This window comes from Mesoplodon densirostris, chromosome 3 (assembly GCF_025265405.1).
Source record: "Mesoplodon densirostris isolate mMesDen1 chromosome 3, mMesDen1 primary haplotype, whole genome shotgun sequence".
Classification (NCBI taxonomy): domain Eukaryota; kingdom Metazoa; phylum Chordata; class Mammalia; order Artiodactyla; family Ziphiidae; genus Mesoplodon; species Mesoplodon densirostris.
Window position 1 is genome coordinate 23036052 of NC_082663.1, and position 72089 is coordinate 23108140.

The 72089-nt window shown below is 34.9% G+C and overlaps 1 pseudogene; it reads left to right on the plus strand.

The window, feature by feature from the left end:
* The first annotated feature begins 550 nt into the window (after positions 1-550).
* On the plus strand, positions 551-16843 carry LOC132486718 (EH domain-containing protein 1-like; annotated as a pseudogene).
* The last annotated feature ends 55246 nt before the right edge of the window (positions 16844-72089 follow it).

Sequence of the window (72089 nt, forward strand, 5' to 3'; positions counted from 1 at the left end):
GGGATCCTACAATGCACAGGACAACTCCCCTCAGGAATTACCTGGCCTTAAAATGTCATCAGTGCCAAGGGTTACAAACCCTGGGTTACTGCATGTTCTCTGTCTGCCACATAGTATCCATGCTACTCAACTGCATTAAAACTGAGTTTCCTAACCTATAAAAATGTGATCAAAATAATATATATTTAAAGGGTAATTGTGAAGATTAAATAAAAGAATACATCTGAAAGACAACAGCTCAGTTCATACACACAAAAAAGAGCTTAAATAATGTCTACTACTTGTCTTCTTTGCAAAACCTTTTATCTTACTTGTATAACTTGCTATAAGTAAGACTTTCACACTCTTCACAGTCACACAAAGAAAAAACATGGGTATGCTTCTCATTATCTACTTCTTAAATATCTCAGAAATAAATAAATCATTAAATTAATTCTCTTCTGCTTCTTGAACCCACCATTTCTTTTCCATCCATATTACCACATTCCTCATTAAGAGTCTGAACTTTTTCTTATCCAGGATCATTGCAAACGTACCTACTTCTAGCCCCATGTCTCTCAACAGCAAGGGCGTGTTACTGATCTTACAAGGAGTCTTGGAAAAAAATCAGCTCAAATATGAAGAAGATATGTGTTGGGTGAAGATTTTTACCATTCAGCTAAACCAGAAGGAGGGGAACCAAGCTGAATTTTGGAAACATGTGCCTGCTCTGCTGAAAATCTTCAAAATGTGGCTAAAGGACTGTGTGACTTTTGGCTTCCATTTAGGATGTAAAAAGCATCATTCCCACTCTTAACAACAGCAAAAGCAAACCCACACAAAGAAGACACCAGACAATCAGCAAATTCAAATTTTCTTGTTTCCATCAAAAACTGAGATCACAGGGTGACCAACTAACCAGAAACCTAAGAAAAGACAGGCACTTCTAAACAGAGAAGTGATGCTAGTACTAGCTTGCCTGGGACAGCTGCTGCTGGCCACCAGTAAGAAGAATTCTGGGCCTTCCCTGGTGGCGCAGTGGTTGAGAATCTGCCTGCTAATGCAGGGGACACAGGTTTGAGCCCTGGTCTAGGAGGATCCCACATGCCGCAGAGCAACTAAGCCCGTGAGCCACAACTACTGAGCCTGCACGTCTGGAGCCTGTGCTCCACAACAAGAGAGACCGTGATAGTGAGAGGCCCGCGCACCACGATGAAGAGTGGCCCCCACTTGCCACAACTAGAGGAAGCCCTTGCACAGAGACGAAGACCCAGCACAGCAAAAATAAATAAATTAATTGATAAACTCCTATCCCCAACATCTTCTTTAAAAAAAAAAAGAATTCTGGAAAATTTTTAATTAATCAGTAAGAGAAGCTAGGAAAATATTATAGCAGGGGTCCCAAGCCCCTGGGCCATGGACTGGTACTGGTCCACAGCCTGTTAGGACCTGGGCCACACAGCAGGAGGTGGGCAGCAGGCGAGTGAGCAAAGCTTTATCTGCTGCTCCCCATTGCTCCCCATCGCTTGAGTTACTGCCTGAACCGTACGCCCCACACCCCGCACGTGGACAAATTGTCTTCCACGAAGCAGGTTCCTGGTTCCAAAAAGGCTGGGGACCTCTGTATTACAGAACCCTTTAAAGCCATATACACTGAAGAAATTTCCAACCTCTCTCAGGCTCTTTTCTAAGGATAGTATCAGGTGTTCACTCAAAATTTGTGAGGTCCTGAGAAAGTCTCACTCTTGCTGCAGGCTTTGGGGGCAGGGTGAACAGTACCCACTGTGGAACTCAGATTCTTCTCTCCATGTCTCCTTTAGATTAAAAACCTGAAACTTCTGGGAATGAAACAAATTACAATAGCCAAAGCTATACTGAAAAAGAAAAAGTTGGAAGTTTCACATGGTTAACTATCTAGTGCCCAGACCTACAGTAACGTTTCATTAATCACAATAATGTGGTTGGAGAAGGTATAGGCAAATAATAAAAGAGAACAGAGTCCAGAAAGAGTACTACATATATTTGTCAATTGATTGAAATGTAATGGACTCCAATCCAATGGGAAAAAAGCTGGTGTTTCCAATAGTGCTGGAATATCCATAATAGTCACATTAAAAAACACACACACACACAACATATACACAACTTTAAAAAATTAACTAAAACTAGGTCATTGTCCTAAATGTAAAACCTAAAGCCATAAACTTTCTAGAATAAATATAGGAAAAAAAACATTTGTGCCTTGAAGTTAGTTGAAAATATTTTAGCTATAACACTGAAAATAGCATTTAAAAATCATAGTAAACTAGACTTTATCAATGTTACAAGTTGGCTCTTCAAAAAGCACTAGTAAGAAAATGAAAAGAGTCACAGGATGGGAGAGTGTAATTGAAAATTGCATTCCTACCTATAGATTATATTCAAGATTAAAAAAAAATCAAAACTTAACAATAAGAAAATAAATAACTTAAAATAAACAAGGTTGCTCTATAAAGCCAAAAAGTACCATAAAGAAAATGACTATTCCAGAGATTTAAGTATCATTGAAAGTATCAATTCCCTCCAGGTTCCTTGCTTATCCCTGTGGTCTATATTTTTGAACTTTAATTAAGCATGAATTGAGGATAGAAGAATCAACAGTCTGGAGGCAGCAAGATGGAAGGTTGGATCAGACATCTTCACATGGATACATGTGCCCAAAAGGCAACACTTTCAGTGGATAGAAGAGTATAATAATATATACTTTCAGAAAGGAAATAGTAACTTCCATTATACCTATTGTTCTCTAGATCCTAACCAGTATTCTTAAACAGTAAAAAAAAAAAAAAAAAAAAAAAAAAAAAAAGGATAAAACATAAGAATTTGAAAGAAAACACAAATTTGTAATTAGGAGATAATGTAATGTGCATATAGCACATCACAAACACTATAAGAAATTCAATGAATCAATAGTAAAAAAAATCCCTAAATATGCAGAAATGAGGATAATATTTAAATAAACAAAAATATTTTAAAAAGCAATAAAATCATTTTTTTTTGACCATGCCACATGGCTTGTGGGATCTTAATTCCCCAACCAGGGATCGAACCCAGGCCATCAGCAGTGAAAGTTCAGAGTCCTAACCACTGGACCACCACGGAATTCCCTAAAATCCTTTTCAATAGCAATAAAATATATGATTTATATTAAAGCAGAGAAAGAGATATTCTCCTGCTCTGAATTTTATAGTCTATAGGAAAGGTTCTGGTGAATGAAATACAGGCAGAAATGTTTTTCAACTCCAAGAAGGGTCAGAAAAATCTTTACTTATCGTTAACTACTCCATTCTTTCTCTACTGCTGTGATGGAGGAGGTTGTATGTCCCATGTGATATGTTTAAAACTAGTAAACTCTCCATCATCCAGTAACCCAGAATTATTGATTTCCCAGAGTCCCCTGCCAACCTATATGCAACATGGTGTGTGAATAGAAAATAAACTTTTTCTATATAAATCCCTTGAGAATATTGTCATTATTGTTGTTTCTGCAGCATAATTTAGTCCGTGCTTACTAACTTAGAATACTGGTATCAGGAACTGGGTGTTATTGTTGCAAAACATCTAAATGTGTGGCAATGGCTTAGAAAGTAAGTTCCAAGAATGAGGATGCTAATCTCAGAGATTGAAAAGATGGTACCACATGTTATGCAGTGGCAAAATAGCTTTTAAAAAACTGGATGACTTTTCTTAAAAAAGAAAACATTGTAGGTTCTAAGTGAATAGGTTGGAAAGCCATATGTGAGTGTTCAAAGTTATTGTAAATTTTTATCAAGTTAATACAAAAAAGAAGAGTTTAGAAAAATTATTGGCCTATTTCAAGCAAAATTGAAAGGAATACAAAGAGTTCAGAAATTCAGGCAGTGTTGGATAAGTCAATTGTTTTAATTTCTTTTTAAGAGCAAGAAAACCCTCTAAAACTTCCTTAGTTAACTTAACTCCAAATATGATTAGCCAATATTGTAATCCAGGCCAATGCCTAAATCATTAGAAAGGAACACATTGTAATATATAGTGGGAAGAAAACAACCATCCCTGTGGTTTATGATTTCACAGTTTGTTGACTCCACTCAAGTAACTGCCTCTGAGAGAGCCTTCCTTAACCTCTCTTAATCTCTTTCCCAAGACTAGTTGAGTTTACCTCTCTATTTTTATGTCACTATGATGTTTTGGAATTACACCTCTTATAACACTTTACTTTTGCTATTATGTTTTTAAATATGACTTTGCTTCACCAAATTTTGAGTGCCTTTGAAACCAAGTCTTCTGTCTTATAATTGTTATAATCTCAGTATCCAGCATTTAGTAGACACTAAGTCAATACTTGTCAAATGACAGAATAAAAATAAAACAGATTTTTTTGCCTTATACTCAGTTTAATATCACATTAAATGATGACATTTTGAAATAAAAAATTAAGCAACATATTACAATTAATGATTTTTTTAAAATGTTGTCTTCTAAGTTTCTCTTTTCTACTAATAGTTTCCTGTGTTTATGGAAGCTAATTAGTGAAGTGCCTGATTTTCTTCACTAGCCTAAAAAAATCTTAGATCTTCACAATGATTTTAATATTTTAGTAGTAGGAGAACTTTATTTTCTTCCTCATTATTCTGTTGATAGGATTCAATTAATCCCATTGTCTAGTTCTATAAATAGCTGCCTTTACAAAAAATTGTTTGCTGTTTTCATTTTACGTTTTCTAGTTGTTCTTCCAAGAAATACCATGTTACAATAGTATATATATATGTGTGTGCATATATATATATATATATATTAAGAGCTAAGACCTGAGATCTGTAGAGTGAGTTAGCAAGCTGAAAATCCAGGAGAGCTAATTGTTTAGTTTCAGGCCAAGTCAGAAGGCTTGAGAACTAGAAAAGCCAATGCTGTGGTTCCAATCCAAAGGTCAGGAGTCTCGAGACATACGAGGGGTGAATGTTTCAGTTAAATTCTGAAGTCAGGAAAAAAACCGATCATTCAGTTTGAAGGCTATGAGGCAGAAAGAATTCTCCCTTACTTGGAGGAAGGTAAGCTTCTTTCATTTCTTTTTTTTTTTTTAAATTTAAGTTATCAACAGATGGTCTCTACATTATAGAGACCAATCTACTTCACTCTACCAATTTAAATGTTAATCGCATCCAAAACACCCTCACAAACACACCTAGAGTAATGTTTGAACAAATATCTGGCCACTTTGCGGCCCAGTCAATTTGACACATAAAATTAACAAACAATGTGTCTATAATTGCATTTGCATTGTGCATATAAGGTTTCTGCCTATTATAAAAATGCTATAATTATTTCAATTATTATGTTCATGTCACATTTAAAAATCTTGGGCAAGAATCTCAAGGCCATGAAAGAATATAGAATAACCATAGCTGGAATCAATTGTGGAGAAGGTCAGAAAATAATTGAACAATGAATGTCAGTGGCTGAGTAGAAATACAGCTCAACCATGAATCAGAGGAGAAATGAGTACTGTTCTCATGGTCAGAGAGAAGAAAAAACTGTTCTTGGAGTGATTGTTTTTATACATTAACCCCCACATCCAGTGATTTAATGCAATAGGAGTGTCTTTCTTACTCATGGGAAGTCCAAAATGGGTTTGTCTGATGAATATGTGGTCTTATATATGGTCTTTCAGGTACACAGTTCCCCTCCCCAGTTTGGTCTACCCTGCTTAAGAACTCTGAGTCCTCTGAATTCAGCCAGCATGTCTGATAAAGATGGTAGAAATAACACATGGGAAATATTTGGGGCCAGGCCTGGAAGTCATTTGTGTAACTTCTGATGACTTACTTGCCACAACTGAGTCACATGACCACACTAACTGCAGAGAGCCTAGGAAAGGAAATCTGGCTCTGTCCAGAAAGAAAAAAAAATGGGTTGGAGAACAAATGGACAACCTCTGCCACAAATCAGAAGCAAACCACTGCTGATTTTAAAGCGATGATTCGAAAAATTGAGGTAAAAAGACCCGAGGGTGTTTTCTGAAATCTGTGTGCATGGTATATTGCCTTATCTAAAGATAATACAATGAACAAATTCAAAATTAAAATGTATCCCTTGAAAAATGATTATCATTCATCATCTATAAAGTATATAATTCTCTATTATATATTTCTTCAAATAAAGACATTTTATAAAAATTTGCCAATAAATAGATGAATTAACATAATAAAAACAAACAATATTCCTGAAGATATATAATAAATGGTCATGACACTTGCCCCCATAGTTTATGCCCAAACTTTAGCAGTATATTTTTAACCCCGAGTCAACAGAATAAAAGAAGTTATGAGTTAGATTCTGATTAAAAAGAAAATCTTCCCCCAAACCTATGAGAATCAATAGGGGTTTCAGAAAAAAACAATGAATACACAAAACTTTTTGGGTGTCACTGAAGTTAAGAGAAATGAAAATTAAACTACCCAAAATATTTGATTTTGCTATTAGAATTTGAAAAGACAATTATGAAAATAAACATTGAGCCTGAAGGGCAATTTTTAAAGGTAAATATTAACTCTGAAAATTAAAGAACAAGGACATAGATAGGTAGAAAATTGAAATAAAAGTACTATCATCTTCCTCAGCCAAATTCTTACCAAAATAAGATTTAAATTATGCATTTATGTATATATGTGTATGTATGTTTGTTAGTTGTTAGTTTGTACAAGTGTGCTTTATATGTATATATGTACTATATGTATATAGTAATTAAAATATGTGACTTTAAGCTTAAGTAACTATTACTCATGTCAGCTATAGTCTGGACTATAGCCATAATGAATAGCTTGATAAGTGCTTAATAAGCTTATGATATTATCACCACATATTATCCAGTATAGAATATCCTTTATAAACAAATATTCATAATAAAAAGGTATTTTAGATTTATTTAGACATAGATAATAAGAATATATCATTTTAAAATTAAATATATGGTCAATGAGAAAATAGAACAGTTAAGGTTTTTTAAAATACTTTTCCCACACAGTATCATCTCTTTCCAGTAAAGAGTCATGAGAATATAGCAGTTTTTTGAGTGTTTTCTCTTTAAGGGCTTTCTTCCAAGACTCTTCAATATTTTCCCAAGTTGTTGACATCCATTTTTATATTTTTGATGCTTGTTCTTAATCGATGTTTCCTGCAAGTGAACGTTTTCACCCAACAACTAGGACTCATGTGCCTGCTTTCACTGTTTCTTAGTTTGTTGACTAAATTGTTGGGAGTTTACAGTGGGCCATCATACCACCAAGAATAACAGCCAAGTTGGCACATGCTGGGCTGATAGCATTTTTTTTTTTTTTTTTGCGGTACGCGGGCCTCCCACTGCTGCGGCCTCTCCCATTATGGAGCACAGGCTCCGGACGCACAGGCTCAGTGGCCATGGCTCACGGGCCCAGTCGCTCCGCGGCACACAGTATCCTCCCAGACCAGGGCACAAACCCACATCCCCTGCATCGGCAGGCAGACTCCCAACCACTGCGCCACCAGGGAAGCCCTGATAGCAATTTTAAATGTCATTGATTATCAGACAGTTTCAGTGATATTGAAAAGTGTAAAAAGTAGATTTAACATAGTAATATTAACTTCTTGAAAATGAAGAGATATAGTCACATGAACAATCAATTTTTCCTTTCCTCCAGTCAGTTTATACTTTATTAATACAATTTAATGATAGGATAGAAATTTATAGTAAAGTGTACATAGAATCAGAACATAAGGCCACTTTCCATTTTGCTGTTAGATATGATGCTTTTATAAAAAAAGGTATAATTCAAGTTACATATTGATACTTTATAGGATCAACCACACTGATGGTTAGAAAGTATTACATTCCAGAAGTTTCATCATATTTGGTTACATGAAATAGTTTGTATATGAACAGATTCTTTTTCAGTTATTGTCAGACAAAGTTTTGTATTTAAAAAAAACGTATATTTGAGTACTTGCTATATTCTGAGACGTGCCTAGGTGTATACATATAAAGATGTGTTGAATTTAATTTCCGACTCTAAGGTATTTATTAGAAAATGAAGACAACAAGAAATAATCAAGTAAAAGTGCAATAGGGAATGCCATAATTGAGTACAGAACACAGTGCAATGAGTGTGAAGAAGAAAGAATAATGAATTGTCAAGATATACAAACATTTTTAGAACTTGGATTTGTGTGACTTTGTTTAAGAGGGAACACCAATGGATAAGGCTATTCCAGCCAGATTAAATAGCATAAGCCAAGACACAGAAGTATGAAACTATATAGGACATTAAGGACAGAAGTAGCTTGGCCTGCTGAAATTATTCACTGCCTTTACAGAAATGCTATATTAATGCTCCTCTTAAGAAGGAGAAAAAAGTTAATTAATGAATAAACCCCATAATCAATGATGAGATTTTTTTAAAAGCTCAATTTAAGACACCTATCTCTCTATAGATAGATGATGATAAATAAATATTTATAGATGATAAATAGATATGTAGAGATATAGATATATGTATAGAGCTATCATATACATGTGATATCATATATATAATATCTATAACATATATGATATATATGTCATATATGTATAGGCAGAGAGAAGAAGAATAGTCACTAGTACCTTTCAATCTAGCATGCCTTAAATATTAGATATTATTAAGAGACTGACATTATTCAAAGCTATTAAGCTTAAATAAAATGAGTTAATTCATTTTTTTAAACATTTTTATTTTATCAATATTATTCTCCATGGTATCACTTCAAGTTCTTAAATCTGATCAGTCTATTTACTGTGTTGAAGTAAGGCTTAATGTAATTATTGTTCAATAAATAGTTTTTGACATAGTAAGTAATAGCAATAGTAAAAATAAGATTATCTAATATTTTTTCACAAACAAACAATGACTATTATTCCTGGATCATTTACTACTATAGAAATAACATAGAAGCACAGAAAAGGCAGATAAAAGGATGCCAAAGTACCAAAGTATTTTAAGGTAAGTAGTAATGAATACACAAAATTTGCTAAAATTATAAAGAATAAAAACATTGCTAAAAGGACAATAAAATGGTACGGACATTCCTACAATAAGAAAACTGTACATAAAACTATTAATATGATTGTGCTTGGCTTCTAAAGTGAAAAATAATCAGAATATTTCATGTAACAATTGCCTGCAAGAATTTTATCTCTGAAAATCTCTAACATTTTTAAGTCTCTCAAATTATGTAATCAACCAATGCAAACATTATTTTTGAAACTATCATTTTCCCTTAGAGATAGCAAATGCTTTGAAGATGAAAGGACAATGTATTTAGATGGCTTATAAAAAGAAATCTATTTCCAAAGACATTCTTCTTAATATTTTCCTTTAGGTAATTTTATAATTATCTCACATTTGAGGTAAAAATGAGATTTTGATGTGAAATTTTTCATAATTTGACCACATACTTTGCTTTTTTATACTTATTGATAGTTGGATAACAATACAGTAGAAAATCATACAAGGCAGTGCTGGAAATCTATGTTGCTTGAACTGAAGATTTATTGATAAGACATTGCATCATAATTTGTAAAAGATAGAGAATCACATTGTAGTGAATAAGATTAGTCCTCTTTGCTGTTGAAATAATCAGTAAGTGAGGTAAGCCAGAAAGGGGATGAGGACAATTCCTAACCCCACACATCATTTCTATTGATTATACCCAGATCTTACACTAACCATGATATGTGCCTGCCCAGATATCCAAGATTAGATTTGAATCCAACCCTGTGCTGTTGCTTCCTCTTATGTCCATAGATTTCCATTTATCATCAGCAACCAACATAGTGCCCCAAGAGTAACTGAGAATTTTCAAGTGTTCTTCAAATGTCCCATAAGTTAAAAGACAAGCTAAAGATGCTCAAACTTCAGCTCTAGGACAAGCTTTAGGTAAACAGATTTTAGAAGATATGTATCATTCCCTTAAAAATCAACCATAAATTAAATAACCTATTTCTGGGTGTAAGACTACCATTAAAAAGCAAATGTAGCAAAGTTATCATTAGATTTATTGACTTTTAAATAATGTAAAGTTTGAACCACTGAGTTTTCTTATATTTCATTTTTTCTAGGATATTCGTGTGTAACAAATCCATAGTCTGCTATAATCAAAAACCACTGAGAGGCCTCCTCGAAAATGTTAATTTGTAAGCCACAATAATGAACCTCTGGCTGAAGTAAAACCACAAGAAACATTTCCCCATAGATTCAGAAGAAATAGGAGTCACTCCTGAGGCTCATTTGTGCTGCATTCTCACTCTAGGCACAATACGGTAATAAACTCAGTTTTGATTACAACAGAGGTGTGTCCTTGGTTGCCCCCTGTTGGTGAACTCAATAATATTATAGTACTCACATGTGAGACCCCTTTACTTCCAGCTGTTAGAGACAACCTAGCTTGTTACAGTGAAATACTATGCTGAATATAATCTCAAAGTTTTTCTTGAACCCTGTGCTGTTGTTTATTTTTATTCATAAGATTAAGTATATAATTTAGTAATCTGATCAGATTATGTCATCTTATGTCCCTGAGTGAAACCTGGCTTATATCTTTATTTTCTATTATTGTTTCCCTTTTATATTTGTAGATTTTGTTGTTGCTAATAAGAGAAAGTGGTGACAGGTAGGAGAATATGTTCAATAAACCTGACAACATGAATTAGCCCTGAAGGCCAATAAGTAGAATGTCTCAAAACACTGGTGAGCTTTGGACAAATTTGCCTTGGGTCACTACTCAAGGCCTCATATGGAGTCTTTTCTCTTTGTCTCCCTGAGAATCAGTTTGTTTATTCCATCTACTAGGAAGTGCAGCAAGTAAGGTTTACTGATGGTGAGAGCTGGCATTTGGTCAGGATATAGACACCCAGGATATAAAAGCAGCATATTTATTTCCAACTATCTCAGCTCTCATAGGTTGTCACAGTGGAATCCTCATCCCCACCCAGGGAAATTCATGCTTCATCCATGTACTCTCACCATAGACCTAAACAGCGTTTGTATCTTTTGAAATTTTACACTTTTACTAAACATACTTACATGGACCAAGAGTCAGAAAAGCTGAAGGAAGATCCTAGGGAAGGTGGAATATTTTAAGGGTCAGCAGCTGTGTCATGCTAATAAGATGAGCAAGTAATTAAGTAGCAGTACGTGTGATCTACAAAATGGCTGTTGCTTCACTTCTTTCAAATACAATCTACCCTCCATATCCACGGATTCTAGGGCTCCACATCCAAGAAGTCAACCAACAACACATTGAAAATTTTGGAAAAAAAAAAATTCCAGAATTTCCAAGCATCAAAACTTGAATTTACAGCACTGACAATTATTTACATAGCATTTACTTTGTATTTACAACTATTTACATAGCATTTACATTGTATTAGGTACTATAAGTAGTCTAAAGATATTTTAAAATATATGAGGATATACATAGATATATCCTCATATACATAGGATAGGATAAACATATACATAGTGTTTGTCTATAACTATACATGGTTATAGACAAACACTATGCCATTTTATATAGGGTATTTGAGTATCTGAGGATTTTGGTATCCTTGGGGTCCCGGAATCAGTCCCCCACAGACCCTGAGAGATGACTGTATCATGCACAAGAATCTCTCTTATGACCCATCTTAATGGGAAATCAGTGGGAAAAGGATTTCTGGGAAAGGCAGTTTGGCCTAGCCAAATGGACATATTATAAAGGCACCCAAGTATGTTTTATTGTTGTTTAGTATGTTAAAATATCTGTATTGATTAAATGTGTTTGTTTTCTACTTATTTAAAAACTTCTAACATTCTATAAATATATAGATTTGTTAAATTTCTAGGAATTATTCCCTTAAATTAATATGAAAATATTCAGAGAGTAAATTTGTTATTAAATATAAAAATTTGCCAATTGTTACAATATTTCATGGAATAATTACAAGGGGATTTCTGACACTTTATTGATTATGATTATGATTTTGATCTACATACAAGGATTATTTTGGCTTTCTGTTGCTTTTTCTTCAAACATTGTCAATATTTTTTGCAATTGATATTTCCTGGAAGTACAATAAATCCAAATATTTTAAAATTTTATTTGTGAAAAATACTTTGTAAAGTACAAAGATTAATTAACCAAAGCAATGTCTTTGCACAATCATCTCCCTGACAGTAAACTGTTTGAATTATGTTGTCATGTTCATGTTAGCTAGATAGGATTTAATTTTTAGACAATGATAAATATATTCCAGGAATACAACAATAATAATGCATACATTTGTTAATCGGTGAAAGAGTAAATATAAATGCATATGTTTTAAATTAATTTATTTTCTGGGTTCACTTACCTTTCCATAATAGCTTACACTTAATTTGCATTACGTTCTTCTATGTTTACATCCAAGCTAGAGTCTACATGTTCCTGAAAAATTAAATATTTTGTTGCATTAACAATGTCAAGTAGAGTTAGACTCTTCCGTTAACACTTGTTATTATGTAGGCAATCACTAAGCATACAATGATATTATGTGCTTCTATGGTGATAAAGAGCTTGTACTGATAGATAAAAATAGTTGAATAAGCGATGGTGTTTCTTGCATTATAAAATCTGTTACCATTATCTGTATAACTCCTTAATCCCATACGTTCATCTTAAATCTTCTCCAAGTACATGAAACCTTAAAATAGACTTTTTTGTGAAACTCCATAGGCTCTGCAGCTGGTTAATTTGTTCATCTCCAGTAGTGCTAAAATAGACCAGTGACACCTAAATGCACTCTCTGGCATACTGTGAGAGTGCTAACACGTCAATTATAGATGTCTCTGTTAAACTTTCCTGGAATTATGTGTCCCAGGGAGCTAATTTATAGGACTAAAGGATTTGATATAGGTGTCGATTAAGCTGAATTTGGATTACCCATAATTGGCAAATGTTAATTGAAATGTGCTCTCATTTGTCAGTATAGTCAGTTCCAGTCTTTAGTATATTAATTCTACAATTTTCCTCATTTCTCTTCAACATTTCACTAATAACCTTTATATGAAGTTGAATATGGTATTGTATATTGACAATTTTTCTCTCATAGAAGACTGTAAAAGCTGGTGTATGTGATAATTTTACTGGAAAGGAAAGAGTGCAGCTGTTTATGGCATTGGAGGACCATGTACAATCCTGCATTATTCCAACCACCCTTCTTCCCATGAATTTTTTTGGGAACATTACTATGCCCTGGGCCAGTATCTAAAATCAGAAACACATAGTTTTCTGGTTATCTGGACTGTAGCATAAGGCTGAAACTCGAAGTTAAATACAGCCTTTCTACTCTTAAAAAACTCCAATATATTTATATATATATATATATATATATTTTTATGAATAGAAAGGCTCTATTTGACTTTTATATTAATTATATAGCTAATGTATATAATTATATAATTAATGTAATTTTATATAATTAAATATAATTAACATATATCACGTTTAATATTATTATATAATTAATACATAAATCCTGCTTTATCCAAACATTTAATGATATTTTTCACTCTACTGGGAAAATATTAACATTTCATGAGATATTTCTTTTTTGGGATAAACATTAAAAATAATCCATGTCATTTCAGGTCTTAAATGGGAGAAAATTAACTGAATCTTATGGATCAATGAATTCAAACCTTATTAACAACCATGTGGCATTAGTACTGTTAATATTCTCATTTTACAGAGAAGGAGAGTGAAACAAAACATGGTTAACTTTGGATCTGGGCCTTTACCAACTTCTTTCCATTTCTTTCCAGAAAGAAGAAAGTGTGAATTTTAACCATTATTAACTAAGGACTACTATCAATATCTCAGTGCAATACTGACTCCCTAAAAAAGGTCACCAGAAAACATATTAATTAAGCAAACTAATTTTTAGACCAGTGCAGGTATGGAGAACAATGCCTTGACTGAATCTTAGTGCATTTCAGAAGGGGAAGATACATACAGAATTATCAGAGTCTGGGGCCAACTGGTTTAAAGCAAGTTTTTCATTGTGAGAAGCTCATTGGGGCTGGAAACATTTTTCACACAACAGTTTAGGATTGTAGGCACAGGCAGGAAATAGCCTTAATAAGTAAACTTGTCTGATAACCAAACTGCTGGCCCAGGTGAGCAAAATTTTTCCTTTTAGAAGAGCTATTTGCCTAAATAAGCAAATTATGTTATCATATATTGGCTTACAGGATTTCCTTGAATCAAATACAATATCTACCTACTGGTTTCTAGCCCTAAATTCATGAGCAAGAATATCTAGGGACAAAGTCAAGACAAGTTAAAATGGTAGGAGGGGTGGGGTTCAGTTCTTAGTTAAGATTCCTAGGCTATGTTAATGCAAGTCAATTCTCAATACCTTTCTTGGAAAAGAAAATTTCTCATCTTATCATATGAACAAGTTATACTTAGAAAAAATTGTGGGAAATCTTTGTAAAATATGTGCCAGCTTTCTCTTTGCTGCTTAAGTTCAGAGGAAGAATAGATCATTGATCTTGTGTCAAATAAAAAATCCTGCTTCCCTCCCATCACAATTACTAGTCCCTGTTGTGGATAATTGTCTACTGTGGAAATAACTCCCATTATCAATCTAAGACTGTTCTAACACAATAGCCACTAGCCACATATAACTATTTAAATTTTAACTTTGATTAATTCAAATGTAAAAGGCAATTCCTCAGTCATCCTAATCATATTTCAAGTGTTTAACAGCTACCTGTGGCTAGTAACTACCATGTCAGACAATCCAGAATTGCAGAACATTTCTATCATTAAACAAAGTTTCATGACACAACTTTGATCAAAGATAATTCTTCATGTTCTGAGAGTTGATTCAGAATATATTCATTCACCTTTAACAAAACATAAATGTCATTTCAGGGCTTTCAGAGCAATAGTCTTATTTATGAATAGGGTTAATGCAAATTGTCATGTAGTGGCATTTCACATCAATTATTATTTTTCACGTGAATGACAACATGTTTTGTATTCCAATTTTGTATCAAACTCACATTGGACCGTCAATTTTTCATTTCATTATTTTTTGATAAAAAGCTATTGGGGCAGTGGGAAATACTTTTTCTCTTAAAGGTTCATTGAATGTTCCTTAGATATTTATGGGCACACTAAAAATAATACCACTGAGTCATTTCTGGGAAATGCAAAAATACACAAGAAGAATCCCATCATGTGCTATAAAACTTTAATGTATATTAAAATTAAACACCTATGACTTCATAGCTTTACTCTATTCCATGATAGGAAAACATAAGAATTTCATAAATGAGAGCAAGGCATAAGTAGTTGATTCTACTTGATTAGTTTCTTTCAGAACAGAATAATTTAGTTGGAAGTATAAGGAAACAAACCATTTGATCTTTTGCTGTGAAACAGTCCATCATTAACTAAACTTGAGCATCTTGAAGTTCCCATGTAATCTGTGTCCCAACACAGACCATCTGATAGGGCAGTAAAGGCACTTTTTGGTCTGAGTCTGGGCTAATACATTATTACAAGTTCCTTTTTAAAAAGAAATACTTTGAGATAGTAAATTACCAAACCTTGTCTATTAAACATCAATGGGTAAAGTATGATAAATTAAGAAATAAATGCAGTAAATTATGAATTGTCTCATATATACAAGTGTGTTTTCTTAACTCATTTTCTAACTGGTTCTTAAGGCTAATTTCACCTAGTTATATTCTTACATTTTGAATAACATAAATTGAGTCTCTGAACATTTAGTCACGTCTTCTTTGGTCTTGATCTTCTCAATAAAAACACCTAACTCGTGCTATCTCTCTAAGTTAGTGAAAGTAGAGATACCTCCCCCTGGCAACACACAGTGTGCTCCAAAATGATAGATGTCACAAGATCAGACAGATGCATATACCTTGTTCTTTTAAGATAAATCCTCCAATCCCCTATTTAAAATCTCCTCAACCCCAGCAGAGTCTCCGCAGAAGAGAGGCGCCTACAACCGAGCCTGCGGTGCGCACGTGCAGTGCATGCTGTCCCCGCCGCCGGCCCGCCTTGGCTCTCTGCCCTCTTCCGGTTCTCTCTGCCCTCTTCCGGTTCCAGCCATCTGACCAGCCACAGCCAGCCACATCTCTGGCAGCACGTTCAGCTGGCTTGGCAAGAATACTCGTCACAAGAAGGAGCCAGAGCTCTTCCAAATGGTGGCCGAGGCGCTGCGGTCGCTGTTTCCCCCGGAAGCTGCTGCCGCTGGAGGAGCAATAAGGCTCCCACGAGTTCCACTGCCCGCCGCCGGAGGACTCTGACTCTGACCGTAGCCCAAGCCACTCCTCGTGAGCCTGTACAGTATGTGCAAAACCACCTTCAGGAGCCACCTGACGAAGAAGGGCTTCCTGGTAATGCGTATAGGGCCGAGCACACCACTGACTCCTTTTTCACTGCCAAACACAGCCTCGCTGAGGAGGTGGTGCCCAGCGACACCTGCTAGTTGTGACCTCTGTGGCACCACTTCCACAAGCTCAGCATCTTCGGTACAGATTCCCCAACAGGTTCATGCGTTCCCAGCTGCCTAGCCCAGTGTTGGACAGCACTCACGCCCTCGGCCCTCCCGGGATTCTGTCTGGAAAGAAAGCACCTCGGGAGAGGTTATGACCTTGTGGAGGGCCTGGAGTGGTTCACCACGTGTGTGGACTGCATCATCCTGCTGTTTGATGCTTCTGAAGTGAGTATCTCCAAAGAATTCTCAGAGGTCAGCAAGGCCCAGAGGACAAGAGATGCATTGTGCTGAAATTCCAGGCCTTGAAGCCCAAGCTGCTGGACATGATGGACGATATGCTGGTCAGGGACACCGCCTGGATGATGGCATGGTGTGCTGGGCCAGGCTGTGAAGGGCCGTGCCCTGTATGGCTCCAGAATAGGCTCTTGGGGCATGACTATGGTGAGGGGCCCGGTGAGGACACTGATGATGTTGAGTGGGTGGTGGACAAGGAGAAGCCCACCTGCAATGAGATTTACATACTGTCACCTTTCAGCAGTCAGATCATGAGTGCCAACACCAAGTAGGAGACGGTGAAGTCCATGCTGCCCCGTACTGTGCCGGGGGAGGTCTGGAAGCTGGCCGATGTAGACCAGGACGGGCTGCTGGGAGATGAGGTATTTGTCCTGGTCAAACACCTCGCCAAAGTCAAGCTCAAGGGCCACAAGGTGCCCGCTGACCTGCCCCCTTGCCTGATCTCATCCTCCAGCAGAAGCACCAATGACCCACCCTGCCCCACCCCCCCAAGCCATCTCAGCACCCGGTCAGGCAGAGACTGAGGAGGGGAAGGGTCACCAGTTCTCAAGGACCCTGAAGACTGAGCGGATGTTTCCTCAGCTTTTGAAAAAGGTAAGGAAAAAAAAATTATAGGATAACAGCACTGATAGGATAACAGTATTGATATCTATCTACTCCTCAGTTGAAATTAGTTTGTTATGAGCCAGATACTCCATTAAGCACTTTAATATGTGTCATGCATTTTCATAATTACCAAAGCTCAATGAGAAAAGTTATGTCAAATGCTGGTTATAGGATTTTGAATCTCAGTAAGACACCTTAACTTTCTAAAGAGTTTATAGCTAATGCATAATAGAACTGTAACTTAAATCTGAATTTCAGGTATCTTGATTTCCAAAATAATGTGTTTTAAAAAAAATTTAGTTGTAATATACAAGTGCAGGAAATTTAATATTCCAAATCTATTTATCAAAAAACTATCATTACCTCCATAATTAAGGGTTTTCTTATCACACCATCAAAACAGTCTCCTTACCTTAAGCAGTCCTGCATGCTTGATGTTTTCTATAATTAGTTTTGCTGTTTGGAAATTTAATGTAAATGTGTTCTCTTGTGCCTGGCTTCTTTCATGCAACATAATGTTCTTGAGATTTTTCTGTGTTGCTGCATGCATCATGGTTGATCCTTTGTCATTGCTAAAAAAAAATTCATTGCATGAGTATACTTCCATCTGTTTATCCAGTCTCCCGTTGATGGATATTTGGATTGCTTCCAAGTTTTGGCTACTGTAAATCATTGGTTATTTGGGGCTGAAGATGGGTGAGTTTGATTGCTAACAGGCATGAAGGAACATTTGCGGTGATGGAATTAGTTATGCAAGTATATCCATTCAGGTGCATTTTAATGTGTGTAAATTTTATCTCAGTAAACTGAATAAAATATCTGTTTCTCATATGGAAGAATGAGCTGTAACACAAATATGACTGCTCCACCACTTTTCTTCAAGCACTTCAGTTATTTCCTAATATTCTTCAGGAAAATATCAAGCTTCATAGCATTTTTACAGCAGCTTCTCTGATCTGACTAACTCACAATTGCCTATTTTACTTTCTAACTACCCAACTTTCTAACTTGATCTTCTTACAGTAACTTCATGTTCAAATAAAAAAATATGTTTACTTTACTGAACATGTTGAAGTAATTTATGTCTTTATACACTTCCTGAAATGACTTTCTATTTTATTCTATTATGTGATTTGTTTTTTTACTGCTCCCAATTACACAACCCCCCACACACCATAGCATCAGCATCACCATCAACACAGCAAACACGATCCGCAACTCTATCACTCTCCACTCTAAGTAATTATAAATCACACTTAAGATTTGGATCACGTGTCATCTCTGTAAATTCTGTGGCTAAATGACTGTGGTTTATAATCTCTGCTCCACCATCCACAAGCTGTGGAACAATGGAAAAGATATCAAACCTTTCTAATCCTGATATTCCTCATTACAAAATAAGGATATAGCAGAATAGCAATAATTATAGTGATAGTAATTGAGTCACATGTTGATTCCCATGGAGGATTAAACAAGAAAAGGAATATAGATAGTTAATCTAAATGAATGGCATATGACAAACATCTACCTATGTTACTGCAATGCAATAAATTGGATGAATTACCTCTCCTTTAGCTACTTTATTACCTTTACTTTCTTAAAATTTATACAACAGTATTGAAATTATCAAACTTTTTCATATAATTATATTTTTATAGAGATATGAACATTTTAAATATAATTTTATACACCAAGTTACTGTCACAGTGTTTGGTAAATAGTAATATCTAAAATAGTTTATTGAATTCTTTCAATTGAAATAAGGAATACATATTTTAAATACAATGCCTTCCTTATAGCTAAAAAAAATTGAATGATTTTTTTGGCTTCATTACACAAGCATATGGTGGAAGGTACTTTCTGTGTACACCTAAACCCTCTTTTTCACATCAATCTGACATTGTTTTATCACATTTTCATGTCATAAATACTTTGGAGACTAACTTTTTCTCCTCAAATAAATTTATTTCTTCAACACTTATTTAGCATTTGCTTTAAAGAAAACCTAATCTTATGTGAGAGAATTTCCTTTGAGGTCAACAAAATTCATTGTACTGTGAATTTTCCTTAGTTTGATTTTAGCTAGCAATAAAGATATTCTAATGTTCACATAGCATAGAGAATTCAGCTGATATTTCCTCTTTTCTAGAATAAATTAGTGAATTGGAATCTAATTAAAGTATATTGTACATATCTCCACAAGGAGTTCCTATAAAGACTGATAAAAAGGAAGGCACTGAAATGAGCAAAATATGTCTCTCATAGCCTTATGTATTTCGAACAATCCAAGGGACTTCCCTGGTGTTCCAGTGGTTAAGACTCTGTACTTTCACTGCAGGGGGCACGGGTTTGATCCCTGGTCAGGGAACTAAGATCCCACATGCCACATGGCCAAAAAAAAAAACAAAACAATCCAAAGCACTGATGTTAATAGTCAGTAGATTTTTATATTATATAGTAAACTGCATGTACACATGCACAACACTATGCATAATAATATGAATATTAATGAATAAAATTAAGTAATATGGGTAATTTTAAAAATATGTGGATTTGTACCCTTGGATATAATCTGCATGGAAATAATTAAACTTATAAAACTTTAATACACCTTCTTATAAACCTTTTTATATAGAATAAAGAGAAAGGGATTCAAAAAAGCCCCAAGCAACAATGGTTACATGTACAATAGTTGTTTAGGAAATATTCATTTAAATGAAGGAGTAAAAATTGTCTTCTCTGGATAGTAGTGCTGATGATGTGAGTAATATGTAATAATTGATATATATCCTAGTAGATATCTTATAAAAGCATGTATAGGCTGGAGCCTCAGTTATTTCCTTGTAAAATAATCATGATAATCATTTTTATTTCATTGGGTAACTGAATAAATTTATTAAAACAATGCCTGGCACGTGGTAAGCACTGTATTATTGTTAGTTGTTAACACAACTGTGGCTGTTACTAATGCTATTATAACTACTGTTCGGTTTTCTACTCTGTCCCTCAGTTTTTTCCACTACAGTTGAGGTTTATAATAGCATGCCTGTCTTTGTGAGGATTCATTGAGTTAATATATGTAAAGAAGTAGTAAACACTTGGAGAATATAAGTCATTGAGTAAGTACAATAAAAGGGTTAGCTCTTATTTTTATTTTTTGTTGTGTTTTTGGGAAGTCATATTCTTCCAGATCCTTAGTTTCTCCACTTATAGAGTATAAGCTAAATTATATTGGGAATGCATTCACATTTAAATTTTGTAATTCTGCATTTGAGGCTCCATCCAATGAGGAGTTTTATTCATCAATATTCTGTAAATTTAGCCAAATATAAACAGATGTACTTATTAATATGTACTTTGCAACATTTAAAAAAAGAATAAATCAAACCCAATGCCTATCCAAAAAATGATTAGTTACACTAGAGTATGTTAATAATAGAACACTGAATACTATTTTTGACCTCAAAAATTTTGGTACTTCTATAAGTATTTAGAGAGATACACAAAGTATTATATATATAATGCAAATAAAAGAAAATTAAGAATATGTAGTTTATTATTTAAACAATAATTTAATTTAATTATAATTTAAATAAAATTAATTTTATATAATGATTTAAATAATTCAATTTAATCATATAATTTAAATTTAATAAATTACATATAATTTATATAAAGTTATATAAAGTTAATTTATAATTTAAATGAATTATAATTATAATTTATTATAATTTAAATGAAAAGAAAAAAGAAATTATTATGGAAGCTTGTCAATCGTACATGAGCATTGAATTTGGAGAAATATAAAAATACATACATATATAAGTTTACAAATATAATTTTTATATATAATATGTTTATGAATTTTGGAGGAGATACATATATAATGTAATATAATCTGTATGTGCATATTTCAGTGATAATGACAGTTCCTGAATTCTCAAATTATAATTTACTTTTGAGTAACTGTATAGTTATTAAAATTATAATTGTGGTTTAAATGAAGTAAAGTACAGAAGAGTTAATAAATAACCTTTTTGGGAAAAAATAGCTTGTTTCTGTTTAATCATATCCATAGCCCACCAATTTTATGAAATTGTTGCAAAACTGTTTGATTTTTGGAGTAATACATATTTTCAAAGGATAAAAATACCCTAAAAGTTGAATTGCCTTAAATTATTAAGAAAGTCATCAGCTCATCCATGGTAAATTCCAACTAATAGGAAATAATATCTGGTGAAAGGGCTTTCACTAGTGAAGTATTGATATGCTATATTACTCTCATTTAAGTAAATTAAAAGATAGACTCATAATCAGTCATCTAAAGCAGCAAACTGCATTGCCCAGAACCCCATCCCATGTTTGGTTTCAGGTTAAATTTTGTCAATGAGAGGATAATGTGAATGAGATGTCTCAGTTGTAAGAGAAGTCATTATCTTCAGGAGCTTGTGGAGTCAGAATCAGTACCGTTATAAGGTTTAGTGGTTTCAGCTAATGAGACAATTTTCTATTAGTAGTGAGCTTTGCAGACATCCAAACAAACTCCTTGTATGTTTCCTTGTACATGAACATGACTATATTCCTAAAAATTGCAATCATTTAGATATACTGATAATTTTTCCTACATTTAAAAAATGAAAGAGCACCACATGATTTGAATTAATTAAATTTGGAGAATGCCAAGGAAACATAATTACTTTTTCTCTCCTTCCTTTCAAAAAGTGAAGGAGTCTATCTTTGTATAAACTGGTGACGATTCCAGGAAACCTAAACATGATTTAAGTTTAAAAGAAAAAAAGGAGATTCTCCCTAAACTGTACAGAGCACAGGGACATTTTTCTTAGTTCTTTGGCCAAAATAATTGTTTCTCTTGGAATTTTTGCTGTGCAACAAAACTCTGCTAGGATCTCACCAGAGGGTGCTGGGAAAAGAAGTAACAAAACAAAACCAAAGACCCAAACAAACAAAGCCACATAGCTCACCTCTGTATGAATTACTCCTTTCAAGTTTTCATTCCCTTTCCTTTTTGCTGGCTTTTGCTTAATTTTACAAGTTCTCAGGGTGTTATTTAAATTTTTTCCAGAGATTGTAGTTGTGACCAGCAAGACAGATGGGCTGTTAGTGGACTTACTCTGTCAAGACTGGATTCAGTAGTCAATGAATATTTAATTATTCTTAATCTAGGGATTTAATTTATCATAAGCAAAATCAAGAAGGATTGTGAGAGGACACAAGATATGAACAAAAATCAGTACTAAAGGCAAGAAGCAGTTCCTGGCAGATTCTGAAAATAAATTAAAAAAAGCAAAATTGATAATTAGCAAGTATTTTTTAAATAAGAAATTGTTGGTATAAATAAACCAGGAGTATGCCAAATGTTTTGAGCACTAACATAATAATATAATGATTAAACTAAACTGTTTTTGAACACAAAAATCTTGGTCATTTTATAGAAACAAATACAGATTTTAAATTTACTTTTTGTGGTTTTCCATGTAATAATTTGGAATAAATTATTCTACTTGTGTGAATAAATTCATTAACGTTTAACAAACTTTATTTTAGAAAGACAATTTGTTATTTCTTTTGAATTTATTGTTGGAAAGCAAGATAAACCAAGGCAAGTAGAGATGATTTTATCTGACCTTTTAGGTTTACATTGTGACCTCAATTTGTATTTAAATTATTTTTTTACTATTGATTACCTTTGTTTTAGTCTTAATATGCTGTTTAATCTTAATGTGCTGGGGGCTGTGTGTGTATGTGTGTATTGTATGTGTGTTTAGACATGTGCAAATCTGTAACTATAGCTATAATAGATAAAATCCAATTAAAATGTTTACTTTTGCTTCATTACATATGTATATGTATATAATATATCAACTAAAATAATGTGTTAGCATAACTAAATGACAATACAATCAATTAAAAGGCATACAATATTTTAAAACTAAAATGAAATTATTCTGATTTGTTGAAGAAAACTTTATCAGAAATACAACCTAGACTCAATAAAAATAAAACTCTGTATCAAAAGAGAGTTACAATCAAAAGTTTTATATCAAAATTTGTTACAGTTCTTTAATTCATACAGAAATCTCTAAGTATCTACCTTTTCTTCCTACCTAGGAAGGAAGGCCATTACCAATTCATTTTTTTTCCCTGAAAAATAAGAATTTATTTTATTTTAGATACAAATTTGTCAAAGTAACACAGCAAAACAACAATAATGGAAACAACAATAGCAAAAATAAATGGCTCTGCTTATTTATCTACATACCAAACATACAATGATCAATTCTTTATTAAAATTTTTCTTCTGAGGTCCAGTTCCAATAAGGGAAAATGATGGAAAAATTACGTTTTAAAATTTTTAGAAAATATAGATTTTTTTGCATTAGGTACTCCAGAGTATACATATAATAATAGAAAAATATTTTTATGTTATATAATCTCCAAAGTTTCTCAAGAGAAGGCACAATAAGAAGGAAAGAATTGAAAAAGAAGGGTCTGGAATTTACTTTCAACAAAAATAAAGTTACCACTGTGAAAAGCTGATTCCCTGTGTGCAAGCTAAGGAGACGACTTTTTTCTGGGGGGGCTGTTGAGGAAGATCCATTTTCACAAAACACACGAGAGAAAGAGATCTTTCACATTCTTGGTTAAATTTATTCCCAAGTACTATTGTTTTTGAATGAGATTGTTTTCTTTATTTCTTTTTCTGATGTTTTGTTGTTAGTGTGTAGGAAAGCAACAGCTTTCTGTATGTTGATTTTCTGTATCTTGCAAGTTTACTGAATTTGTTGATTTGTTCTAGCAGTTTTTTGGTCGAGTTTTTATTATTTTCTATATTTAAGATCAAATTATCTGCAAACAAAGTTATTTTTACTTCTCCCTTTCCTATTTGGATGTCTTCTATTTCTTTTTCTTGCTTAATTACTATGGCTTGGGCTTCCAGTACTATGCTGAGTAGGACTGGTGAGAATGGGTACCCTTGTCTTGGTCCTGACCTTAGAGGAAAAGCTTTCAACTTTTCAGCATTTTGTATGATGTTGGCTGTGGGTTTGTCATACATGGCCTTTATTTTGTTGAGGTATGTTACTTCTATACCCAATTTGTTGAGTGTTTTTTTTTTTTGAATCATGATAGAATGTTGTTTTTTGTTAACTCCTTTTTCAGCATTTAGCAAAATTTAAATGCATTATTGAGATGATCATATGGTTATTTTTCATTCTATTAATATGGTGCATCATGTTTATTATTTGCATATGTTGACTCATCATTGCATCCCAAGGATAAATCCAACTGATCATGATATATAATCCTTTGAATGTGCTGTTCAACTCAGTTTGCTCGTATTTTTCTTGATAACTTTTGCCTTTATAGTCATCAGGGATATTGGTCTGTAATTTTCTTATAGTTTCCTTATTGTGCTTTGGTATAAGGGTAATTTTGGCCTCTTAAAGGAGTTTAGGAGTGTTTTCTCATCTTCAATTTTTTGGAAAAGTTTGAGAAGGACTGGCATTAATTCTTTAGATGTTTGGTAGAATTCACCACTGAAACAGTCTGGTCCTAGGCTTTTCTGTGTTGGGAGGTTTTTGATTTTATCACCTTACTTGTGTTGAAGGAAGTAATCAATAGCAAGTCAACAATAAGAATAGAAGAGAGTTTTATTCAAGCTAAACTGAGGACTGTAGCAGGGGAGATAGCCTCTCAGATAGCTCTGAGGAACTGTTCCAAAGAAGCTTGGTTTTCAGCACAGTTTTATGTCTTGTCAGAACAAAGAACATTAAACATGACAGGGATGCATTCCTTCAAGATTTCAAAAAAGACAGATCACCAACTACACAGGCAGTCAGTATGGCCTTGGCTCTTGGGAAGGGAGCCTTATCATATAAGGAGTACTAGCACTAACATGCCAGGAAGGGAGGCATTTATCTCTATCTTTAAAATGGACATTCTTTACTTCTGGGCCATGTACTCATTTCTTTTTTTTTTTTTTTTTTTTTTTTTTTTTTTTTTTTTTGCTGTACGCGGGCCTCTCACTGCTGTGGCCTCTCCCGTTGCGGAGCACAGGCTCCGGACACACAGGCTCCGCGGCCATGGCTCGCGGGCCCAGCCGCTCCGCGGCATGTGGGATCCTCCGGGATCGGGGCACGAACCCGTGTCCCCTGCATCGGCAGGCGGACTCTCAACCACTGCGCCACCAGGGAGGCCCATGTACTCATTTCTTAAATGGTTAAAGCAGATATACAATCTCTGGGTCCATCCATTTGCTGCAAATGGCATTATTTTGCTATTTTTTATGGCTGACTAATATTCCATTGTATATATGTACCACTTCTTTATGCATTCCTTTGTCGATGGACATTTAAGTTGCTTCCATGTCCTGGCTATTGTAAATAGTGCTTCAGTGAACATTAGGGTGCATGTAACTTTTCAAATTATGGTTTTCTCTGGATATATGCCCAGGAGTGGGATTGCTGGATCATATAGTAGCTGTATTTTTAGTTTTTTAAGGAACCTCCATACTGTTCTCTGTAGTGGCCGTACCAATTTACATTCCCACTAACAGTGTAGGAGGGTTCCCGTTTCTTCACACCCTCTCCAGCATTTATTGTTTGTAGATTATTTTATGATGGCCATTCTGACTGGTGTGAGGTGATACCTTATTTGTATTTCTGATTTGCATTTCTCTAATAATTAGCGATGTTGAACATCTTTTCATGTGCTTTTTGGCATCTGTATGTCTTCTTTGGAGAAATGTCAAATGGTAAAATGTTCTTATTTACAAAGCAGAAATAGAGTCACAGATGTAGAAAACAAACTTATGGTTCCCAGGGGGAAAGGGGAGGAAGAGATAAACTGGGAGATTGGGATTAACATATACACACTGCTATATACAAAATAGGTAACTAATAAGAACCTACTGTATAGCACAGGGAACTCTACTCTACTCAATACTCTGTAATGTCCTATATGGGAAAAGAATCTAAAAAAAGAGTGGATTTATGTACATGTTCAGTCTGTTGTACACCTGAAACTAATACAACATTGGAAATCAACTATACTCCAGTTTAAAAAAACAAAACAAAACAGATGTACCATGTATGTTTAATAGGCCACAAACAGGTTATTCCTCAATATGTGAAAATTTCACCTGTCACTTGTTATTGGTCTGTTCAGATTTTCTATTTCTTCATGATTTAGTCTGGGTAAGTTGTATATTTCTATGAGTTTACTCATTTCTTCTAGGTTATCCAGTTTTTTGGCATATAACTATATCATTATAAAATCACATTTTCTTTAATATTTCTTACAGATACTATTATTGGCTCACAAAGACCTCTCCATTGGGTACATTGCATCCTTTGACAATAGCTAGTGAATGACTACCAAATGTAAAACTGATAGCTAGTGGGAAGCAGCCACATAGCACAGGGAGATCATCTCTGTGCTTTGTGACCACCTAGGGAGGTGGGATAGGGAGGGTGGGAGGGAGGGAGACACAAGAGGGAAGAGATATGGGGATATATGTATATGTATAGCTGATTCACTTTCTTATAAAGTGGAAACTAACACTATTGTAAAGCAATTATACTCCAATAAAGATGTTAAAAAAAGAAAGATAATTACTGAAACATATTTTCATCAGTAATACTTCAGCTATACAAAATTAATCTAGAAATTGGTTTTCTCTTTTTGATCTAATAGTTTTTCTACAATGTGTAATGATAAAAATAGTAGTTCTTCTAACACTGTGGATCCAATTGTGAAATAAAGAGCATAACAAATACAAAAAGAAATAATAATAACTAGTGAATGAAAAAGTCGAGTAAATTAATTTTAAAATTTCAACTCCACTCTATTGCCCTACTCTGAATATATCTGAGTTTGGAACATATCAATGAAGGTTGAAGTATTGCATTTTGTATTGGTAGTTTTATCCTTATTCAAAATATATGTAAAAGGAAGAGAAGACTTTTTTTTGTTTAGTTTAGTTTAGTTTAGTTTTGTTTTGTGGTTTATGGGCCTCTCACTGTTGTGGCCTCTTCCGTTGTGGAGCACAGGCTCTGGATGTGCGGGCTCAGCGGCCATGGCTCACGGGTCCAGCTGCTCCGTGGCATGTGGGATCTTCCCAGACCAGGGCATGAACCCGTGTCCCCTGAATCAGCAGGCGGACTCTTAACCACTGAGCCACCAGGGAAGTACAAGAAGACTTTTTATGGGTTTATAGTGCCTTCACTATTGGAAAATTTATTATGCTCTTATTTTGAAAAAACTTAAAATCATGAATCTTATAAAAAAACAAAGGTAAAATGAACATATGGCAAAAATTATTTGATTCCTTTATTAGAGAATCAGTGTGATAGTGAAGTTGGTCCAAAGGAGAAGTTGAGGAATGTAGACTTTTATTATCAGTCAGCCAAAGGAATGCTAAAATGAATTGCTAATAGATACAAAAATAGTTAAGGCATTATTTGTAGTAAACTGAAACGTTTCATGTTATATTTTATTATCTATTAGATAATTTACAAGTTAATAAGTGATTTCACAGTATCTGAAATATTGTTTAATAGCAGATAACAAATTCAAAGATACATTTTTCCAGGAACAAATTATCCTTGTGAAGGTCTGTGCTCCAGTATGATGTTGTAAGCTCATCCATTCATCCTCTTGATTTATGTCTAAATTTTAGATACTTGTTCTTTACAGTCAACATTATTATTTTTAACCTTTTTTAATTTAAAAATAATTTAAGTCTTATAAAAATTGCAGAACAGTATGAAGAGTTCATTTATATCCCTTAACTTTCTTCATCTAATGTTAACATTGATATTTTACATTGGTTTCTGAGCACCAGTGTCCAACAAAAGGAACCAGGGATCCTTGTAGAAGTAGTTGATTCTATGGCTGAGGCAGACATTATACAAGATGTCTGGAACATATTCTGGTTCCAGAAAGTAAAAACATAATTAGAAAGGAGAGGGGGATGGAGAAGAGGAGCAGGAATAGAAAGGGGAGGGGGACAAGGAGAGAGAAGGAGGCAGGAAGGGGAGGAAGGGGAGAAGAGGAAAGAGAAGGAGAGAAGGAGAAGAAAGAGAAGAATAAGAAGGAAGGGTACTGAAAGAATACAGGAGTCACCCTGAAGGATCTCCTAGTGACTACCGCTGGAAAAATTTGAGCAGTGAATCAGTATTTTTTATACCACAAAAGGGAAGAGGCTCTAGTACTAATTGGAGTAGGAGAAATGAAGACCTTCTTTGTGTAAAATGGAAATATAAAAATGTCAAAAGCCACCTAAGGCAGACCGTTTTTTTTTGGTAATGTGGAATATTTACTGAATATTTAAAAGTTAATTCTCTATGACTATCTTTGCCTACATACACCTTGGAAAATCTTGTTTAAATGGAGAGTTGCACCTTTCCCAGTTTGAAGACCACTGGTATAAACTGTGGGGTTCCTATTTCACATTTACTATTCTAAAATCCAATAAAAAAGATATAATCTGTGAACTCCAAATTTAATTAACATATTTTTAAATGCCTACTATATGCCAGTTACTCTCAGAAATCCCTTCCTTTGCAGAGCTTGCAAATGTTGTAGTGAAAACATTTATGTAACACTTAAACATGCACAAGGAACATTTCTAAGTACTGTACTTGTATTAACTCATTTGATTCTTACAACAACCTTGTAAAATAGCTTACATTAATATTTTAATTTTACCAGCTAGTAAACCAAAATTAAGCAAAGGAAAAGAAAAAAGAAAAAACCACCAGAGCTTAAGTAATATTCACTTGAGCATTTAAATTAAATCTGGGATTATTTTTTGCAGATTTTGTCTTGAAGTATATGTGTTGACTTTATAAATAGTCAAAAGTATATTAGTTTTATAGAATGGTTAATCAAAGAGTTAACTGTCACAGCCTTAGAAACAGCCCTATAAATAACATTATTTGATTTCAGTAAAAGAAGATAAATAAAGATCAGCTCTGGTGATTACTCAAATTCCATGGAAACTAGAAACATATATTTATAGAAAACTTGTTACTTTATAAATATCAAATTGTATCATTATCTGCAGATGTGCCAGTTCTGTCAAACTTTGCCAAAATTATATAACTATTTCTAAAACAAATGGCTTTATGATGAAAATGACAAAGTGAAAAATGTAATGTCTCTTTCTTTTTTTTTTCTTTTTTTTTTTTTTTCTTTTAGCGGTATGCGGGCCTCTCACTGTTGTGGCCTCTCCCGTTGCGGAGCACAGGCTCTGGATGCGCAGGCCCAGCGGCCATGGCTCACGGGCCCAGCCGCTCCGCGGCATATGGGATCCTCCCAGACCGGGGCACGAACCCGTATCCCCTGCATCGGCAGGCGGACTCTCAACCACTGCGCCACCAGGGAGGCCCGTAATGTCTCTTTCTACCTTCAATTTTTTATTTTTATGAAATGGAGTGAGAAAAAAAATTAATTGTTAATTTAAATTTTTTAAATGATTGCATAATATTATAGAATATATCATACTTTGCTATTAGATTCCAAATATTAATGTTTTATAATATTCATTGATATTTTAAAGGTAAATTTACCATGCTATTTTCATCATTTTGAAACTTTTAAAGAATAATCATAAAAGGAACCTAACTGAAAGGTACAGTCTTTACTAAACATTAGTTTATGGATCATGATTTTAATTATTTTTTAGTAATATGAAACATGGAAAGATCTTGTTTATTAAATGTTGAATATTTCTAGTCCTGCACTAATCAAATCTAGGAAGGAAGAGAGATTTTTCTTTCATACTTGCTTGCTATTTCCTTTTTTTCCTCATTTCTCAGATACATACGTTATGTAACTGGATGCTGTAAAGAAAAAATGGTACTACATCAATCAAGAGATAGTTTAACAGCTCCACAGATAACTGTAATGCTTTTATAAGCCAATTATTTGTATTAAAAAAATTGGGGGCGGGGCTTCCCTGGTGGCATAGTGGTTGAGAGTGCGCCTGCCGATGCAGGGGACACGGGTTCGTGCCCCGGTTCGGGAGTATCCCACATGCCACAGAGCGGCTGGGCCCGTGAGCCATGGCCGCTGAGCCTGCGCGTCCGGAGCCTGTGCTCCGCAACAGGAGAGGCCAAAACAGTGAGAGGCCCGTGTACCGCAAAAAAAAAAAAATATATATATATATATATATATATATTTGGGGCAATGCAATGTTAATCATATTTGCTTCTTAGAAGATACCAGTTATATCACATTATTCATAAATGCATCTCATACACAGCTTACACAGGAAATAATTAATTAGTATTTATTAATGTCTAATGAAGTTATCTAGTACTCACTTTTCTCTGTTTTGTATAATTAACATCACATTGATGTAATTACTGAAACATGTATGTCATTAGTTGCATTAACATTGTTTCTAATGAGATCATGGGCATAAATAAACTTCTATTTTTATACTTTAATTTTGGAATTATGTGCTCAGATTAATCTACCTCAGATTATTTAGCAATTATGCAACTGTTCTTGTTTAATATAGAAGTATTTTGCCAGGTACACTGCAACCTTATCATTGAATTATTTTTAAAACTACCCATGTCTTTTTTATTTGTGTATCATGTTTATATCAGTTCCAACCTTTGTTGATACCAATTTGGCAGCAAAAGTCCAGGTTATCAGCCTTTCTAAACTGATGAAAGTGGTCTCCTTAGCAACCAAAGCACTGTAGAATCTCGCAGAACACCTGTTCTTCCCACTCATAATTCCTGCAGCTGAGATGTATGCACTTGAAAACTGCCTTTTCATTTTGATTTTTGTTTTTCTGTGTTCGGCTTGGTTAGGACAGTGGGAGTTTGCTGAGCTTGGCTGTTCACATAGATCAAAAGATTAGTGTCTACATGCTTTAGACTCACTATCATGGTTAGCAATTAGCATTTCATCTTCTCCACCCTCGAAGTACTCCTCCTGTATTTCCTTAGCAGCCAGTCCTTAGCAGCCAGTTATAATGGTAAGATTTGGAAATCCAGCTAGGGCAGTAGACATTCTGTAAGTGCAGATGACAAAATGTGGCTCTGTTGTCACCCTCAGGCTTTTTATCCAGCCAACATTCATAATTCATTGGGCCTAGTAATATAAAAGGGCAATGTGCCTGACTGCTTGTGAAAATTACTGTCATATTTTAGTTTATAAATTTTTAAAATTATTCATTTTCTTGATTGTGTAAGGTCATTCTTCTCTTCTTCTTGAAAATTTACCTGAACTTATTCAGATACACTATCTGTATTAGGCCTCATAAAAGAGATTTAAAGAAAAAAAAAAAAGATCACTCAGTTTTTTTCTTTCTTAGAACAAGTTCCTAAGAAACCTAAACTTAAATAGTATTTTAATGTTTCATTTTAACAATTTCATGAACAGTTTCATTTAATTTAAGAGTTCCCATTTTAAGATATCTCTTAAGAGATTAAATAAAATAAAGAATGCATAATAAGTTGTCTTTATAAACATACAACCTTTCATATGTAGTGAAACATGTCATAAAAAAGAAAAGCTCATGCAGGGAGGGAAATAAAGTTAATTTTCCACATATTGATTAATAATCCTATCATCTATCAAAGCTTTCTTTATACACAAACATATGCTACCATTTATTTAATTTTCAATATTTTTTGGTCACAATTTGATTTCCTAAATAAGTTGGTAAGTCATTTCTTCAAACTAACCTTTACCAATTAATTAAATATTACAGGCAAATTGTTTTACATGTTCACCCAATATAAAATATGGCTCTGATTAGAGGAAATAATTATTTTTCTATTAACAGAAAAAAACTGTATAAAAATGATTTATATTGTATTATTCTAAAATATGCCTATTTAAAATGATTTAAAAAACAGGTCATAATCTTTGTAGTAGGCCTTTTACTATTTGACTGTTGAAGTACAGATATTAAAAACCTTTGTTATGAGAGACCCACATAGGTAAACTAAAGATGAATTATTCTGCTTTTTCTCCTTCATACACTACCATTGAACGTATATCTTCCTTCTGGAAGTTATAGATATCCCAACATGTGCTAAAAATCCAAAGGATATAAATATTTAAACATTCCTTGATGTTGTTTAGAAGTTCTTCCACTTCAGGACATCGTTTCTTTTGCATTTTGAAATAGACACAGCAAATTTGAGGAAGAAATAACTTGAAGAAAATTTAAATTTTACTTTCATTCTTTCTCCTTTTCAACAATTACCTGTATTAAGATTCCCCCAGGGCCCTTGTTCTCTTTTTCTAACATCACAGCTTCTTTCCTCCCTTTCCTCTTTTCCTCTCCCTCCCCTTCCACATTCTTCTCCTTTCCAGATGACTTTGTTCTCCTAATGCAAAGAGCAGATACTTTTGCTGTTCATCACACTATCCCTAGTGACTAACACAGTGCCAAACTTATAAAACTGGCTTAATTTTACTTTCTGAAAGATCAGATCAATCCCCAATTTTAACTGTCATCTTTTACATCTAGCTACATTTACCCAGTTATTGGATATCTTCTTACCTTTTAGTATCTGCAACCTAAAAACACACATACAGAATGCCAAACATATTAAAGTGAACATCCTAATAAGATTGTGTGTCATCGGGGGATTCTAGCTGATGGAACAAATAAATGCCCATGTTTTCATGGTATAACACAATAGGCATTTATTTCATGCTGATGTAATAATGTGGTGTGTCATTACAAGTCTGCAGGCAGCGTTCCTGCAGGATGTCTGCATGGTGTCAGGGACTAAGACTCCTTCTGTCTTGTGGTTTCATAGGCCTTCAAAGAGCTCTGCGTTCTATTAACTAATGGGGTTGACAGCATTAGACACACTGTTTTTTATAAAGTACATTTATTTTTAGAGCAGTTTTAGATTTACGGAAAAATCGAGAATATAGCACAGAGGGTTCCCATGTATTTTGCACCCAGTTTTCTCTATTAACACTTTTATTAGTATAATATTTGTTATAATTAAGGGATTGATATTGATACATTATTATTAATCAAAGGCCATACTTTCTTCAGATTTTTTTTTCTGTTCCATGATCCTAAATAGGATACTGTATTACATTTATTTGCATGTTTTCTTTAGGCTATTCTTAGGCTTTCTTTAGGCTATCTTTAGTATGTGACCATATCTCAGAATTTCCATGTTTTTGATGACCTTGACTGGTCAGGTATTTTTATAGAATACTACTCTATTGTAATTTCTTTGACGTTTTTCTTCTAATTAGACTGGAACTATGGATTTTAAGGTGGAAGATCATAGAGGTAAAATTCCGCTTCTTCATGTCATGTCAAGAGTATTTACTATCAACATGATTGATCATTGTTTATACTAATCTTAATCACCTGGCTGAGGTCATGTTTGTCAGGTTTCTCCACTGTAAAGTTACTCTTTTTCCTCTTTTCCATTTTGTACTCTTTGGAAGGAGGTAACTTGGTGCAGCTCACATTTATGGAATGGGGGTTTATATTCTCTCTCCTTGAGGGCAGGATATCTACATAAATTGTTTAGAATTCTTCTGCATGAGAGATTTGTCTGTTCTCCACATATGTTTACTTATTCAAGTGTTTATTTATATCAGTATGAACTAATAGATATTTTATCCTTTGGGTTATAATTCAATACTTCTTTATTAATATTGCTACTCAAGTTTTCTAGCTTTGGCCATTGGATGCTCTTTTAGTTGGGTCCTGCTGTACCCCTTGGTTGTATTTCCATCAATTCATTTCTGTATTTGTTTTGTTTTTATCTGTTTTTTTTTAGCACTTTGTTGCTCTCTAGCACTACAAGCAATACTTGTGTCAGATACTCCAGGCTCATCATGTATATTTCCTGCCCCAGTCTTAAAAACAGCCATTTCTCCAAAGACCCATAGTTCCTTTTATTGGAGAATAGTATTAGAAACCAAGATCTTGGTGCTAAGTGTGCTTATTGCTACCAGAATGTTCTTCCTTTTAGACACTCTAAGGTGACAAAGCAAGGAAACGTGTGTGTATATTATCCTATGTATAAACATGTATATTAAAATATTTCTACATCTGTGTCTAATTAAGCTAAAAACATGTACAAACTGATATCTCAATTCTATTCCATTACCACAGGGATCTTTCAGTCCTCCTCCTCTTACTTATTTATGAATTTCCTTGCCAGCAGTGAGAAATCTGACTCCCATCTATTTATTTAACTGTTCAATTTCACTACACAAGTATAGCAGTACTAGACCTGTATCCTCATGACAAATAACTTTATCAACAAAAATACAGTGCTTATGTACCATGTTTTTGCCTATAGTCTTACAGAATTTATCCTTTTTTAATTGAAGTATAATTCATATACAATATTATATTTAATTCAAGTGTACAACATAGTGATTTGACATTCATATACATTTTAAGATGATTACCACACATCTATTTATTGTCTGTAACCATTTAGAGCTATTACAATATTATTGACTAAATTACCTATTCTGTATATTACACTCCCATGACTTACTTATTTTATAACTGGAAGTTTGTGCCTCTTAATCCTCTTTACCTATTTTGTCCATCTGCTCAACCTCCTCCTCTCTTGGGACCACTAGTTTGTTCTTTGTATCTTTGACTCTGATTCCATTTTGTTTTGTCTGGTTTGTTTGTATGTTTTAGATTCTACATACACTTGAAATCATATAGTATTTGTTTCTCTCTGTCTGACTTATTTCACTAGCATAATACCCTCTAGGTCCATCCCAGTTGTCACAAATGGCAAGATTTAATTGTTTTCTATGGTTGAGCAATATTTCATTATCTATCTATCTATCTAATTTAATCTATCTATCTAACATCTTCTTTATCCTGCAATGAACATAGGGGGTGCATATATCTTTTGAAATTAGTATTTTCATTTTCTTCAGGTAAATACTCAGAAGTGCAATTGCTGGATCTCAGAGTAGTTCTATTTTACTTTTTTTTTGAGGAACGTTCATACTGTTTTCTATAGTGGCTGTACCACTTTACAATCCCACCAACAGTGCACGAGAGTTCCCTTTTCTCTACATCCTCACCAACACTTGTTATTTGTTGTCTTTTTGATAATAGCCATACTGACAGGTGTGAGGTGATATTTCATTGTAGTTTTGATTTTCATTTCTCTGATGATTAGTGATGTTGAACATTTTTTCATGTGCCTGTTGGCTATTTGTATGTCTTCTTTGAAGAAATGACTTCAATTCCTCTGCCCATTTTTTAAATTGGGATTTGGGGTTTTTTTTGATGTTAAGTTGTATGAGTTCTTTATATATTCTGGTATTAACCCCTTATTATTAACCCCTTATTGGACATATCATTTGCAGATATCTTCTCTCATCAGTCACTTGTCCTTTTGTTTGTTGCTGGTTTTCTTTGCTTTTGCAAAAGCTTTTTTGATGTAGTCCTATTTGTTTATTTTCGCTTTTGTTGCCCTTGCCTGAGGAGATAGGTTCAAAAAAATATGGCTAAGACCAGTATCAAAGAGTGTACTGCCTATGCTTTCTTCTAGGAGTTTTATGGTTTCATGTTTTACATTCAAATCTTTAATCCTCTTTCAGTTTATTTTTGTATATGGTGTAAGAAAGTGGTCCACATTCATTCTTTCACATGTAGGTATCTAGTTTTCCTAACACAATTTATTGAAGAGACGGTCTTTTTCTGTTGTATATTCCTGACTCCTTTGTCATAGATTAATTGACCATATGTGTGTGGGTTTACTTCTGGGCACTCTGTTCTGTTCCACTGATCCATGTTTCTGTTTTTGTGCCAGTACCATACTGTTTTGATTACTGCATGTTTATATATAGTTTGAAACCAGGGAGCCTGATACCTCCAGTTTTGTTCTTCTTTCTCAAGATTGTTGTGTCTATTTGGGGTCTTTTTTGGTTCTGTATAAAGTTTAGAATTATTTGTTACTGTTCTGTGAAAAATACTATTGGTATTTTGATAAGGATTGCATTGAAACTTTAGATTGCCTTGGGTGGTACTGACATTTTGACAAGATTAATTATTTCAATCCATAAGCATGGTATATTTTTCCATTTAATTGTGCCGTTTTTGTGTCATCAGTATCTTACAGTTTTCAGAGTATAGGTCTTTCACTTCCTTAGTTAAATTTACTCCTAGGTATATGATTCTTTTTGATGCAATTGTAAATGGTATTGTTTTCTTCATTTTTTTTTCTGATAGTTTGTTATTAGTGTAGAGAAATGCAATGGATTTCTGTGTATTAATATTGTATCCTGCAACTTTATTGAATTCACTTATTTAATTGTTTTTTGATGGTGTCTTTCTTTAGGGTTTCCTACACATAATATCAAATCATATGCAAATAGTGACACTTTTTATCAATATTTCTTTCTAAAGTTTCTTAGGTCAGCTTGTCAGCATCTTCCTCCCTCCTCCTCACTCTTTACAGGAGATTGTTTTATATATTTGTAATACATTTACAATATTCATTGTCAGAGTCTGATTTCTATTGTGAAATCGCTCAACTTCCTAAATTATTTTTTTAAATTTGCATTCATTAAGGTTAACTCTATGTGCTGTAAAATTCTGCAGGTTTTGACTAATATGTAGTGTAATTTATCTGCAATTACATTATCATAGAGAATAGTTTCACCATCATAAAAATCCCCTTTGCTTCACATTTTCAACCCTTCTTCTCTTCCCCTAAACCCCTGGTAGCAACTGATCTTTTTCCTGTCTTTATACTTTTGCCTTTTCTAGGTGTCATATAATTGGAAAATACAGTATGTAGCCTATTCAGACTGGCTTCTTTCACCTTTCAATATACACATATCAGTATACATTTAAGTTTCATCAATATCCTTCTGTGGTTTCATAAGTCAGTTCTTTTCATCACTGAAAATTATTTTATTGTATGGTTGTATCATAGTTTGTTTACCCATTCATCTATTGATGGATATATTGATTGCTTCTAGTTTTTGGTCATAATGAGTAAACTGCTGTAAAATATTCATATATTGGTTTTTGTGTGAACATAAGTTTTAAAATCAGTTGGGTAAATGCCAAGGAGTACTACTGATGGATCTTATATTAAGACCATATACTGCTGAACTACTTTCAATTTCATTTATTCTATTAGGTGTGTGGTAGTATTCCATTGTTGTTTTGATTTGCATTCCCTTAGTGCAGAATATGGTACATCTTTGTGAATGCTTATTTGCCATCTGTGTATCTTCTTTGGTCTATATCTCTTCATATCTTTTGTCCTTTTCTGGTCTTTAAGTTTTTCTTTATTTTGTTTGTTTTGTTATTGAGTTTTAAGTGTTGTTAGTTTGGGATACAAATCCTTTATTATATGCGGTTTACAAAATTTTTTTTCTCAGTCTGTGGCTGTTTTTCATTCTCTTAACACTGCTTTACATTACCCACATGCTCATACATGTTGTATACTTTTTCCATTAGAGTCCTTAATGTATTAATTGTCACTATCTTAAATTTTCTGCCTAATAAGTCCAAAACAGATGTCATATATGAGACTGATTTGATAATTTTCTTGTCTCTTTATACCTTTTATTTCTTATCTTTTAGGATGCCTTGTAAATTTTTGTTGAAAATCAAACATGATGTATTTGGTAATAGCAACTTAGGTAAAAGACTTTTAGCATAAAGTTTTAAGTTTCTCTGGCTAAGAGTAAGTCTGTGTTTAATCTTTGTTGTAGCTGTAGGTAGCTGATGCTTCAAAATTCCTCTGACCTACTCTGTCTTTCTTGTTGTCCTGGGCTTCCATAAGAATTCTTCCTTAAATAGGGTCAGTGCCTTGCAGCTCTTTCAGTTGCAATTACAGTTATTAAACTGGACTCCTTTTGATTTGGTAATAAAGTATGGGGGACAGGAAGCATTCTGTAAACTTATGATTAAATTATGCTTTTTGCGGATTAAATGTGGTATTAAAATGTGGCTTGTGGGATCTTAGTTCCCTGACCAGGGACAGAACCTGGGCCATGGCAATGAAAGCACCAAGTCCTAATCACTGGACTGCTGGGGAATTCCCTAAATTGTGGTATTTTAGTGGGCCTTTGCGCCTGTGCTGTGACCTTCAAAAGTATCTTACTCTGCCTTCCCATACCTTAGGTGGGACAGAAAGTTTAGAGGGAGTGGGGTTAGGCAAATTCTCTTTCGCTGACTCAGATGAGGCTCTGGAAAAGTATTTTTTCCTTACTGAGTGAAACTTTTTTTGTGGAGAATGACCTGGGCAATTTCAGAATAGTTACTTTTCAAATCATCCAGCCAGAAGCATGAGAGTTTCCCTTGGGGACTTACCTTGAGAACATGGAGGGGTTCCTGGAGATAAGCCCGTGGACATGAAGGGATTCTTTAGAGTGTGGGCCCTAGAGTTTCTTACTCTCACACAGATTATACTCCACCTCTAGCAATTCATCCAGTTACTGTGAAAGCGTTCATGATAGTTTGTGGCTTCAGCATCTTCTGCTCCTAGCAAGTATATCCTGGCTGTGATTTCCTGATTCATCTGTCTCCCTAGATCTTGGGGTTACAGTTTGCCCTGTGACCTCAGTTCTCTGATGGATCCAAGAAAAGTTACTGATTTCAGTTTGTTCATTGTTCTTTGCGTCGTGAGTCCAAGAATGACAACTTTCGAACTCTATACATGTCAGAGCTGAAACGGAAAGACCAGCATATTGATTTTTAGCATTTCTGTCCAGAAGAGGCATGCCACTTTTGTCTATATATGAGTGACAAGGACTGTTAACAAGGCCCCAACTAGCTGCAAGGGGTCTGGGCAATGTGGTCCCTGGCTGAGCAAGTACATCCTAGTCATTGCTCTGTGAGGAGAAGCACAAGTCTTGGTGGACAGTCTTTCATCCATGAAGCTTGTGAAGGAAAAGGCAAAATCAACATTTAGAAAGCACCTTCTGAGCTTCAAACACTATGCTAGATATGCTAGATATTTTATATATGTGATCTTATTTATAATCGTTAGAGAATATTAGATCCTGTAGGAGATTGGATCAAAGAATTTAGTCAAAATTCTAAGGGTAAATAACTCAATTTATATTTTACCGTAAAATTTATAAATATTTGCAAATTAAGCAACTGACAAAGGATTAATCTCCAAAATTTACAAGCAGCTCATGCAGCTCAATATCAAAAAAACAAACAATCCAATCCAAAAATAGGCAGAAGACCTAAATAAACATTTCTCCAAAGAAGATATACAGATTGCCAACAAACACATGAAAGAATGCTCAACATCACTAATCATTAGAGAAATGCAACTCAAAACTACAGTGAGGTATCACCTCACACCAGTCAGAATGGCCATCATCAGAAAATCTACAAACAATAAATGCTGGAGAGGGTGTGGAGAAAAGGGAACCCTGTTGTACTGTTGGTGGGAATGTAAGTTGATACAGCCACTATGGAGAACAGTATGGAGGTTCCTTAAAAAACTAAAAATAAAACTGCCATACAACCCAGCAATCCCACTACTGGGCATATACCCTGAGAAAATGATATTTCAAAAAGAGTCATGTACCACAATGTTCATTGCAGCTCTATTTACAATAGCCAGGATATGGAAGCAACCTAAGTGTCCATCGACAGATGAATGGATAAAGAAGATGTGGCATATATATACAATGGAATATTACTCAGCCATAAAATGAAACAAAATTGAGTTATTTGTAGTGAGGTGAATGGACCTAGAGTCTGTCATACAGAGTGATGTAAGTCAGAAAGAGAAAAACAAATACCATATGCTAACACATATATATGGAATCTAAAAAATTATAAAAAAATGTAAAATAGATAGCTAGTGGGAAGTAGCCACATAGCACAGGGAGATCAGCTTGGCTTTGTGACCACCTAGAGAGGTGGGATAGGGAGGGTGGGAGGGAGATGCAAGAGGATGGGGATATGGGGATATATGTATATGTATAGCTGATTCACTTTGTTATAAAGCAGAAACTAACACACCATTGTAAAGCAATTATACCCCAATAAAGTTGTTAAAAAATAACAAAAAACTCCAAAGGCCATGTACTATCGAAAGTGATTGATTAGGTTAGAGATTTTATTGGAATTTTAATCTAAATATGATTACATTTACAAAATCGTTTGAGAATTAATAATTTATACTTGAAAATCTTCTAATCAAAAACATTGTAGTTTCCTTCATTAATGAAGTTGATTCCTATATATTTGCCGTTGTCTCTGGGTAAAATATACAGTATCCTCACTCTTTCTTTTCCTAGGCAAGACCACAGTTGTCTAGGCCATAGCTGTTTCTATAAGGGCTTCCAGCCTAAAGCCTTAATCAGATCTCCTCACCAGTCCAGAGTTCCCTTTCCTTTATATTTCATTCATCTTTGCTATGGTGAATATTTAACTGTAGTACCTCTTTGTTTTTCATAAAAGGGAAATATATTCAGATAGTAACTGACTTCCTTACTGAATTCAATTTTAATATTTTCTTAGTTGAATCTCCTGGGTATAACAAGTAGCCAAACATATCACCTGAAAATAATAACTCTGTCTCATTGTCAATATTTATACACCTTTTGTCTTATTGTACTTAGAATATTATAAAGTAATACCAATATTAGCAAGTATGCTTGTCTTTTTACACATCAATCTTTGCTGGGACCATTACAATGACCTCATAACTAGGTCCGTAGACTTCACTGTTATTCTATACAATCAACTCCCCACATAGGTGGTAGTGGCTTGTTTAAAGTCTGTGTCATGCATTAGCTGGTCAGATCAGTGATAGCTGAAAGTATGAAAGTTAATCCAACAACAATAACTGCCACCAATAAAGATTTCCATAGCATCTGAGAGTATAGCTGCACAATTTATGTTAAAATATTCCTTTTATTTATCTATTTTAAGATTTTCCTGGCCCTTTGACACATCATGTATAACTAAAGGCATTGAGAAAATAGCAAAAACAGAGTTCTGTTAACAGTTCTATTCCATGGAGAAATTACAAGAATCTGGAAATATTATAAAATTGAGCTTCCTGATGCATGGCTCTCGGCACAGAGAGGGTTCTAGGAATAGCCATCCCAGTCTTTTTCTTCTGTTACTTTCTGGTCACCTGCCACTAATTCTAGTGGACAAATTCCCTTGGAAGCCAAAGGACAAGGTCCCTCATTGATGAAGTCCAGACAAATTAGTTTTATGAATACTGAGTAGGTTGGAGGGAACGAAAAAGAAGTGGAGCAGCATTGTGAAGATTCAAATGGAAATAATCCAGCATAGGAAACCTATCCATTTTTGGGCTGTGTCCAGACAAAACATTCTTTTTTCCAACACAGAGCATGTACAGAATCATATCAACTGTTATAATGTGGCACGGTAATATCAGTTCAGTCATACTACTTCAACCTTAAAATGTTAATCACCAGTGACTTTTATATAAGCTATTGGGGACAAAAGAGGAGAAAGAAATAGTTAAATAACATTAAACAGAGCTGTCTCAGCCTTTGTTTCTATATCTGTTTCTATAAGCCAGTTAACTGGTAATGCAAAAACACCAAGAGGCCAGTTTCAGCATGTATCTCATGAGTTTGATCCAGTGGTGTGATAGAGCTGTCTTGCACAGGCTCCAATGAGCCAATTATATACACCTCTTGCTATCTCCAGGTGTTGACCAAGACAGGAGTATTACGCTATGGAAATCAGAAAATCTAGTAATCATGGCTTCTGATCACTTCCAGCTGGGAAGCTGGTTGTTAAACATAACCAGCACAGCACTGGTCTCATCCATTGCTCATGCAGTTAATTGTCTTGAAGCCTGGTTTACTATTTGCCTGTTCTATTTTATAATGTTCAGCTTCTCTACATGTCCAGTTTCATGACTGGTTAGGTCAAATAACATCCAATGTATGATGTTCTGTTAGATTTCTGCCTCTCTAGCCTTAGAAATTTTCTGATTATTTATATCAAGCAGGATCTCATTAGACCACCCGTCCATTTCATTTATGCAGACTGCATTGTCAAACAGCAGTGATCAGATCCCTGCTGGTCAAAACACTGTGAGAACTGTTTTGGTTCTGTCACCTGCTATGATAATTAAGTTCCCATGTCTTCTCTGGATAAGCATAAAACCTGGCTTATACTCCAATTCCAGTATTTCCATTAAGCTTAGAAATATAACATCATTGTGGCTTCATCCACCTTTGTCTCTGCCTATGGAGGACTGCCACCACAGACCTTTCTAGAAAAGTTGGTGGCCACTTCTCCAAAGAATTCCCTAATACAGCATAAAGGGTATAACCTCCAGCCCCTTTAGAGGTTATGTTAGGAGGTAGCTGAGTAGGAACAACATTATTATTCCATCTCAATATTTTCCACTCTCTAAACCTTTTAACTTGTTTTTCTATGAAAAAGGCAAAGTAATTCCAGCATTCAACCTCCTTTACTCCAACCACGAATCTAGGCCTGAAATTAGCCAACTAGCAGATTATAAATGGCACTCCTAGGTGATTGATCCAACACAACCTCTGGAGGTTTGTTTTTCTGTGCCACTCTGGTCACAGTTCCCTTGTGAGTCAGAATTGGGGTTGGAGACAGCACATTTAAATATACACTACCAAACGTAAGGTAGATAGCTAATGGGAAGCAGCTGCATAGCACAGGTAGATCAGCTGGGTGCTTTGTGACCACCTGGAGGGGTGGGATAGGGAGGGTGGGAGGGAGGGTAATGCAAGAGGGAATAGATATGGGAACATATGTATATGTATAACTGATTCACTTTGTTATAAAGCAGAAACTAATACACCATTGTGTAGCAATTATACTCCAATAAATTTGTAAAAAAGAAAAATAGGTAACTGAGAATTGCTTAAGAAGGCAACTCTTTTAAATGTGTGGGGAGGGCTCTGAAAACGGCATGTAATGGTATAGTCCTCAGGCACAGGAGTAGAAAAGGATTCTACTACCATAGATCTGAAGAGGAAGAGGAAGAGGCAGTTTCCTTAGGACAGGCTGCCCATCAAGCTGCCACCTTTAGTAGAGGATCACAGTAAACATGTAGCGATATGACAGGGAAGGGACCAGAGGAATAAATGCCCCGACTTAACTAAACCCAGTTAATAGCCATGGTTCCAGGGAGACCACTGTCAATTACAGTCAGAGCTGTAGGCCACAGAGCTGATTCAAGAATAGGCAAGAGTGAATTTGTAAAATTCTAGATTCCAGGTCACAAGAGAATATCTAGCACAGATATAATGTAATAGGCATAAAAGTTGTTCTGAGAAAACTATAAAAGGAAAAGTTGGAGAAAGAAATAGTCTCAGAAAAGCAAAGAAAAATTTTCAGAGGTGAATGATTTAGTCAATAATAACATTAACAATAATCACAATAATTATAACAGTTTCCATTTGTTAAATATTTAATGTTTTCCAGGAACTAGAAAATTGCATTATTTCATAAAATTTCTATATGCGGTATTAATTTCTTTTCTTAATGATGAGGAATATGTATCTCAGAGAAGTTGTGTAACATTCCTAAGGTTACACAGAGAGTAAGTTAAAGGCTGTTGCGTGCCAAAGTCAGCCTTTTAAATACTGAATTCTCCATAATCGAGTCAAGTGCTATGAGCAGTTGAGGAAGAAAAGATGTGTTAGATTTCACAAAGTTGCTGTTTAGTGATCATAGATTCCTGATGTTAAACTTATGGACAACATATGAAGCAGCAGTTATAGATCACATCCTCAGGAATTTGCTTTAGAGCAAAAAGAAATAACTAGGATGGGAACTAAGGGCCACCAATGTCAGGTGAATATATATGTTAACACACACACACACACACACACACACACACTTACACACATTGATATTTTAAACAGGACACCTCTACATATTTGAAAAGAAATGGAGTGAAACATTTTGCAAAGAAAAAATTGAAAATATTTTTGAGTGGGGTGATAGATAGGCAATGGAATCCCAAATTTTGTAGGGAGGACTAATTTTAGTGTATAGTGGTGTGCTTTGTGGAATTCTCTTGGTAAGACAGAATGAACATTATAATGGAATTATTTTGATTTCATTGGACATCTATTTTTTATATAAAATGTTGGTAGAACAAGTCAAATTCATACACACAGAGACTATATTTGGGATAAAAGTATTAAGGAATTATTCTTTTATCTTCTATCTCCTTTTGTCTCTAGTCTTAGACTTTTAGGAAATATTTTGTATTAGAAAGTTATATTTTGACACTGACTTTTTTCTGCCTATGCTATTGACTTGTAACTTATTTGCAATTTTTACCTATTTGAAGTGAAAAAAAAATCAAATTTGGTGACCTAGAATATCTTTCCAAAGAGTCTACATAGCTTTCGAAAAGTAGAAGAAAGTAAAGTAGCTTTTATGACTTTGAAACACCAAGTAAATCTCAGCTTTTTTTCCTTTTGAATGAATTTATTGGTTTCCTCATTTAATCTAATTGATGAGTTCACTTCAGCCTCCTGTGAAATAGATAAGTGCAGTCAACTAAAAATGGTAGTTCTGAAACCATACGCAGTTCTCATTTACATTGATCCCTGACAGTGGTTCTTTACTTTCTGCGTCAAGCTAGCTAATTAAGAAAATAATAATCACTCACTGTCAGCGAATGCTTTTTATAAGTCAGGTACTGTTATAAATAACACGTAAATTGTTTCATCCTCACATCACCTCTCTGAGGAAAGTTCAAGTAAGATTACATCCATTTTACAGAAACAGTACAAGATGGTTAAATAACATGCCCAAAATAGCTCAAAAGTATTGGAGCTGCCTGGCTGTCAGTGTTCAGACCTCACACGATAAGCAATACTCTACCCATCTTCTAGGTTTGCCACTCCAGTCAACAAAACTAAGACCCTTAATATAAACAACATGTTTTAGCCCCCATGTTAATCCGCATATTTGTACTGAATGGATTGAAGAAGAGAGAAGTGTAAGCCTTTCCTCTGTCTGATTTGGGAAGAACTTAGTCACGGTGTCTGTGGCATTCCTGAATCAAGCTTCAGTGTGTTTCATGATTCTTGATGAGGAATTCAGAATACTTTATGATACAATTTGAATTAAAAGGAGAGTGAAAATAATTTAGTTGATATTTTAACTTCAGGAAAATGAGATACGTTTTTCTTCTTAGCTGCCTTCTCCTACCCTCCCAACTTGCCCCTGATACATCAACAAATGCATAATCTGAAGGGGAAAACATAGCTATGAAAATTAAGGCCAGAATATCTAAAGCTAAATATAACTGCCTTTTCATTTACTAAAATAAAGCGAATTTTACCTGGCATTTTGACCTAGTTGTCACACATTATTCCTATTACAAGAAAAACATGAATTTCTGAAGATTAGTTCCCTACATTTAAAGATGCCAAAAAATGCTGTGCTCTTGATTTAATCAAAATTTACTGTTATTTATGAAAGATTAAAACACTGAATAGGAGAAAATAACAATTTATTAAATATTTATACATGCTATTTAAAAAATATTTTAATCTAAATCAATATGGTTTTTGATTTCACAATTTTTTTCATATTTATGATTTCTCACTTTTCCTATAATTCAATAGAAGGTAAAAGAGACAATTTTTCACTTCAGGGTTAATTTATTGTGTTCAGGTGAGCAAAGCAATACATTAGTGATATGTACCAGTTTCCATGAAATGAATAAGAAGATAAGGTTTCACACATTAAAGTGCTTGAAGATAAGTAAAATATTATTTTTGAATAAAAACATCAAATATTATTATCTAAAGTTTTAAAAATATGTGAAAGACAAACCAGATGCACTGTAAATGTGATTCAGAGCCTCCTGGAAATAAGAAAACCATTTTTTATCAAGTGGTCACATCAACATCTATCTTCTATAGTGCAAATTTTTCTCAATTGACAAATACAGTTTTCACCTGTCTAGCAGTTGGTTTGGTAAAAAGTTCCTAAAGCAAAAATATGTTAGAATCTAGAATGTTATATATTAATTACATACAGCTTTTCCAACTTTTCTCTAGGCCTGAGCAAGATTTTTTCACATTTAAAAATAAAAAGAATTAAGGACATCTGTAATGACTTCTGATGTCTCTTGAATATTCATGGTTGAGTCATTATCTTTCCAAGGGCAGTAGAAACTGATTGATTCCTGAACTGTCTAGTGGGCATATTACTTTAGGCATCAACAACTAGGAAAGAACTCTAAATTGTATTTATGTCTAATAGTGAAAGAGTACATGAAACAATCTCTTCTTAGTGTCTCTTTTGCTATGAATTTCCCTATTTTAATTCAGCCTGTGAGATACTAAAATCCTCATTGAGATCAACATCAGTATCTTTATTTCAAATGCTTCTTTCCTATTCTATACTATGAGATGCAGTAGAGAGTTAAATATATAGAAATTACTTATGCATGAAAATGTGAAAATGAATTTTTTGAACCATTCTTCATCAGACTATAGAGGCTAATATACTGTAGAGCTCTACTTTACAGAAGGATATTTTGGGTTGCATTGGTGTGTTGAGGAAATCAGCAATTTTCTTTCTAAAAATATATTTCTTTCATAATGGTGTATTTAATATTATAGATTTAAGTAAAACATTTCTTAGAGGACACATTCCACATTGTTTGAAATCATTATATAAGATTTAAAGCAAAATAAATCTCCAAGTCATAATTAGTATTGAACTATAGTTTATTTTAATAATTCTGAAAAAATATTTGAAGCTAATATAAAATAGTTTTAATTTACCTGTGAATTTGATCATTCTCAATTTATAAATTAAGTATGTTTATGTCTATTTCCATTTGACTCTCTTTGCCTCACCAACCTAGACATGTGAAATACTTTGAATGCAATACTGCCAAATTTATATGGATTCAGTCCATGTATGTGTAAGATATTAATCCACATAGGTAAAAGTTATTCATTTTCTGGACAGGTGGATCTAACAAACTGACACAAATATTAATGAATGACTATGTAAACCATCTTATACCATTAGCTTTTGACATTAAAAGTTATATATATTGTTTTAGGATTTCCAAAGGTTGATTTGAATTTTATATGATTTTTGCTTTACATAGAGCAGTATGATTCAGTTAATATTTATGTAACACCAGATTTACAATCAAACAATAAAGACATATTTCATTAAATTATAATTTACATAAGATTAATAGAAGCAAAGGAAGAGTATGACACTTAGATAAATTCTGAAATAATAAAACATTTCAAAAATTTTACATGATGTTCCTACTATTGTCAATTAATAATGCTGATGTGAGAAATCTATTTATTTAAGAATTACAATTCATAGTAGTCTTTAATTGCCATTAGTGGGAACTACCATTTGTTTAATGCTTATTATTTCCAAGACACTAAAATAAAGATTTTATATACAGTATTTTACAATCCTTACAAAATAATTCTTCAAGGCATGAATTATATATTCCTTTTCATGTGAGCACAGAAGTAACCTGCCCAAGGTCACAGAGCTACTTGGTTGATTAGCCAGTACTCTGAGTCTAAATTTTACGGTATTTCCATTACACTCTGCTCTCATTGTACTAAATTTTGAAATATACATAGAAACTTTATGGCTTTATGCAATATTTATCAGAATAAAAAAACATGCTCTGTATTTTAATATATACTGTCAGCCCAAACTGAATTGTGAACTCCATGAAAGCAAGGATACTTTCATTTCATTTCCTTTATTTTTTGAAAGGCAGCATAAGAACACTAGGAAGATATTATGTAAGGACCAGTTGTTCTGGTTCAGATTCTAACACCTAATTTATTACTGTAAGTTTGAGTAATCATCTCAGTTTCCTCATTTATAAAAGGGGGACAATAATTATAACCTCATTATATTGTTATGTAAATTCAGTATTTACAATAAATGAAAGATTGGCACATCCAAGGCATTTAGCACTTTTTCTTTAGTATTTTTCCTGAGGTAAATATTTAATTACTGATAAAGATAGAATACAAAGTTTATTGTTGTATTCAAATATATATATATATATATTTGAATGAGTTAGTGCAATATAAACTGATATTAAGAGAACATTGATTTTTTTAAAGGCATATGGCTTAAATTTTTCTCCACAGTATTGTCTGAACAGATGGAAAGCAAAAAGTTGGTTATCATTCTCTCTGCTTGAAACTAGGGCCATAGAGTATGGAGTAAACATCCAAACATCACAGGGTTCTCTTTCTGAGTGCTGAATTTGAAAACCCAGAAACATGAGGCCACCACCACCAGAGCTCCACTATGACTACCACACTTGATAAGACAATATGAACTCACCAGGCCTCATACCCAGTATCTCTTGTTCACTGACCAAACCAAAATTTTCCCTCATCAAACATCTCTTCCCAACTCTTACTTCCATAATGGGTTATATTTTCTCCAACATTAGCCAAACTTCCCCTGCTCTTTCCCTGTACACCTGGGATTTTTAAAAGATCACACACTACACTGTCTTAGTCCCTATCTCAAACTCTGGTCATTTCAGCAGCCACATGGCTAATACATCTAACATATTAATCTGTGTTGTTTTACTGACATTTAACCACATTCCTTTTGATATTCATGATGACTCAAAACATCTATCCTCAGAGGCACTAAATTCGATTATATATAGTAGTTCACAAAAATATCACAGCCATTCAGCCCTCTCTTATTTGGGCCACTTCATCAATCTTTAATTTCCTGGAAGTGGACAGTCCATTTACCAGTCTAATTTCCATTGACAATTATGTTTTCCACTATGAAGTTAATTCTTAGCTAAATTTCAGTCAGTCTCTTTCTTGTAAGACACCAACATTTTTCCACATTTCTGGCAAAATTCCAATAATAAATCTACTAACTTTTCCCTTGCCAATGTCCAAGATGCAAAATGTTCCTAGAGAAAATCTTTCAGCCATGTCTCCAATCCCAATAAAAGCCTAAAGACTAACTAGCAAAGCTTTTACCTCTCTGTTTACTTATCTATCCTATGCTCCACACAGGTTATTGCACATGTTCTCCTATCACCCTAAGCCTCCCTGCCCCATATTTATTTCCCTTTCAGCAGCCAACTCTCCATTCTACCTCAAGATAAAAATAGACGTCATATAAAAGAAAGACAAATACACACATACATACACATTGTTACTACCAGCCCACTGACTTACCAGCTAACCTGTCCATATTCAAGTTTTTTTTCATTTGTAATACTTTCACAATAAAATAGATGGCTCTTCTCGGTCTAATCTAAATAGCTGTTAAAAGAATCATGTTCTTAGTTGCCTCTGTTTCCCTCTCTTTGTTTTTTTGTTCAGCCTCCACTCTCTCTAAGGACTCCTTCTAATAGTAGTTTAAACATGCACAATTGAGGTCTCTTTTGTAAAACCAAGTAATGGAAAAACAATATAGTTGTCCTTTGATGCTGAGTTTGTCTCCATCCACAGCCTGTTCTCTCATTTTCCTCCCACTAAAGCTTTATGAAAAATGCATGCATGGCTACTGCCTTCACTTACTTCCCCACTTACTTATTCTCAACTCAGTACCATATAAACATGGGCATCTTAACCACACACCATTATGACACTGGAAAATTATTTTCAAGGCCATTAAAAGTCTTTGGATATATATGGAATGATCACTGTCAATCTTTACCTTAATTCACCTCTTAGAAGTACTCAACACCCCATCTTTTAACATAACATCATGTTCCTCTGGCTTTCATGTAAACCTCTAATCAGTTCCAAGCAACAGCAACATATATTCAGTGAGCTGGCGAAGAAAAGACTGCATAGAAAGTTGCCTTGATATCCTACATCCTGTTTATTATTTCTTTATTTTTTTATATTTTTATTTTACAAATTTAATCAGTTATACATATACATATGTTCCCATATCCCCTCCCTTTTGCGTCTCCCTCCCACCCTCCCTATCCCACCCCTCCAGGCGGTCACAAAGAACCGAGCCAATCTCCCTGTGCTATGCGGCTGCTTCCCACTAGCTATCTACCTTACGTTTGGTAGTGTATATATGTCCATGCCGCTCTTTCACTTTGTCACAGCTTACCCTTCCCCCTCCCCATATCCTCAAGTCCATGCTCTAGTAGGTCTGTGTCTTTATTCCTGTCTTACCCCTATGTTCTTCATGACATTTTTTTCCTTAAATTCCATATATATGTGTCAGCACACAGTATTTGTCTTTCTCTTTCTGACTTACTTCACTCTGTATGACAGACTCTAGGTCCATCCACCTCATTACAAATAGCTCAATTTCATTTCCTTTTATGGCTGAGTAATATTCCATTGTATATATGTGCCACATCTTCTTTACCCATTCATCCGATGATGAACACTTAGGTTGTTTCCATCTCCGGGCTATTGTAAATAGGGCTGCTATGAACATTTTGGTACATGTCTCTTTTTGAATTATGGTTTTCTCAGGGTATATGCCCAGTAGTGGGATTGCTGGATCATATGGTAGTTCTATTTGTAGTTTTTTAAGGAACCTCCATACCGTTCTCCATAGTGGCTGTACCAATTCACATTCCCACCAGCAGTGCAAGAGGGTTCCCTTTTTTCCACACCCTCTCCAGCATTTATTGTTTCTAGATTTTTTGATGATGGCCATTCTGACTGGTGTGAGGTGATATCTCATTGTAGTTTTGATTTGCATTTCTCTAATGAGTAAAGATGTTGAGCATCCTTTCATGTGTTTGTTGGCAGTCTGTATATCTTCTGTGGAGAAATGTCTATTTAGGTCTTCTGCCCATTTTTGGATTGGGTTGTTTGTTTTTTTTTGCTATTGAGCTGCATGAGCTGCTTATAAATTTTGGAGATTAATCCTTTGTCAGTTGCTTCATTTGCAAATATTTTCTCCCATTCTGAGGGTTGTCTTTTCGTCTTGTTTATGGTTTCCTTTGCTGTGCAAAAGCTTTGAAGTTTCATTAGGTCCCATGTGTTTATTTTTGTCTTTATTTCCATTTCTCTAGGAGGTGGGTCAAAAAAGATTGCTGTGATTTATGTCATAGAGTGTTCTGCCTATGTTTTCCTCTAGGAGTTTGATAGTGTCTGGCCTTACATTTAGGTCTTTAATCCATTTTGAGCTTATTTTTGTGTATGGTGTTAGGGAGTGATCTAATCTCATACTTTCACATGTCCCTGTCCAGTTTTCCCAGCACCACTTATTGAAGAGACTGTCCTTTCTCCACTGTACATTCCTGACTCCTTTATCAAAGATAAGGTGACCATATGTCCGTGGGTTTATCTCTGGGCTTTCTATCCTGTTCCATTGATCTATATTTCTGTTTTTGTGCCAGTACCATACTGTCTTGATTACTGTAGCCTTGTAGTATAGTCTGAAGCCAGGGAGCCTGATTCCTCCAGCTCCATTTTTCGTTCTCAATATTGCTTTGGCTATTCGGGGTCTTTTGTGTTTCCATACAAATTGTGAAATTTTTTGTTCTAGTTCTGTGAAAAATGCCATTGGTAGTTTGATAGGGATTGCATTGAATCTGTAGATTGCTTTGGGTAGTAGAGTCATTTTCACAATGTTGATTCTTCCAATCCAAGAACATGGTACATCTCTCCATCTATTTGTATCATCTTTAATTTCTTTCATCAGTGTCTTATAATTTTCTGCATACAGGTCTTTTGTCTCCTTAGGTAGGTTTATTCCTAGATATTTTATTCTTTTTGTTGCAATGGTAAATGGGAGTGTTTCCTTGATTTCACTTTCAGATTTTTCATCATTAGTATATAGGAATTCCAGAGATTTCTGTGCATTAATTTTGTATCCTGCTACTTTACCAAATTCATTGATTAGCTCTAGTAGTTTTCTGGTAGCATCTTTAGGATTCTCTATGTATAGTATCATGTCATCTGCAAACAGTGACAGCTTTACTTCTTCTTTTCCCATTTGGATTCCTTTTATTTCCTTTTCTTCTCTGATTGCTGTGGCTAAAACTTCCAAAACTATGTTGAATAAGAGTGGTGAGAGTGGGCAACCTTGTCTTGTTCCTGATCTTAGTGGAAATGGTTTCAGTTTTTCACCATTGAGGACGATGCTGGCTGTGGGTTTGTCATATATGGCCTTTATTATGTTGAGGAAAGTTCCCTCTATGCCAACTTTCTGCAGGGTTTTTATCATAAATGGGTGTTGAATTTTGTCAAAAGCTTTCTCTGCATCTATTGAGATGATCATATGGTTTTTCTCCTTCAGTTTGTTAATATGGTGTATCACGTTGATTGATTTGTGTATATTGAAGAATCCTTGCATTCCTGGAATAAACCCCACTTGATCATGGTGTATGATCCTTTTAATGTGCTGTTGGATTCTGTTTGCTAGTATTTTGTTGAGGATTTTTGCATCTATGTTCATCAGTGATATTGGCCTGTAGTTTTCTTTTTTTGTGACATCCTTGTCTGGTTTTGGTATCAAGGTGATGGTGGCCTCGTAGAATGAGTTTGGGAGTGTTCCTCCCTCTGCTATATTTTGGAAGAGTTTCAGAAGGATAGGTGTTACCTCTTCTCTAAATGCTTGATAGAATTCCCCTGTGAAGCCATCTGGTCCTGGGCTTTTGTTTGTCGGAAGATTTTTTATCACAGTTTCAATTTCAGTGCTTGTGATTGGTCTGTTCATATTTTCTATTTCTTCCTGATTCAGTCTTGGCAGGTTGTGCATTTCTAAGAATTTGTCCATTTCTTCCAGGTTGTCCATTTTATTGGCATAGAGTTGCTTATAGTAATCTCTCATGATCTTTTGTATTTCTGCAGTGTCAGTTGTTACTCCTCCTTTTTCATTTCTAATTCTATTGATTTGAGTCTTCTCCCTTTTTTTCTTGATGAGTCTGGCTAATGGTTTATCAATTTTGTTTATCTTCTCAAAGAACCAGGTTTTAGTTTTATTGATCTTTGCTATCGTTACCTTCATTTCTTTTTCATTTATTTCTGATCTGATCTTTATGATTTCTTTCCTTCTGCTAACTTTGGGATGTTTTTGTTCTTCTTTCTCTAATTGCTTTAGGTGCAAGGTTAGGTTGTTTATTCGAGATGTTTCCTGTTTCTTAAGGTGGGATTGTATTGCCATAAACTTCCCTCGTAGAACTGCTTTTGCTGCATCCCATAGGATTTGGGTCGTCGTGTCTCCATTGTCATTTGTTTCTAGGTATTTTTTAATTTCCTCTTTGATTTCTTCAGTGATCACTTCGTTATTAAGTAGTGTATTGTTTAGCCTCCATGTGTTTGTATGTTTTACAGCTCTTTTCCTGTAATTGATATCTAGTCTCATAGCATTGTGGTCGGAAAAGATACTTGATACAATTTCAATTTTCTTAAATTTACCAAGGCTTGATTTGTGACCCAAGATATGATCTATCCTGGAGAATGTTCCATGAGCACTTGAGAAAAATGTGTATTCTGTTGTTTTTGGATGGAATGTCCTATAAATATCAATTAAGTCCATCTTGTTTAATGTATCATTTAAAGCTTGTGTTTCCTTATTTATTTTCATTTTGGATGACCTGTTCATTGGTGAAAGTGGGGTGTTAAAGTCCCCTACTATGATTGTGTTACTGTTGATTTCTCCTTTTATGGCTGTTAATATTTCCCTTATGTATTGGGGTGCTCCTATGTTTGGTGCACAAATATTTACAATTGTTATATCTTCTTCTTGGATCGATCCCTTGATCATTATGTAGTGTCCTTCTCTGTCTCTTCTAGTAGTCTTTATTTTAAAGTCTATTTTGTCTGATATGAGAATTGCTACTCCAGCTTTCTTTTGGTTTCCATTTGCATGGAATATCTTTTTCCATCCCCTTACTTTCAGTCTGTATGTGTCTCTAGGTCTGAAGTGGGTCTCTTGTAGACAGCATATATATGGGTCTTGTTTTTGTATCCATTCAGCCAGTCTGTGTCTTTTGGTGGGAGCATTTAGTCCATTTACATTTAAGGTAATTATTGATATGTATGTTCCTATTCCCATTTTCTTAATTGTTTTGGGTTCGTTATTGTAGTTCTTTTCCTTCTGTTGTTTTTCTTGCCTAGAGAAGTTCCTTTAGCATTTGTTGTAAAGCTGGTTTGGTGGTGCTGAATTCTCTCAGCTTTTGCTTGTCTGTAAACGTTTTAATTTCTCCATCATATCTGAATGAGATCCTTGCTGGGTAGAGTAATCTTGGTTGCAGGTTTTTCTCCTTCATCGCTTTAATTATGTCCTGCCACTCCCTTCTGGCTTGTAGAGTTTCTGCTGAGAGATCAGCTGTTATCCTGATGGGGATTCCCTTGTGTGTTATTTGTTGTTTTTGCCTTGCTGCTTTTAATATGATTTCTTTGTGTTTAATTTTTGACAGTTTGATTAATATGTGTCTTGGTGTATTTCTCCTTGGATTTATTCTGTATGGGACTCTCTGTGCCTCCTGGACTTGGTTAAGTATTTCCTTTCCCATATTAGGGAAGTTTTCAACTATAATCTCTTCAAATATTTTCTCAGTCCCTTTCTTTTTCTCTTCTTCTTCTGGAACCCCTATCATTCGAATGTTGGTGCGTTTAATGTTGTCCCAGAGGTCTCTGAGACTGTCCTCTGTTCTTTTCATTCTTTTTTCTTTATTTTGCTCTGCAGCAGTTATTTCCACTATTTTATCTTCCACCTCACTTATCCGTTCTTCTGCCTCAGTTATTCTGCTATTGATCCCATCTAGAGTATTTTTCATTTCATTTATTGTGTTTTTAATAGATGCTTGATTCATCTTTAGTTCTTCTAGTTCCTTGTTAACTGTTTCTTGCATTTTGTCTATTCTATTTCCAAGATTTTGGATCATCTTTACCATCATTATTCTGAATTCTTTTTCAGGTAGACTGCCTATTACCTCTTCATTTGTTAGGTCTGGTGGGTTTTTATCATGCTCCTTCTCCTGCTGTGTGTTTTTCTGTCTTCTCATTTTGCTTATGTTACTGTGTTTGGGGTCTCCTTTTTGCAGGCTGCAGGTTCGTAGTTCCCGTTGTTTTTGGTGTCTGTCCCCAGTGGCTAAGGTTGGTTTAGTGGGTTGTGTAGGCTTCTTGGTGGAGGGGACTTACTGCCTGTGTTCTGGTGGATGAGGCTGGATCTTGTCTTTCTGATGGGCAGGTCCACGTCTGGTGGTGTGTTTTGGGGTGTCTGCGGACTTTTTATGATTTTAGGCCACCTCTCTGCTAATGGGTGGCGTTGTGTTCCTGTCTTGCTAGTTGTTTGGCATAGGGTGTCCAGCACTGTAGCTTGCTGGTCGTTGAGTGAAGCTGGGTGCTGGTGTTGAGATGGAGATCTCTGGAAGATTTTCGCCATTTGATATTATGTGGAGCTGGGAGGTCTCTTGTGGACCAGTGTCCTGAAGTTGGCTCTCCCACCTCAGAGGCACAGCACTGACTCCTGGCTCCTCAATTTGAGATGATTTGTTGTCTATTCATGTATTCCACAGATGCAGGGTACATCAAGTTGATTGTGGAGCTTTAATCCGCTGCTTCTGAGGCTGCTGGGAGAGGTTTCCCTTTCTCTTCTTTGTTCTCACAGCTCCTGGGTCTCAGCTTTGGATTTGGCCCCGCCTCTGCGTGTAGGTCACCGGAGGGCGTCTGTTGTTCGCTCAGACAGGACAGGGTTAAAGGAGCAGCCTCTTCGGGGACTCTGGCTCACTCAGGCCCGGCGGGAGGGAGGGGCACGGAGTGCGGGGCGAGCCTGCAGCGGCAGAGGTCGGCGTGACGTTGCATCAGCCCGAGGTGCGCCGTGCGTTCTCTCAGGGAAGCCGCCCCTGGATCCCGGGACCCCGGCAGTGACAGGCTGCACAGGCTCCCGGAAGGGCGGTGTAGACAGTGACCTGCGCTCGCACACAGGCTTCTTGGCGGCGGCAGCAGCAGCCCCAGCGTCCCACGCCCGTCTCTGGGCTCCGCGCTTTCAGCCGCGACTCGTGCCCGTCTCTGGAGCTCCTTTACGTGGCGCTCTTAATCCCCTCTCCTCGTGCACCAGGAAACCAAGAGGGAAGAAAAAGTCTCTTGCCTCTTCGGCAGCTCCAGAGTTTTCCCGGACTCCCTCCCGGCTAGCTGTGGCACATTAGCCCCGTTCAGGCTGAGTTCTCGCCGCCAGCCCCAGTCCTCTCGCTGCGCTCTGACCGAAGCCCGAGCCTCAGCTCCAGCGCCGCCCGCCCCAGCGGGGGAGCAGACAAGCCTCTCGGGCTGGTGAGTGCCGCTCGGCACCGCTCCTCTGTGCGGGAATCTCTCCACTTTGCCCTACCCAGGTATGTGGGGAGTTTCTTGCCTTTTGGGAGGTCTGGGGTCTTCTGCCAGCGTTCAGTAGGTGTTCTGTAGGAATTGTTCCATGTGTAGCTGTATTTCTGGTGTATCTGTGGGGAGGAAGGTGATCTCCGCGTCTTACTCTTCCGCCATCTTACCCGGAAGTCCTCCTGTTTATTTTTTAACGTCCCTTTCTGACTCTTTGTCAGTGCTCAGTTCCTAGAAAATGCTTTAAATGAGCTCCTAAGGGATTTTGCAAAGATCTCCTCTGACCTAGAATACACCTGTCTTCACAAGCACACTCCTGTTCCATCTGTATTACTAACAATATTATTCTTTAATCTGTTAGTGTGCATGAGTTGTCCCTCTCTTCTGCTCCCACAGAAATATTTTCGATGTATATACATGTATAACACAGAACTGTTGCTTGTCTGGTCATTCATCTACTTCCTGCACCAGACCTTTAGCTATATGATGACAAATCATTCATTCACTCCTTTATTCTTGATTTCAACAAGTGTTGATTGTGCCTAAGGTAAGCCTTTTTATTTGTTTTTATGACAGAGCAGTGAACAAATCATACTTAGGATCTAATCTCATAATTTATTAGGTGAGACATATCCTAAGACAAACAAATGTACAAATCTTTGTCCAATTTCAATTATTTTAAGTGCTATAAAAGAAAAATACAAGACATTCTTTTTTAGATTAAGGGATTATATGTCAATAAAGCAGTGTTCGTTGTTGTAGGATATTATTTCAGAAAATTGTCCAAGTGATCTTCGCAACTCAGTGTTTTAGCAAAAATAAGTGAATGTATTTCTTACCATCATTGCATTTAAATTTCTGCATTTCATCTCCCATGTGTTTATTTTTATAGACTACTGAATGGGTTACTTCCTGGATTTCCAGAGCTGAGGCTAAACTCCAAATGGGAAAACAAAAGACTGTTAATATTGCATATTCCAAGATTAAAGAACTACTGAATGATGGAGGCCAGCTATGTTCCATAGGGTTTACTAAGAGGGATATAGAATAAATAGATAAGAAAAAAATAACTTTTGGCAGATAAAATAGCAGCCCGAAGAAACATACCCAGATCACTGTTAGTGGGAAGGAAGAAACCAGGAAACCTTAGGAGAGAGAGAACATTGAAGTTTTCATTTTGATAATCACTGCAGATTCTTACTCATTACCAGTATCATCTGTTTCTCTCAGTGATCTGCAGAAGAAAGAAAATAGGCAATTAAAATAAAATCAGATTAAATCACCAAATAGGAATTTAATACCTCTTCAATCAAATTTTTGTGTATTTGTATTCTCTCCAACCCTGACATTTAACACTGAGTATGGCATGAATAGTTAAATACTCTGCTTCTCAGGAGAGCATGTGTAATGTTATTCTTACTCTGTGTCAGCTGGCCTGAAGAAATCTATATGAAGTTAATATTCATGCTTTTTTTATGTTGACATATATTCTGAAGGACTGAGAGGAAACTGGGGTCAAAATCTGCGTAGTGAGCTTTATGAACTTTTCATGCAGTGTCTATTAGCATGAAGTTTTACATTTAGTTAGCTCACATACCTGGTACCTTCTACCCTAATCAGGCAGTTTACTTAATATCTCCTATAGTGTCCACAGTTTTTAAACTCTTTTCCTCCTGATATAAATTAGTCTCCTTTTCTTTTTTTTTTTTTTCCCAAGTATGCAAAGGTTATCTTACTAGGACCAGACTGGACCCTTACATTCATGAAGACTTTTCTAACTAATCTGATCAATATTAGTTATGATTTCTGAATTACAGTGAAATGTATTTTCTTTCATACCACATTTTTTTAATCTAGAAATAATTTTAAACCTTTCCAGATTGTCCCAGAATTTGTAGTCTTTATGGTTAACATTGGTATTCTTTTATTATTTTAAATTATAAATGTTTCAGATATATAAGTATGTAGTAGGAGATTTTAATGAAATGTTGAGAAGCTCTTTCAAATCCCTGCAATGTGCTAGGTTAGGACATTTCATTCATTTTGAGTATTTTTAAATGAATACATCATAGAAAGATTTATAGAACCAACATAAATAACAAAGACCTTTGAAAGATAAAAAGTCAAAGTATTAACAAAATAAATTTCTGAGTATTTCTCCCCTTTATGCACAAGACCCAACAATAGAAATGATCAATCTGAAATGAATCTCTCTTTCTGACATCAAGAAGTAGTGCATTAGAACATAGAACACTGGTAAAAGAATCGTATCTGTTCTTGCAATCAAGTTTTAGATCATTCTAGGGATTTTTGAAGATATCGAGTCATGCTCTTACATATCAACCTCAGAATAAACACACACAACATACACACAGTGACAACAAAACAAATAAAAACAAAATAATTACACTGTAAGGCCAGCCACTTTTGATCAGTTTATTAAAAGCTCAAATCTGTCAGAGCCATGATTTCTGCCTTTTTTTTTTTTTTGCGGTATGCGGGACTCTCGCTGTTGTGGCCTCTCCCATTGCAGAGCACAGGCTCGGAATGCACAGGCTCAGCAGCCACGGCTCACGGGCCCAGCCGCTCCGCGGCATGTGGGATCTTCCCAGACTGGGGCACAAACCCGTGTCCCCTTCATCGGCAGGCAGACTCTCAACCACTGCACCACCAGGGAAGCCCCGATTTCTGCCTTTAAGAGGACCCCTATTTCTAGCTCTAATGAAGTAGGTTTATGCTAACTCTAGGAACAGTTTATCAAAAGAGAGATATTTCTGTATTCATCTCTACACTCCAAAAATTTGCCTCTGGATTAAGAGGCAATATTTAAATTTATTAGACCCCATTTGCTTAGAAAGCCTTAAAATTGTAACCTCTCATCCAAGAGTTAAAAGGTGCCACTTTAAAAAAGAACAACATTGACATCTTTGAGTGAATTTTGTACCTCAAATAATTCTACTTACATATGTATTTTGTAAACCTCTACAGCCTTCTTGATTTATTTAGATAACAGAAGCCTAGTAACAACTATGTGGAAAAACATGCTTTCACCAGCAGGGTAAATGTTGGATCTCTAGAGTTTACATTGTTTAAGCTTAATTAAAAATCTGCATTTCCCTTAAAAAAGATTCAGACTGAGCCTAGGGTTATTCTTAAGCAGGAAAATAAACACAACACAAGATAACAAAAACTAAAACTAAGAGGAAATAAGTTGAAAAGGCAAGGCTTAGATATAAACCAGAGATTGGAAGAAAATTGAAATGCATAGAGTATGATTTTACTGAATGGGCTAAAATTTAGCTTTATGCTACGTTGCTGCAAAACAACAACAAAAACAAACCTGCTTAGCTATACAATTGTAATAACCATTAGATAAATACAGAGACAATGCAAAAGTACAAATATTCATAAACAATATACTGACTGACAGCACTAAAAATATCTTTGATAAAATTCTTATGAAATATGCAGTGGTTACTTTACATACGGTGATTACTTTCATTGTTAATGTTACTGCATCAAATGCATTCATAAAAAAAGGATACCTGGGAGGCAAGTAATGTGCATGTATAGGGGTGAGCTGTACAGTTTAATCATCTTGCATAAGTATTTCTCTCCTGGTCTGAAATAGACCAGCAGCATACTAGTATATATATAAGTGCGGGGAAATGGTATGTCATTCAACCATTCCTTCCTGAGTAGCATTTTTTTCCCCCACCATTGAACTTTCAGCAACACCCACGTTCTTCTATTTTTAATTTAGTGCTAGATAATCTTATTCCTTTGTTTGTTATGCAAACTCTGGTACTATATATATATATATATATATATATATATATATATATATATATATATATATATCCTGAGTTTACTTATTAGAGTTTGATTAATCAGTATTTGTTTTAGGAAATGATGCACAGTTAGCTTTAGAGCTTGGTGAACCTATACTATAGTATTACTTGAAGGTAGTTAAACATCTTTGAATGAATTATAAAACTGAAATTGGTGAAGGTAAAATTGATATTCTGTGAAAGTGCAGTTGTTTAACAGATGTATGTGCCTGTAAGGGAGTTAATTCTCCCTCTGCTCAAAAGACTTCCCAGAATATATTCCCTTTGATCCACTTGAGCAAGCAAGCGTTCAGCCATGGAAGCCACAAAAATTTTAATGCATATTGCAAAGCCCTAGTAATTTTATAGTTAGTATAAGGAAAAAAAAAAAAAGATTCAAGTTAATTTTCGGTCCAAATGTTCCTCATTCAAAACAGATTTTCAGTAATATATTATAGAATGTCTAGCTTTAAACAGTATTATTATATAGTCTATAAGATAAAACATTTATATATTCTATGCCAACCTAATCAATTGAGATAACTAGTTATATGGACTGATATTTTTAAACAGACTATAGTGAAGAAACCTCTACCAAAATTAATAATAATTTTAGTTTAAAATTGTTGATCTTGGGGCTTCCCTGGTGGCGCAGTGGTTGAGAGTCCACCTGCCGATGCACGAGACACGGGTTTGTGCCCCGGTCCAAGAAGATCCCACATGCCACGGAGCGGCTGGGCCCGTGAGCCATGGCCGCTGAGCCTGCGCATCCGGAGCCTGTGCTCCACAATGGGAGAGGCCACAACAGTGAGAGGCCCGCATACCGCAAAAAAAAAAAAAAAAAACATAGTTGATCTTTTTATGATTATCTCTACATAAATATAAGTATATATGTACAGTTTTTAAAAAGTAAACTTTTTATTTTAGTATAGTAAGATTTACAGAAAAGTTGCAAAGATAATAGAGTTCCGATATACCCTTCACCCGTTTTCCCCTGTTTTTGATATCTAACATTATCATTATGCACAACAACAAAGAAACCAACTTTGGTATATTACTACTGACAGAAATCCAGACTTTTTTGGGTTTCACTGTTTTCTCCACAATTGTTCTTTTTCTGTTCCAAGATTCCATCCAGAATACCACATTACATTTAATTGTTGTTTCCTTGGTCTAATATGGTATATGACAGGTTCTCAGACTTTACTTGTTTTTCATGACTTGACAGTTTGGGGGAGTAATAGGCATAATGTAGAATGTGGCTCCAATTAGGTCTGTATAATTACACTTTATTTAATTCATGTTCAAGGCAGTAAAGGCATAGCATATGTGAATTGGGCAAATAATTTAGAGCCATAGTTTTAGTGTTAGCAAATCATTGAATTTGGTGCTGGGTAAAATCTATTATTTACATTGAGGGTTTTTTTTTTTTTTTTTTTCAGTACATGGGTCTCTCACTGTTGTGGCCTCTCCCATTGTGGAGCACAGTCTCCGGACGCGCAGGCCCAGCGGCCATGGCTCATGGGCCCAGCCACTCCACGGCATGTGGGAACCTCCCAGACCGGGGCATGAACCCATGTCCCCTGCATCGGCAGGCGGACTCCCAACCACTGCACCACCAGGGAAGCCGTACATTGAGTTTTATTTGACAACCCAGACCCTTGTGTTATCATAGATTAATTATCCAATAAAAGAATAAGTACAAATTTTGCAGAGGAAAGATTTATATTTTTTAAAGAATGGGATAAATTAGTACTTCTAAACAGTTTTAAAGGAGACTATATTAATGAAGAAAAGGTTGCATCATTCAGCATTTCCTTTTAATATCTCATGAGCATTTATTTATTTTATTTATTTTTTGATGAACAGAAACTTTTATTTATAGTTTTTTAAAAATCCATTCCTTTTTTTAAAAAAAAAATAAGGTCCCCAGAACTTACTCAATAACTAGACGTTTGTACATTTTGACCAACATCCCCTGTCTTGTTCGCTTCCCAGCCCCTGAAAACCTACATTCTATCCTCTTTTTCTATGAGTTTGGCTTTTTTAGGTTAAATTCTTAATTGAACTGGCACAGCTTCTAATGATGGCACTAAGAATGAACCTAAATATGCAGGCTTCAAAGTTATTCATGAGCATTTTATTCAATGTAGGTTTTAATATCTACTATGAGGAGGAGAGACTATGTTGGATCTCAGTGAAAGAGAGATCTGGGGATTTAAAAAAATCAGGGCAGTTGAACTTGGCATATGGATTTGGGAAAAAAAAAAGGCATTTCCTAGCAATTAGTTGAACATCCACAACATAATTCTCCAGGTTCAATTATCAAATAATATCAAGTAATTTTATTCCAGAATCAATTCTTCATTGGCAAAATAACAGCTCTTACCTCAGAACTTTATTGGAGGTATGATTTACAATGTGTTAATACAAAAGCTATCTATGTTTTAAATTGCATGAGGCTATAGATGTTTTAGTAATCTTCAATTAACTTAAAATATTTTTTAAATACCCAGCAATTCTTGATAAACCATGTATTAGAAAAGTAAGTCCTATTTTGTCTTCATTTTTTACCGTAAGAATTGTTATCTGAAATTCACTGATTGCAGATACAATAATAACGTCAGCTAAGGAAGTTCAGAATGGAAGGTGGAATTTTAAATAGTCCCCTGTCAGCAATAGGTAATCTATAGGTTTTGAAAACCCCTCTACTGACCTGCCCAGTGTACTAGGACTCTACAACAATGGTTAAAATAAGGCAAGCAATGGCACTTTATTCTGAATTCTGAATATTTATTCTAAAATTATTTGGAAGCCTGGAATGGTTATTGATAATACAAATATGGGTACATATCTTTAGAAAATAAAATACTAACATGATTTAATTCTTACATGGTATAAAATGTTTGCATTAAATGCACATGATTATTAAAATCTAATCAAGGAGAAACTTTATTTTTGTCTTTATACTGCCTCTAAAATTTTTTCAGGAGGGAATGATAACTTCACTGCAGCTTAATGAAAAATTTGGACATTCCCATGAATTTTTTATTACTGTCACATAATCATAATGTCATATAATAATAGTCATATTGATTTTCAAACACACAGCATCAATTTGGTAATTTCCTGTGTCCAATCTCATAATTAAGACATAAGTTTGCGTTTGAAAAATGACTTCTGCAATTTCTCAAATAGGACATGGTTCAAATGGAGTCATCTACTTTTAGAGAATGGAGTGTGGTAAGTATCCCTCTAGCTCTGTATATTCCTTTTCTCAGTAGAAAAATTTCACTAAAAGCCAAAGCAAATGAGAAAGGTGATAATACCCTAAGATGCAAACATTTTGACCAACCATCAGCAGGAAGTTTATTCTCTAATGTAGCCCTACAGTGACTTTGTGCGGGATCAATTTAACAAACCTGAAATTAGATTTTCAAAAATATTCTTGCCTGTATGGTTCAATGTTGGGGTTGGCTGCAAAAGAAATTCTCTTGACCTCTGGATGACAGAGGTGAAATAGCATCCATTATCATGCTGCATAGGGTGGAGTAAGGCCAGACGTGGTTGCAGCTTGCATGTGCTGTCCCCAATCTAGAAGCTCACCTTGTTGGCTTGGGCCAGCATCTCAGATTGCAGCTCCTTTAACATCCAGTAGATGTTTTCCTTCAACAGTTAAATCCTGGGCCAGGTACATTTGCAGTTCTATAAGGAAGGGCTCCAGTTTATCCTATAGTTTGTCTGCACCAGAGAAATTAGAAGTCATGAGAGAGATATAAAGATTAAACTTATCCTCACCAGTTACAGTTTGTTCTTCTCCAGGCCCAACACAATCTCAAAACAACAGTATTGTATAGACTGCTTAACCAACTCTCACAAATGTGCATGGTCCAGCCCCTATAGTAAGCCCTTTATATACCGCTATCATAGGCAACTTTAGATTGTCTCTTGGTAAGATACCAGTTGTGTATCACATACCACTCCAAAGAGTGTTCTTCTGAATTTCAAGGGAGATAGACATGTCCCCAGTTTTAGGGACATGGTTGAATCTTTCCAGTGGTCTTCTTTGAAGCCCAATCTGAAAGGATGGTGGTACTTTATTACAGGAGATCACTCCCTTCTCCTTGAATAGGTTGGGAATTATAGCCCAGTGCCTCACCAAAGATATCTTCTTACAAAACCTTTTCTCAGTCTCCACACCCTTGAATAACTTAATTTCTTCTTGTAGATTGGAGGCCATTGGAATCCTACTTTGATATTTCCACATCATGTTCTAACACACTTGGTGATCTTTTTCATATTAATGCTATTTTCAAAGCTGATATTTTAGCATATTTTATGTAATAGAAGATGACCCAAATATTTTAGATATAACAACTCATTTAATTCACCCTGTTCCTGCCATGAGGTGAAAGCTGAAGTTCTAGTTTAAACTGAAAGTAAATGGTGAATCTTGTTTGCTTCTCAGCCAATCTGGCTACAGACTACCTTTTAATATATTAATATATTGCTTTCCATGAATTTCAGTCAAGAATAGTGGAAATATAGAGCATTTTGCCGAATTTTGATTTACATCTATAGAAAAATCACAGAAGGTTTTTCTTTCTTATCTCAAATTATTCGGGAACTAAAGTAAGAACCATGGGGAAATGTGTCTCCCTCACTGGCATTCAGTTTAACTTTAGTGTTTCCATGGACTGGCCCCTTCATGAGATTGCAAAAGGGCTCAGTTAAGTTCTGTACTCAGTTCAATGAAAGGGCCTTGTAACTGTAGGGGAGAAAAGAGTTTTCCTCAGCTCTTAGAATCCTTGGCTTGGTCTGAACAATAATCTGACAAAGACAGATTAACAGGAGAAGAGCATACACATCTTATTAAATTTTTACATATGTATCACAAGAGAATGGAGACTTGAAGAAATGACCAGATGAAGAACATTTTTACCTCTCAGACAAAGAAACAATAAATTTGTGAAGAATTGACAGACAAAGAAGTTTGGACTAGGGGTGGTAAATGGTGAAGAAGTAACTAGAAAGACAAGGGTAGTTTAGCAAGGTTTTTTTCCTTTTTTTTTTTAGTTCTTCTGGTACTATCTCTGGACTGATAAGAGTCTGTCTCCAGCAAGAGAATTTATTTCCTGCCTTTCTGCATTTACTGTTTCTTTTTTTTAACCTCTTTTATGGAAGTATAGTTGATTTACAGTATTGTGTTAGTTTCAGGTATATAGCATGATCATTGAGTATTTTTGCAGATTATACTCCATTATGGATTATTATGAGATAATGGTTATAATTCCCTGTGCTATACAGTCTATCCTTGTTGCTTATCTATTTTATGTATAGTAGTTCATACGTGTTAATCCCATGCCCCTAATCTTTCCCTTCCTCCTTTCCTCCCCGTTGGTAATCACAAGTTTGTTTTCTATATCTGTGAGACTATTTCTGTTTTGCATATACATTCATTTGTGTTATTTTTTAGATTCCACATGTAAGTGATATCACTTACAGTAGTCCTTCAGCTAAAAATAAGTTTTATGTCAAAGAGGCAAATTTTGGGGTGACATATTCTGGTTTCCTTTATAACTAAATAATATAGGGGAATTTTATCCAATCTTGTAGGCTGTTAGAACTGAAAAGTTCTGACATTCAAACTCTTAAAACACATACTTTTTAATTTTACACTCATCAGCCAAACAAAACATAAGAGTATCAAGTCCCATTCTCCACATTTTTACCTCAAATTATGTAATAACATAGTTTTTAAGGATGTCAAAATTCCTGCCAGCTTGTGTTTTTTCTTATATAGAAAAGCTCTGGATACCGCAGGTGCTCCACCTCAGACTGACTATTTTACCATCAGCTTGGTCCCCAGTCACTTACTTGTCTCAGAGATGCTATAAATAAGCAAAATTGGCTCTAATCATTTTCTCACTCTCGCTTCTTGAGCTAGACTGCATATTCCCCTGGTCAGATTCTCTCAGAAATTCTTGCTTTTCTTGAAATAAGAGATGAAGAAAGTTTAATATAGTTTCTCACTCTAGGCAGGATTGAGCAGATAGACTCATTGAAATCTTTATTAGAAGTGCTCCTGTCTTACAAAGAGCCACTAGCTTCCTGTTTTTCCAGACTTACTTTCTACTCCTCTTCACTCACTAGTGAATCTATCATACTGTCTCCTTTCTCTTCCAGGAAAAGACAGACTCATTCTTGCTGTAGGGTCTTTGCACCAGCTGTAATCTCATCTGGGAATTTTCCTCCCCCACATGTTTTCATAGGTAACTCTTTTTTGTTATGTTCATCTCTGATAAATATCACCACCCAAGAGAAGTCTTCTGACCATGCAGTTACCATATCCCATGTTTTTAGTTTCAACATAGCTAATGACTGCATGAAAAATACCTGATTGTTTTCCTTCTATTAAGTGTCTGTCTCTTCAGCTTGAGTGTAAGTATGAAGAGAGGTGAAAATATATATCTCTTGATCAACTTTCTCTGTGCTCTAAAGTGTATCTTGTACACAGGGGGCATCCAGTAAAACATGTGAGTTGAATGACTGAATGAATAACTCTTTACCATTAGATTTTTGTTTTACCTCATGCATGAAGTTGTTTAGGTTATGCATGCATAATTGAATATGGGATCTCAGTTTGTTCCACATGAGAACACTGCAGATACTTTAATTTTACCTTACAATTTTGCCTGACACAGACCTTTGAGATTTGGTTTTTTTTTTTTTATCAGGGGACCTTCAGGCTTATTTTTCTCCATATGACATTTTAAGGTCTGATACATCACTGGTTCACTAATATGAGCCAGTTGTATTATTTTACGAAAAAGAAAGATAATGATTTACATTGATTATGAGAGGGGACATAAAACGCTCAGTGAAACTTTCCAGCATCAGGGAGTGCTTCCAATGACCATTTCATTCATGTTGGGGGTAATGGCCTTTTACCATTACCCAAGCAATCTTTCAGCATTGGTTGTGTCTCAAAATCAGAAAGAAAAAAACAATCCCCTTTATTACCCAAGAACAGGACCTGAGGTTTAAAATAATGTGTAGTCGCAGAACAAATTATACAATGTTTAAAATCTATTAAGAGAAATTCCTTCTGCCACCATCTAAAATCCTTAGAGTTCATGATAAGGACTGAGGATTGCAGAGGGAGGTATTGAGGTAAAACACTTAGATCCCTTGTCCATCAGGTTTTTACCTAATAGGAGCAAGTATCACAGTAGCAGATAAATAGGATAAAAAATATGCTTTATAAAGGACTAAGAAAATAGCTCATAATTCCTAATTCATGGATCTCTTTGCAATACTAAATAGAGGAAAATACCTTTATTACAGAACCAAATAAACATCTCTTCTTCTCCAAATCTACATTTTTGGGCCCTTAATTTTATGTTTGCTGAGCAGTCTTGTTAAATTTCTTAGCCAGTCATAAGCACTATCAAAGGCTGGTCTCATATACTCGTTCATTATTTATTCATTTTTTAAAATGTAATAACACATTATTGGCTGTCCACTGTGTCCTAGGCACCTAGCAAGGTGATAGTAATAAAATGATGAAAAAAAATCTGTCTACCTTCTAGAAGCTTACATTCTCCTGGGGTGGCAACAGAGAACAAGTAAATAGAAAATAGAAAAGAGTTACCATATTGAAGGTAGCTAAGTAAGTTCAGTGAGGCTGCAGGACTGTAGGGAGGTGTATGTCCTGAGTAAGTAAGCCGGATTAAAATTATTTTTTTCACTGGTATTATTTTATAATTAAAAGGCTGATAGGAAGAAGTAATATTTTTAGTAAAATTTTATTTTTTATGCCAAACCACGAATCCTGAAAATGTTTGTAATATGTATAGTAAGACTTTTTAACACCATCATCTTCCCTGAGTTATTTCCTTATAACTCAATAGGTATGCACAATTAGAAACAATTTACAGTAATCTACTAGGAAGAACTGACTTAGTTCATAGAGGGATTCACTTTTTGAGTTCAAAGAAACAAATTATTATTTATGCTTACCTCAGTGGAGGCATCAAGATGTATTATGATCAAATAACCTCTTCTATCTAATGAAATAAATATTTCAACATATAAATTTGGCAGGTAAATAATTAAGAAAAAAAAGTCTTTAGGAAATAAGAACTCTTCTCTTTTTTTCCCCCAAGACGGAAAACATTTGTTATAAAATGTTTTGTAGAAAATCTATTCATTTCCATTTTTTTGTCTTATTTCAGTATTCATTATTAGGTCATGTCTGTAAAAATCAAGTTACTTTATTCATCTGAAAAGATTTTGCTAACATGGGAGACTTAAATACATGAGAGTTTTGATTCCTTTCTCTTTTTTTGCCTGCTTTCTCTTTTGGAAACATATGTTGAAATTATTAAAAAAGAAAAATTTTCACTTGTGCATCGTTTCAACTATTCAGAAATATAAAATATTTAATTAGCTTTTAAAATATATATAATAAGGTAATTTTTATTTTTTCTTTTGATAAGACATAGAGAAATGAAGAAATTGTGGAAACACTCCTTAGACTAAGTGAAAGTATCATGAAGGAAAATTATTCATGCTTAGTCTACCATTAGAGGTAGTTTAAAAAGCAGATAACAGAAAGTTAAGCTTAAGTTAAAGTGAGAAAACCGAGATTTTTAACAGCCTATTATCTCATTACATATCTCTTTAATTCCAATACATAATTAAAAAATATCATACAGTAATTCAAATAACATGGTATTTGGACATTTACCATTAATCAAATGAAATACACCTCACTTTTCATTTCAAACTACCATTTTAAAATGCATACTCCAACCTCCAACTGAATTATTTGTTTCTTACGAAGATACTAGGAGTGTGAAAAATAAGGAAGTTCTAATATAATGAATTCCAAAATATTTTAAATTGGCTTAGAAAAAAATATATTGTATTATAGAAACAGTTGACATGCAAGTGAAATCAGATTTCACATTATTTTGTTTTCAGTAACAGCACTGCCATTCACAATTTTCAGCACAGAGTTATTCTCTGCCAAAGTATTTATTTGCTTTTATTGACAGGCTAACTGTGATCATGTTCACTGCACCCAAAAATCAACTTGTGCTAAGAGAGACCTCTGAAATATTTTCCTGGTCAGAGGTGGAATTTTTAGAACATTAGTAATCAGAGATATTAGAGAAGTAAACCTCTAACTTCAGGTTTTGAAAATGTAGTTAATTTTGAAAAATAAGCTCCCTTTGACTCGGGTTATGGTTTTATTAGACATGTCAATGTATATCTCATTTAAACATAGAAACAGTATTTGCATTCATTTAAGATAGTAATTTTGCATCTGCAAATAGTCTGTATGTAATCGAAAGTTCTTGGACACATCTCTATGAGGAAGTTTACAAAACTTAGTAATCACTAGGAACAGTTGTTCTTTATTATTTGTATGTGCAAATGGGAGAAATGTGAATTATTTTGTTTACAGTATTTTGGTATAAGAATCTATTTTCTGTTGAAACTTATTGCATTCATTATAATATTATTCCTATAGTAGAATCATATGGTTTTATCCAAATCAGCTCACATGGCACTGTACAACTACAAATAGGATAACCTATTTGATTTCTGGAGTGAGGGGGGAAGAAAGGAGCAGGACAAATTCAATACAGATGGCCCGAGATAAATGTAGCAACCTGACAATTTGGGCACAGGTCATATGGGCTAACAAACACTTTGGCCAATTTTCTAGTCCATATCCAATTTGCAGTTGGCATACAGACAAGATATAAAGCTTTTATTGACTGCATCCTTCTCTGATGGCTTTGCATGTGAGCAGAGAAAGACACTGTTGCCTGTGTTGTGATGTGAGGAGCTTTGCTGTATCATTTCTAATGAGAACACAATTGTAGTTGTGGTTCATGACAACAACCTCATGCTTGTATCCGAGAATCAATACTAATTCCTTGAGTCTATTTCTCTGCTATTGAAGATCTGCAGGAGTAGAAATAGTGAAAGAGCATGTAGTGCTGGGTGATGTAATAAAGTGCTATTTCCAATGTAACTACTGAAAATGCTTCTCTGATATTCTCAGCTTTTTGACACAACTAGTATCTAATGTGATAAATATGCTTCAAGCCATTAGTTGACAAAGTGTGATGATATCCAAATATTATCAGTAGGAATCTATGAGCACCATGAGAAGCATTAGGTAACTGACTATGGCATGACACTTTGAAACGCAGAATACTCTGTTTTAAAACTAGTTTGAAGACTCATTTTCTCTGGTGCTCCTTAGATACTAGTTTGCCTTTTTTTGTGTGCCTCTGAAAAAGATACACTGGTTAATAAATATTAGTTATGTCTTCTGACAAAATTAAGAGCTATTTTGCATTATGTGACAGATTCTTCCAAGATTGTGAAATTACAGAGTGTGAATTGCTTATGTTATCTCTATGTATTAATTTAATTTTAAATAACATCAAAATTATCTAGTCTTACTTGGGCACATGTTTTTTTTCTTTTTCTGAACACAGTCTACCTAGAGTGGAAATTTATAGCAATAATATAATTTTTGCATACCATTTTACTTAGATTGTAGTTGAAAAGTGTCAGTTCATATGTAATGTTAAAAACTAAGGATATAAAAGTAAAATAACACCATGAGTGATAAGCTAGGACAGTACTCACCAGGCATTAGGCATTTTAGTATTGTTTTTACTCATTTAGAAACTGAAATTGCTGCAAACATATAACTGCCGTGTATACCTAGTCAAGTCTTTCAACCTCATGTGTTGATGTCAGAATGTAACAAAAAGGAACATTAATCCTTTTTAACTCTAACTTATTAAATAAAATTGTGAAATAAATTTTATTTCCTGCTAAATTCAAAAGATATTTGCTGTAGGTTGTTTTTTCTGGGAAGTAGATACTGAGAGAGAGTTAGGAGCACAAAAAGTATATTGGGGAGTAGCACTAGGAACGGAATAGGCAAGACTCAGGAATGTATGGGGAAGCCCTCAGACCCCAAAGCAAACTTGGCAGTCTCTGCCAGCCCTAAGGAGAATTCTGGAAGCAAAGTTCTGCCTTGGGTTTAATGGCTAGGCCCTGGAAGAAGGGACTTGTATGGTCCTTGTCTGGGGGCCACTCAAGAAAGGCAGGGCTGTTGTTACCACTGCTTTGCTAAGTTATTGGCCAAGGTCTGTCCCAAGAAGGCATGTAACTCCTTAGAGCTGTACAGTAAGGGCATCTTCTTGAGAGGGGTTCTGTCTACATATGGGCTTTATTTTTTTCTTTCTCTCTTTCTCTCTTCTCTCCCTCCTCCCTCCTTACCTTCCTTCCTCTCTCTCTCTGTCTCTCTCATATCTAATTCTAAGTTCTAATTATATTTTCTTGTTTTTCTGTTTCACTTTTACTTGATTTCATTTGAAGAAAAAGAAGGAGAGTTGCTATTAACATTACTGTCTCTTTTCAATCAAAGCCTGCACTGATAAATCATCTAATGAGAACATCTCCAATGACAAAGAAAGCTA